Below are 72,089 nucleotides of genomic sequence, written 5' to 3'. Positions count from 1 at the left end.
CTTTGCCCCTCTCCAGCCTAGCTCAGGCCAGGGGGTCCTTAGCCTCGGCGATGACAGCATCTCCCAACCAGCTGGTCCTGCCCCCATACCCTGCCCTCCAGTCTACTCATCTCACACCCCGAGTGGCCTCTCCCTCACCTGATCTTGTCCCCATCCCACCCCATACTCAAGAACTTATCTTGGTACCAGTTTGTCTCTGACCCTGGGAAGAGGGAGGCTTTAGGACAGAAACCCTACGTCATCAGCATGGAGAACACCTTGTATGGTTTCTGGAAGGCATTATGGGGACTGAGGGAATGGATGGACGGATGGACACTCACCTGGTGGCAAAGAAGAGATAGTTGGGGGGTCCGGCAAAGGAAAGAGAGTTGGTGAAGAAGACGAATGGGAAACATCAGCAAGCCTTTGGGTAAAAGAAACACGTTTGCTTTTGGTGAGGTAATAAATTCTATTTTGGAAGATTGCCACGCTAAAGCAGCACATTGGGTTCTTTCCGCTGTGTCTGAAGGACAAATAGGGGTGGAAAGGGGGTGGGTCCCAGACCCTATAACCAGCTCCCCTCAGGAATCAGCTGCCTCCTTGGGCCTACAGATGTCTAACTGCCTTCCCTTGGTACTGACTCTGTCCTTGTCACTCCTTTCACTGCCCTCATCACCACCCCCCCCCCCAGGGGCAAGCTCCCCCAGATGTCTCTCTTGCTTCAGTGCCCCATTTTCTTCCTTCTCCACTTCCACCCTGCCTTATTTCCCATGCTCACCGCCCCCCGCCCCCACCACCCAACTTCGTCCATTTTCCCATGTCCTAGGAGCTCTCATTATTCATCCGTTTGTCCAAACCTCCACCAAAGGCAGGCTGCTTCCACTTTTCAGCTGCCTAATGCTCCCAAGGACTCCCAAGTTCTGTTAAAACAATCAGAATATTTATGGACAATCAGTTTTTAAAGGCTTCAAGGCACTAAATTGTATCGGCCCAAGATACCACTTGGACTAAACTTCTCTAACGTTGCAAGGCATGCCCTGTAGCTGAAGATTCATGTGGCTGCTTGTTGAGGTCATTTACTCAGAGGGATTTTATCAGGGTAAGCAGGGTGGAAAAGGGATTGAGAGCCAGACCCAAGGACCCAGTCCCCCTCCCCAGCTGCCTCCCATCCTCTCTCCTTTGGTGCAAACCCTGTCCACAGCGCCAGAACACCACGGTTTATTTTTATCTGTTTATTTTGCAATTAACAAAGAGAAGGAGCCTCTTTTTGATGGGCTGGTTCAGGGGTTCAAAGTGTCTAGCTACCTTGACCCCTTCACCAGCCTCCGACGTTGCAGTCGGCTGCCCAACTGGGAGAGATTTATACTTATTTTTATATAATGGAAAACTCATTGCTGGACATCGAGTTACTCACTTTGATTTGTTTTCTTTGGAAGAAGCGGCCGGCGGCGGCAGCGCCCCAAGCTGGGTCATTAATATGGCAGCAACAGCAACAAAGACCTTTACAGCCGCTGCCTGTAAACCGTGGATAAAGTTCAAGCATTTATTCTGTTTGAGGCCTCCCAGTGTCTATAAAAGCCCAGCACGATTATATGATCAGTGTCAAGACCCACTTTCCCCTCTTTGTGCTCCGGGATGCATTTCCTTGCCCTGTCCCTCCGTGTTGCCACTGCAGCTGCTCTGGCTTTAATAGCAACCCAAGGCACACACTATTGGAGTGTTCCTTGGGCTTTGTTTTAAACATGGTTTTTGCTTGTGTTAACTACCGCCTGGCTCTCTGACACCCGTGAATGGGGCTATGCGGGGCTGTCAATCAACAGCAATAATAATGCCATCTGGGTTTGAATAATACTAATGAGAAGAAGAAGAAGAGGGATACTGTGTATTAACATAGCACCTTTGTCCTAGAAGCTCAGAGGGCGTTCAGGATAATAATTCATTCATGCTCCGAGCACTGCTTGGCGGTAGATATTATGATCCCACCGCGGGGGACTGAGACACAGAGAGGGCAAGTGGCTGGCCCCAAGGTCACACAGTAAGTCAGAGATGGCATAAAACTTAGTTGCTACAAGTCCCCTAAAGCATTGGACCCGCGGGATCACACTGAACTTTAACTCTCATTACATCTGTTTTTAAAATCTAGTGGTAAAAAGAACTATAGGACCTTGTTGTTCCATACCTTGTGGGACAAAAAAAAAATAAAAGAAAGGAAGGAAAGAAGAGAGAAAGAAAGAAAGAAGAAAGAATGTTCTAGGATGGTGGAGAGGAGGACCTCAGAGATCCTCAGTATTAAAGGGGAGCCTGTCCGTGCCAGGGGCAAAGGAAGAGAGGGTGATGAGATGCCAGTATTTCACTCCTAGAAGCACCTGGAATTTCTAAAGGGGCAGGAGGCTGGTGGATACAGAAAGCACACTGAATACAGAAAAAGAGAGGTTTCCCCTGGACGTGGGCAAGTAAGCTAACCACAGAGCCAGAAAGCTCGTGGAAGGCCAAATAAGGATCAGTAGCCATCCAGAAAGACTACTGCTGAAGGCACCACGGATTTCTGTTTAGTCTGAAGTCCCATCCTGCACTTTGCTGGGACCCTAGCTCTCCCTTCTCAACCCCTGTGGTCCTCAGAGAGGTTCAAACCTGACTGTCGCTTCAAATCAGTAGTTTCTTACTTAACGTCTCTGTGCCTCAGTGTCCACCTCTGTAAAACCGGTTAATAAGATTATCTCATTTGGTACTTAGCCCATTGCAATGACTTCTGAATTGATTTCTCCAACTTCAGTCCCTCCTTGATATATATCGCTGGGCCGTTAAGAAGATTAAATAAGCTAATATTTACAATGTTGAGCATGGTGCATGACCCATAGTGACCCCTCATAAGCATTAGCTATTTAGTAACATTAAGTAATAATGGGACTGTTATGTTGCCATCATCACTATCCTCTGGTTTGCTGGCCACCGGCTCCTTGACAGATAAGGAATAAAACGAGCACCGTGAAGGAAGAGTAGAATTCGGTCATATAAAAACATAGAATTAGGCCATCCAGGGCCTTGTCCCCTTCTCTGTGTTTGTGCTGCTTTTAGGACCTGCCCCCTGCAAACTAGCGCTATGTTGTTCTCACTTGCTGCCTGTGTCAATTCTGTCCCCTCCAGTAGACTCTGAACAAACGCACAGTAGACCTCCAGATGGCCAACAGAGAAGATGCTCAACATCACTGATCATCAGAGAAACACAAATCAAAACCACAATGAGATATCCTCCTCACACCAGTCAGAATGAGTAGTATCGAAGAGGCAAGAAATTACAACTGTTGGTGAGGATGTGGCCCAGAGGGACCCTCGTGCCCTGCCAGTGCCACAGCAACTACTGTGGAAAAGAGTATGGACGGTCCTCAAAACATTACAAATAGAAATATCATATGATCCAGTAATTCTGCTGCTGGGTATTTACCCAAAGGAAGTGAAAATGCTAACCCGAAAAGATATGTGCACCCCTTATGTTCATCGCAGTTATTTACAAGGGCAAAATACGACAGCAACCTAAGTGCCCAGCGATAAATGAATGGATAAAGAAGGTGTGTGTGTGTATACACACACAATAAATATAAATATTACTCAGTCACAAAAAAGAATCAGATCTTGCCATCTGTGACGACATGGCTGGACCTAGAGGGTATTATGCTAAGTGAAATAAGTCCGAGAAAGACAAATACCGTATGATTTCACTTACACGGAAAAAAAAAAAAAGTACAAAGAAACAAACAATAAAACAGAAATAGACCCATAAATACAGAGAAATACAGAGAACTGGTGGGTGCCAAAGGATAGGTAGGTGGGGTGATGAGCAAAATATGTGAAAGTGAGTGGGAGGTACGGGCTTCCAGTTATGCAATAAATAAATATGTCGTAAAAGAGAAAAATACAATGACCAAATGCATGCTAACGCATCTAATTCTGCTCTAGTCCCCTCTGCACCCAGCACGCCACTCAACAAGTTACCTTTGAAGATGAATGTTACCTTTCCATGATTTCTAGAACACCTGCCATGTGCCAGCCTCTGAGTGGAGGGACTCTGAAATATACCGGGAAGGGCTCTTGCCTCAGGAGATACACTTCCTTGGGAGAAGAGATAAGCCATATGGCAACAATTTGCAAACCTTAGCATGCCTCAGAATCACTTGGAGGGCTCTTTAAAGCAGACTGCAACTAAAATGACTTTGAAGGCCCATCGAAATTTTATTTGTATGCTTTTTCAGTGGAACTATCACATTTGCGAGAAGAGGAATAACGTGATCAACACGTCGTCCCAGTACTCGATTACCCAGTAATCGACCTTGCAGTACTGTACAGGGTAGGTAATACCAGGGAGAGACCGAAGTTGGGGAAATCAATTTGGAAGAAGTTATAACATGCCCGGGAAGAAAGAAATGTGCTGAACTCAATAATTAATTGATTTACTGGTTTTGAAGTTTTCCTGCACCTCTCAACCCAATGATTATATCCCTGGTTCCCTCTCTCTTGAAGAGAGCCTCAAATACTTGAGCTGACACCTTCTGCCCTATAAGTTTGTTATTTATGGTATCGTCTGTCCTTTGTCTTTGTCCCTGACCCAGTTTAGAGACACTCTATCACTGAGTCTGAGTCTGAGGCACTCTCCAGTTTCCAAGGCAAGCATTCTTTGGCAATAAACAAACAGATTTGCAATTCTTCCCCAGAACTTCAAGACAGAAAGTCCCTGCTTTCCCATCTCTGCAGGCTGGAGGTAAACTTCCCTCCTCACCATCCCTTACCACGTGTAAAGATTTTGACCTTGCATATGATGTTTAGGCTCATACCTTCTCTTTTTCTACAGAGTTGGAGCTTTTTGAGGACAAAGCTCCCATCTACCCCGCCCCCACCCCCCCCACGTTTCAGTCCCTTTTTATGGAGGGCCTGACACAGTGAAGGTGCTTGCAAAGTCTTTACTGAAAAAAAAAATAAGGAAAAATTTAATTGAAAACATTTAACATTCTTCATGTATTCAAACACATAATGCCCCATCACATGTAGATATCTTTTTTAAAAAGTTTTCGTTGATTTATTTAAGTAATTTCTATGCCCGATGTGGAACTCGAACCCACGACCCTGAGATCAAGAGTGGCGTGCTCTTCTGCCTGAGCCAGCCCGGCGCCCCCACACAGAGATATCTTTATGAAAGCACATGGCTTACAGGGTTTCTCTTTCAGACAGAATTGATTACACCTACATTAGAAGGCAGTTTTTGCAAGGTCTGCCTTCAAAAATAAGAAGTCACCCCACTAAACAGTCTTCCAAAAGAATATATGCCTCCCTTCTTTCTTATTTCCACCTGTCCTTCCTGTCCTCCCTCCCTCCCTCCTTCCTTCCAGCAGGCTCCTGATGACTGAGTGTGAGACATTTACACCAGGCGCTGTGGGAGACTGGTTCCAACCGTTGAGAAGTTTGAAATTCAGTGAAAGATCCACATCCCTGCATAATTTTATGTTACAAGTTGGATTTTATTTTAGGTTAAAATAAGGTACAGACTAACCCAGTGCCAGCATACGGACATACAGAGGAGCAGGAGGCAGGATCATGGCTTATGGGTGTAGAACGAACAGTAGGTCAGTCTGCTCTGGGAGGTGGGCTGTATCTCCAGTGGCAGAGAAGTGGGGGGACGGGCTCTACCAGAGGGAGGAGCAGCACTGGGGGTGTGAGGAGCTCAGGGAAGAGGGAGCTCCCCAGGGAACAGAGAGCTGCCCACGGGGAGCGAGAACAGGCGAATAGAGCGGCCGAGGAACACGGTAAGCTAGAGGGAGGTAGCCATGGATCTAAATAAGCCACAATGAGAACTTCAGACTCTACTCACAGGCAAGGACAGTGATAGAAGCAGAACAGGGACATGTTCCCCAAATCGAGTTTTGACGTAAGAGTCCTGGCCCAGATGGCCAGCCAGCATTTGCCCTACGGCTTGAGGTTACTGGTACTCTGTGTGCACTTCTCCCCACGGCTGCAGGAGAAAGGAGAGCCCTTGTCAGACACGCTGGACTCTTCCCTCTGTGGCCGGGTGCCTGGGGATTTTTATCTGGCTTAAGAGTGGATTTACTTGTCTTTGGAGATGATTTTTTTTTCTTTTTCTTTTTTTTTTCTTTCTTTCTTTCTTTCTTTCTTTTTTTTTTTTTTTTGAGGAAGGGGGTCTTTCCTCAGTCCCCTTTCCTCACCCTGGGGATTGTCTCTACCTCCGGCCCAAGAGTGCACTTCGAACCGTTATGTTCCCTCAAGTGCACTGACCACCACAATGGGCAGGGCCCCAGAACGCCTGCCCCTTCTCTGGCAGACCGAGCTGGCCCATTCCTCACCATGTCATGAATTTTCCTGGAGGGAAACAGCGGATGCCACATGGTCATGACTTGAAAAGATTCCATGCTGTCTGCACAAACAGAGACTGGAGCCTCTGGGAACAGCCTCGCTCTCACCTCACCCCCAGAAAGCCTCCCGCCCCTGGCCCGTGCACGCGGGCTGTGAATTGGCGTTCTGACTTCCACACACTGATGTACTGTGGGACTGAGGTGTGGGGCTATTGCCTTCAGAAAAGTAAATCTCTCCATCTTCTCTATGCATTGGACGTGCTTGTCTCTGAGGACGTTTCCTCTCCAGGCAGCCCTGCGCAGTACAGCGCAGACGAGAGGATTCCTGGGGCGGGCCTGACCCAACTGTGGGCACCCAGGCATCACCAGCGCAGTCTGAGAACCGAGGGAGCCGACTCCCACCAACCCATACCCCACCGCCGCCAGACACATAATAAACTCTTTGCTATGCACTTATTTCCGTGTTCCGGCCCCTCTACCCAGAATGCCGCTTCTTTCCTGCTGTCTTGGGGAACTCCTATTCATTGTTCAATGCTTAGCTTTAAGGGCACTGGTGATACGAAGGCTTCCCCAGCTCTCAGGGGGAGAGATACTGGTTTCTCCCTTGGCTGTCTTCTGTGGCCGTGCATCAGTGCTAGTGCTGATGAGACAGAATTATGGCTACTTGCTACTACCCCCAAGTAGATGATGAGCTGCTTGGGGAAAGAATAATGAGGGATAGTAGTACAGATCGTGCACTGCTCAACCCTCTGGGGTGTCATTCACACTGTAGTCTGAATATACACTGTACAATCCAAAGCAGCAGCTTTGGGGATAATTAGGTCTTATTTTTAATAGGGACTGACACACAATAAAGTTTGTTTATCTAACCCCAGGTAAAGCCACTGCTCAGACTCTTGCTCCTCTAGCTCGCGTCCCATAAAAGAGGAAAGAGATGCTATCTAGCTCAACAGCCTTGTAATGCGAAAATGCCCAGCTCCCCTTGGAGATGGTACATTGGTTCTAGATTTAGGAGGGAACCCAAGGCCCTCCTATTTTTTTTTTTAAGATTTATTTATTTATTTATTTATTTGACAGAGATCAAAAGTAGGCAGAGAAGCAGGTGGGGGGTGAGGGAAGCAGGCTCCACACTGAGCAGAGAGCCCGATGCGGGGCTCGATCCCAGGACCCTGGGATCATGACCTGAGCTGAAGGCAGAGGCTTTAACCCACTGAGCCACCTAGGCGCCCCCCAAGGCCCTCTTAGACCTCAAACAGCTAACGGCTGGTCCAGGGATGTCAAAGGGGTTTTGTCTCATGGGTCAAATCAGACTGAGAAGTAGTGACTACTTGAAGCACTGAACTGGGAAAGAAGTCTTCTGAGGCAGCATTCAAACTCAGTGGAGGAGAACATCCTGTGAATGTTTGAAATCTGTCCTGGAGTGGTAATGGGAGAGAGGCCCATGTGCCACGTGGCTGTCATCCGTTCCACTTTGGCACTGGGCTAGTGACAGGGCTAGTGGGAAATAATAGGAGTCCCTGTCTTGTCTTGCTCAGATGTTCTTGCTCAGATGTTCTCAGGCTCTTATGAGTGATACACAAATTTTTGTCCCCATGCCTCAGTTTCTTATCTTTAGAATGAGAGATCTTTCTCTAAGGGTTTTGGAGAGGTGAAGCAAAAGGACAAAGTAGGGCTTGTAATCCCCCCGGCAGAAGGAAAAGACTAGGGAGACAGAGATGCCCAGAACTGCTTTCAAATCATCCAACAACATATCCAACAACATATCCCATGGATATCATGGGATATCCACTTCTCTTCTGCCAGCACCCTATTCAGATGAATCAAGGGTGGGAGGGTAGGAAAGGACTTCTAGAAGGCAGTTGTAACAACAAAAATTCTTATTATTTGAAACTCAGTGGATAGGCATCAAGAGGGCAGGAAAAGAGCTCTGGTTTGTCCTATATCTCTGGGAGAAGACCCAGAGGGTTGTGATTGGGATCTGGGCTCTGGGACCACCCCATAGAGGCTCAACTCTTTGATAATCTTTAGCGTGGTGATCCTGTATGAACTGGTTGAGTTGACTCTCTAGTTTCCTTTAGATGACTCTCCAGTCTCTAAAAAGGGCCTAATAATCACACTTACTTCAGGGAATCATGAGAATTAAGTGAGTTCATAAATACAAAGTGTGTACAGCAGAACCTGATCCACAGGAAGTCTCCATTGTCACCTGTGCTATCATAGTTGCTATTATTGTCTTGTATTTTTCTTCCAGCTTGACGAGGAAGGGAAAGTGGAGTTAGATGATGTAACAGAAATACTTGAGAACAGACCAAGGGCTACAGCCGACAAATATGACTCCCTTTCATTACATCAACCCCATCAACACTCCTCTTATTACGATTCTATCTTTCATGAAGTTAGCTAAAGCTTTCACAGCCTCCGTTGGAATCCCTTTCCTTGAGGTGGTCTATGAATAAGTGAATGATCAAAGGGCCCCCACGTGCTGGGCTCTTTGCTAAGAACTTTGACCTCACCGTCAGTCTTAGATGCTGTCTTAGTCACCAAGTGATTAATAAAAGACCCTCAGGGCACTTGCACCTCTAAGGTTTCCAAATCCCCTGGATATTTCTGTGAAGTGCTGTGCTATTTATATGTTTATTCATTCATTTATTGTTCTTTTAGCATGTACTAAGTTGACTTCATGATCCATAAGATCTTGGAGGAAATAAGAGGGGATGCTTGTCATCCCCTCATGTACTCATACCTACTGATCCCGGTGTCCAGAATGCCAGTTTCTCCCTTGTCTACCTGGAAAACCCTTATTCATCCTTCAAAGCCCAACATGACTATAACCTTGTCCATGGAGCCATCTCCCAAACCCTAAGCAGTTAACAACTTTCAGGTCAATTCTTTTTGCCTCTATTTTATAATAGACTTTCCAATATTATGCTTTAATTTCTTACTATACTATGAGCATCTTGAGGGCAAAGAAATCCTAAATTACCTCTGAAGGCCTAGAGCCTAACATACAGCCTAGCACACTAGGTGTTCATTAGTGTTTGTTGAGTGAGGCCCTTTCAGCCTATATATAGTATGTCCTTGGGGTTATAGTTTTAAACAAGTTTAAGACCCGTTTTCAGGTTGTGAATACCAGGCTGCCAGAGTGATTAAAAGCAAATATGAGGAAAGATTTGTCGACAATTGTGGTCGTAAAACTCTAGAACAAGTAGAGACCCTGGAATCTTTTTCTTGGATAGGCTTTATCAATGAGAGAGGATGATTTGGTCATGACCCCATTTAGAGATGGGGATAGAGCAGTTGGCCTTTTCAGCTCTAGGAATCTTTAAGTAGACTTCTGGACATAAGTGGGATGCCTGTGGGTAAGAGAGTGGTTCATCCCACCTCTTCCCTCTTGCTTACCCTTTTACCCTGTTTGGGGGCTCAGCTCTTGCCTCTCTGCTCAAGTTATACCCTCCCTCCCAACCAGCTTAAGTCCTACCTTTACTACAAAGCCTCATCTGATTAGCCCTGACCAAGGGGAACACTTCTTCCTCTGGGTTCTGGGCAGTGTGACATTCACCAGGCCTCTAGCTGATTCAAGAATATGTTACTTGACTTCACAATGGGAAATTCCTTTGAGACAAAAAAATATTTCTCTTAGGCCCCTTGTTCCCTCCCCAGTGCTGAGCGTGGTTTAGGAGACTAGCATGTGTGTGCATGTGTGTGTGTGTTGGCATGGCAACACAATATGTATAATCCAAGCCGGAGATCCTGGTGTCATACATCTGGAACAAAACAAACTCATTTATGACATCTTCCAGCATGTACATTGTCTCTGAAACACTGAGATCTCAAAGAAACAAAACAGCTCCAAAACAGGGTGGAGAGCCGACATTCTTTCCTCGCCTGCCGGCTTGCCCTTCCCCCCTGCCCACCGCCCCATATACAGAATGGAAACTTTCAGGGGAAAAGAATTCTGAACAGCTGTTGTGAGAGACCACACAGACTTCCCCACATCTGCTAGCATACAGCCGGTGAGCTCATTTCTCCGGGGGACGCAGTCTGAGTCTGTGGGGTCCACTTAAGTACACCTTAGGAGGGGCTGAGGAGGAAAGAGGAAGTGGCCCCAGGTGGAGGGGAACTTTCTCATGTCAGAAAATTCACTGGAGACAGGCTAAAGGTTGAGTGATTCCATGGACACCTTCCTTGACTAGGAGAGTTGGCTTTCCAGAAAGTTTCTCTGCCCATTATGATTAAAAAGAGCTACTATCAAATTTACACTTGATTTTTAAAAAGGACCTTGATTCCACCAAGTTGTCCTCCCCTCCCCCCAAATGTCTAAGTCAAAAAGCAATTGCTGGTTGGAAAATATCCTCCAAAGCAATGCGGTCCTGGGCCATGACAGCTTTCCCCAAGATTTTTAGTGTTAAAAATAATATTCTAAAGTATATAGTGCTGTATTGTCTACAAAGAGTGTTGCATCTGATCTCGCAAGAGGCCATCACGGAGGCGCATGGCAGACCTTGCGCACATGACTGTTAGTGGCAGAATCGGTTATCAGGAAGGATCCTAACATTGGCATTAGCCCTGATTTTCCAACTTTGAAGCCGAAGCTTGTGGAGGTTCCATGGATTGTCCAAGTTCACAAAACAGAACAGAGGATTCAGACTCTTGGGTTTGACTTATAAATCCGTGTACTTTTCCTTTTGCAAAACCATGAAGTCATCTCTCACAAAATAGCAGCTTCTTTGTAAAGCTAGCTTTTACTTCTTCTCCCATTTCTTGGGGCCCCAGACTCAGAAATCCAACCAAGCCCTGGGATTCTTATGGGTATGACACAATCACTTCCTGAGCTGAGTGTTGGCTCCGTACCCCAGCAGAGCAGCACAGGGGAGGATTAGTGGGAATATCTAGCCCCTTTGGAAAGTCCATTCTCATCCTCTGGATGCAGAGTTGTGGCAACCAGAATGAAACAGAGCAGGCGGTGGGATACCTGGGTGCCTCAGCATCCTGGTCTCTCCTGCTGAGAATGTATTCCCACACCTCTCCTGCGTCTCTTTCACCTGCAGAGGGAGGGAGGCCAGGTAGTTTCTACAGACACTCCCAGCTCCAGCCTTCCATGGTTCCATGACAGACAGGGAACAGGGGTGGAGAATTTCCCTGGAGGGAACGCGTCCTCGTACTCATCCTCTAGCCCCTGTGCCTGCTGTTAGCCTGGAGCTGGCCTGGCCCTGCTGGGTCTGGAGATGCCATTGTGCAGCATCAGTTGAAGGTTTGGGTGAGGGCGGGCTGAGGCCAGCAGGGGGGGACCCACTGGGGTATTTTTTTCAGATGCATATGTCCCCTCTCAGGCAGCCCTTTCAGAGCTCTGGACAATGTGCTCTTTTTGTCCCCAGCTCTTTCAGCCGCCTGTTCATTCTCTTTGCATCTGCTGTCACACAGGACATCCCGGCTGGCAGGCAACCACGGGGACACATTGTGCTCCCTTAATGAAGCATGGGGCTGGTGATATGGGGGTGGTTGGGGGCCTACAGGGAATCGGGGTGAGCAGAGGGGCACCCCATCTTTCTACTCCAGGGTCCTCTTGAGGGAAAGGACAATTGGCCCCTTTTTTACCTCTCACAGTTCAAACGGATGTGCCTGTAAGAAAGGAACTAGTTCCACATCACAGACTTTGGAGATTGGGGTGCGAGAGGGTGAGCTGGAAGACGGAGGGCTATTTTCTCTAGAGGAGGGACACTGCTGGGCAGGTGGGCAGGAGGTCCTGGGCCAAGGAGTATAAGCCAGGAACACTTGGGCTACATCCTCCCCGCAAAGAGATTCCCTACACCAGCCATCATAGGAGTAGGCAAGCAGGACCCTATGGGACACCCCTTCATTCTTTAAAAGCTTACTGCCTCATCACCCACCTAGGGTTAGTTTCTAAGGAGTAATTCTTAAGAGTCAGGAGTGTCGTCCGTGAAATGATCTCATAGAGTCTCCTCAGGCCCTAATGTGTCGTAGTTGGAGGCCTCCTCCATCCAGGAGAAGAAAACAAAGGATGGCTACAAGAGTTCACACAAAGTGGCCAAAGGCAAGTATGACATCCAAGAGCTCACAAATGAACAGCCCGGTTAGAAGGGGAAATTATGGATGAGTCTTCTTCTTGTCTCAAAGGTTCTTTAAGAATGTCCTCTCATCATGCCACCCCAAGCCCCAACAGTAAAGAAAAATGAAATGAATGGGATCCTGGGAGAGGAGAGGTTTTCTTGTGCTGTGGCTTGTAGACCCATGTCTCTGATCCCTGCACCACAAGGTGATGCTACCAAAAACTGATGACTATCTGCCCTGAGGGTGTGGCCAGCAGGCACAGGTAAGGCAACCCTGATGTTTTCAGACCCACATTGCCTGTGAAGCATGGGCTCTGCCTGCCACTCTAAGGGCCAGCAGAAGTCTTCTCCCCAAAAGACAGCCCTTCACTTCCAGGCCCCTTTCCTACTTGCTGAAGAGTTACCTTGTAGAAGCCAGGGTTCACGACAATGTTCTGGCATGTGCAGATGTCTTCCCAACTGTTCCTACAACTTAGAGTTTGTCTTTCTGGTATGTTTACTGCACCACCCCCCCATCCCATCCACCCCTCACTCCTCCTGGCCTGCTTACCCGCCCACCACCCTAAAGAAAAAAGCCTGGGTCTTGTCCAACACGGCCCCCTGTCCCCTTTAACAAGCAAAGTGTGCTGGCATTGCAATTGGTGGTCTTCTCCCCGAAGGTCGTTAATTAGTACAGAATGTAGACTTCAGTTGTCCTGCCAGCCCCGATGAAAACGCCGCTGGCAGGTGGCCGAGACGGAGGAATTTGTCATAGGTTAGATCAGCTCAGGCTCTGAGAACCAAGTGTACAGCTTATGCAAATAGTTTTGCTTAGCATGGATCCTGTGTTCTTATTCCCCCTCCCTCTCCCCACGACTTGTTTTTAAACTGAAGGGTGGGGAGGGAGTGGGGAAACAAGGGAAGGAGGGAGAACAAGCACTTACTTGCCAGATCTCATTCTAAATCAGAAAGGAGCAAATTGCTTTCCCTAAAAAAGAAAAAGCCAGGGGGAAAAAGAAGACAAAACACCCATCCTTTGGTCTAATGTACTGAGCATTTGAAAGCTGAATTGCTCCATAAGAAAGGCTAGCAGTGAGTGTATTTGGAGAGAGACTATTATCCCCATCAAAACCCATTCATACTCTCTGGGAGGCCTGCAGAGCACCTGGGTGGGGACTTGGAACATTGGGTTCTATTCCTCTCTTGCCACTCATAGTGTCACTTCCTCAACCCTGCCTCAGTTTCCCAAACTTTGACAGATGCTGATGTTAATGGACCTCAGTTAGCCAGAGCATCTGGGCACCCACAACTCCCAGCAGAGAGAAGGCAATGGTGGCTTCTCTCCACACATGCATTGGGCTGACAAGCCAACTCCGAGCTACATGATTGGGCTGCAGCGGTTAACCTCTCTGAGCTTCAGCTTCCTCATCTGTAAAAACAGGGAAAACACTCCTTCCCTCCTGTGGAAGCAGTGCAGCTAGCATGTATTAAGGGCTCAATTAGTATTTAACAAAACCGAATGAAGCAAGATAACAAGAGAAAGCAATAAGCATGCTGCCTCCTCGTGGGTCGCTGATACTCAGTACAATGTTGGCTGAATCTTGACTGACACCCTAATAATGGTGACAAGACCAAAATCTAATCAAGACCATCATTGAATTTCAAGGCATCGAGTTGGTTCAACACTGATTTTATTGAAGATGGAAGACGGGGTGGGAGTAGGGGACGGAAAGTTCAGGGTTAACCCAGGACAGGGTTTCTCAATCTCACTTCCTGACATTTGGGACTGGATAATTCTTTGTTGTGGGTGGGGGGCTGTCCTGTCCAATGAAGAATAGTTAGTAGCACCCTCCACCTGCTACTGTAGCAACTTCCCCACTACAGCGACCAAAAATGTGACATTTCCAAATAGGCTCTGGAGGGCAAAATCTCTCTTGAATGAGAATTACCACCGATCTAAGATAATTTCCTCCAGGCAAGCAGATGAGTAGCCTGGTGATCTCCATGAAGGGGTGGGTATGTGATATTTACATTTCAGCTGCTACTTGACACTCCAGCACAATAAGAAGAATCGTTCCTTGCTTCAGGGCTACTATAAAGACCAAAAGAGAATGTGAGCCAGATCTTTGTGGTATCTCAGACTTCTGGTTTCTGATCTGGCGCATGAAGACCTTGGAAGTCATTACTCCATCCCTAGTAAAAAGCTGAACAAACTAAAAACATACCTTCTTAGATCCATCGGAGAAGTGAAGTCACAAGGCAAATCACCGCCCTCAAAATTGGAGGGACAGACAGGCAAATACAGAAAATCACAACTTACTAGAGCCGAAACCTCTATGGGAGCTAGTACCAGAATTGGAGAACATAAACTAAACTGACAAATTGCTAGAGGCTCAGGATGGACACCTCTGAGAGATAAAAACTCAAAGAGGGCCCCCTCCCTTTTGTTAGTTTTACTTCCAGGATCTTGACCAGGCACTCACAGTGACAATTAGATAAAAATCTCCCCGGGCTTCTGGCTTGGGGGTGGGTGGTTTGGAATCATTTTGAAATGCACAGAGAATTCTGTTCTTTCAGGCCTCTCCACAAGGAAAACTACTTTACCAGATTATAACCTACTGGAATCTTTTTTTTTTTTTTTAATTTATTTAATTTTGTGTGTGTGTGTGTGTGCGCGTTCCAAAATTCATTGTTTTTGCACCATACCCAGTGCTCCATGCAATACCTGTCCTCCTTAATACGCACCACCAGGCTCCCCCCAACCCCCACCCCTCTCCCCTCCAAAACCCTCAGTTTGTTTCTCAGAGTCCACAGTCTCTCATGGCTTGTCTCCCCCTCTGATTTTCCCCCACTCAATTCTCCTCCCATCTCCCAATGACCTCTGTGTTATTCCTTATGCTCCATAAGTAAGTGAAACCATATGATAATTGACTTTCTCTGCTTGACTTATTTCACTCAGCATAATCTCCTCCAGTCCCATCCAGTCCATGTTGATACAAAGATTGGGTGTTCATCCTTTCTAATGGAGGCATAATACTCCATTGTATATATGGACCACATCTTCTTTATCCATTTGTCTGTTGAAGGGCATCTTGGCTCTTTCCACAGTTTGGTGACTGTGACCATTGCTGCTACGAACATTGGGGTACACTGGCTCTTCTTTTCACTACATCTGTATCTTTGGGGTAAATACCCAGTAGTGCAATTGCAGGGTCATAGGGAAGCTCTGTTTCTAATTTCTTAAGGAATCTCCACAGTGTTTTCCAAAGTGGCTGCACCAACTTGCATTCCCACCAACAATGTAAGAGGGTTCCCCTTTCTCCACATCCTCTCCAACACCTACTGGGGTCTTATCAGAGGTCAGCCAATAAGGGAAGGGAAATACCTAACTGCAATCTGTTCTGGCCATCCATGTGGGGAAGGGGAATAGCTACCTCCACCTACACTAACCTTCGTCTGGGGGAAGGAAAATACTAAACTCCAGCGACTCCGGGCATCCTGTCCTGCCTAAGGCATGGAAGTTGGGGAGTGAAAGGCACTTGTGAAGTTCACAGTCCAGAGCACAGGCTCAGGAAAAGACAGACCTAATCATAGGATCCTAGAAGTATTCCCCGTCCCTCATAGCTCACCACTCACCATGACATTATTAAAAAACCTATTTACGACAATTTCTTTTACCAAGAAAAAATTACAAGACACACTAAAAGGTAAAAAACAAAGTTTAAAGAGATGGATCAAGCTCAGAACCAGATGTACAGAGACTGTAGAATGATCAGACTGAGAATTTAAAACAACTACAGTTAATATTCTAATGACTCCAAAGAGTAAAGTAGAACAACAATGTGTGCAGAGAAATGCAAATTTTAAGAAAGAAGAACAAAGAAAGGCTAGAGATTGAAAACACTTTAACAAATGAATAATGCCTTTGATGGGCTCATTAGTAGATTGGACACAGCTGAGGAAACAATCTCTGAGCTTGAGGATATCTCAATAGAAAAAATTTCCAAACAGAAAAGAGAAAAAAGAGTAAAAAAATAAAAAAAGATATCCAAGACCTATAAGACAACCAGAAAAGGTGTAATGTATGTGTGATGGGAATACCAAAAGAGGGGGAAACGTGGAAGAGAAGAAATATTTGAAGAAATTAGGACTGAGAATTTCCCCAAATTAATATCAAACATCAAACCACAGATCCAGGAAGCTCAGAAACACCAAGCAGGATAAATGCCACAAAAACAACACCTAAGCATATCATATTCAAACTAAAGAAAAAAAATAAATATTTTTATATAAATATATAAATTTTAAAAATATATATATATTATATAAATGTATAAATTTAAAAAACCCTTGAAAGTAGCCAGAGGGAGGAAAAAACTTTATTAAGAAATAAAGATAAGAATTGTATCCTAGAAACCACACAAACAAGAAGAGAGTGGAGTAAAACATTTCAAGTGTTGAGAGAGAAAACTTCAACCTAGAATTCTGTATACTGCAAAGTTTTCCTTCAAAAGTGAAGGAAAAAATAAAAACTTTCTCAGACAAATAGTAAGGGAATTCATTGCCAGTAGATCTACCTTGGAAGAAATCTTAAAAGAAGTTCTTCAGAGAGAAGGAAAATTATGCAGATCAGAAACTTAGATCTTTATAAAGATTTCTCTTTAAAAGAAAGAGCTTTAGAAAAAAAAAAAAAGAAAGAGCATTAGAGAAGGAATAAGTGAAGGTAAGATAAAGGTTTTTATGCTTAATTCATCTAAGACGTAACAGTTTGTTCAAAATAAAAATAACAGCACTGTATTACATACATCTCTTATATCAAAGTGAAGTGAGTGACAGGAATAAAAAAGGGAATGGGAGTTAGGAATTAAGATTATTTTGCTATTAAAAGGTATTTGCACTACAGGTGGAAATAGACTTGGGTTAATTGTAAATGTATATTGCAAATGCTAGGAAATCCGCTAAACAAGCAAAAAAACAAGTATTATTGATACGTTTAGAAAGGATAGCAAGTGGAATAACATAAAATATTCAATTTAAAACACAAAAGGGAATGAATATGATACCAAAAGCACAAGCAACAAAACAGAAATAGACAAGTGGGCTATATCAAACTAAAAAACTGTGCAGCAAAAGAAATAATTAACAGATTTAAAAGAGAATTTATGGAATGAGAGAAAATATTTGCAAACCATTTAAATGATAAGGTATTAATATCCAAAAGAACTCTTACAACTATGTAGAAAACAATACAATACAAAACAAAACAATACAAAACAAAACAAAATAACCCAATTTTTAAAAGGGCATAAAACTTGACTAGACATTTATCCAAAGAAGACAAACACATGATCATTAGGTATATGAAAAGAAACTCAACATCACTACCAGAGAAACACAAATTAGAACCACAATGATATATTTCCTCATACCCATGAGGATGGCTAGGATAAAAAGAAAGGAACAAGTGTGATTGAGGATGTGGAGAAATTGGAAATCTCTTGCACTGTTGATGAGATTGTAAAATGATGCGACTGATATTGAAAACAGTCTGGAGGATCCTCAAAAAAATTAAAAATAGAACTCACTGTATGATCTAGGAGTTCTACTTCTGTGCATTTATCCAAAAGAATTGAAAGCAAAGTCTCAAGATATTTGCAGTGTTCATTATAGCATTATTTACAATATACAGGAGATAGATGGATTTAAAAAAATGTTGTATACACATACAATGTAATAAAAGTCAGCCTCATAAAAGAAGAAAGTCTTATCATATGGATGACATGGATGAATAGTAAGATATTTGCTTAGTGAAATAAGCTAGTCACAGAAGAAAAATTGCTGAATGGTTCTACTTATATGAGGTATCTAAAGTAGTTAAGGCCCTAGGAATTGTGGTTGCCAGGGTCTGGAGGAGATTGGAATAGGGCTTTGCAATTCAATGGGTCTATGCTTTTAATCTATCAAAATGAAAAAGTTCTAGAAATCTTCTGTTCAACGATATGCATATAGTTAACACTATTGTACACTTACAAATGTGTAAGAGGATACACTTCATGTTAGTGTCTTTTTTACCACAAAAAAAAGGGGGGAGCAGGAAAAAAGTGAACAGAGAACATAGACAATGTATAGAAAATAGTAGCATATGTGATAGATATTAATCCAACTGTATCAATAATCATTTTAAACCTCAGTTTTCTAAATGGATGGAGAAAGATACAACTTGCTCACACTAACCAAAAGAAAGCAGGAGTAGCTATATTAATTTCCAACAGAGCAAAGAAAGTTGTCAGCAATAAAGAGGGGCATTACATAATGAAAAAGGGTTCAATTCTCTATGAATACATAACAATTCTTAAAGTGTAAGCGTCTTAAAGTTTAAGCATCTAACAACAGGCCATCAAATTCATGAAGCCAGAACTGGTAGACTGCATGGAGAAATAGATAAATTCACCATCAGAGTTGGAAGACTTCAACACCCCTTTCTTGGAAATGGACAGATCCAGAAGACAAAATCAGTAAGAACATAACTGAGTTCAACATTATCAGTTGGCTGGGTATAATGAACATCTGTAGACTACTTCATCCAATAACACAGAAAACACATTCTCAAGCTCACATGGAACATTTACCAAGAGAGACCACATTCTTGGCCATAAAATACACCTTAAGAAATGTAAAAGAATAGAAATAACACAATGTCTTTTCACAATGTCTATTCTCAGAACACAATAGAATTAGACTAGAAATTGGTAACAGGTACATGGAAAATCCCCAATACTTGGAGATCAAACAACACACTTCTAAATAATACAAGTGTCAAAGAAGAAATCCGAACAGAAATTAAAAAAATTTTTTTTAACTAAATGAAAACAAAAATAAAACTAGTCAAAATTTGGGGGGATGCTGCCAAAACAGTGCCTAAAGGGAAATTTATAGCAGTGAATGCATATATTAGACAAAGAAAATGAAGAAAAATCTAAAATCAACAATCAAAGCTTCTACCTTAGACAACTAGGAAAAGACAAACAAATTAAACTCCAAGTAAACAGAAGTAAAGAAATAATATAAATCAGAGCAAAAATCATTGAAACTAAAACAGGAAATCATTAAATCAAAAGCTTAAGTTCTTTGAAAAGATTAATAAAGTTGATCTTCTTAGGCTAACTCAGAAAAATAAGAAGACTCAAATTTCTGATATCAAAGTGAAAGAGAAGACATCACTATAGGCAGTATGAACTTTAAGACAATAAGGAAATACCATGAACCACTCTATGACCACAAACATGATAACCAAGATGAAATGGGCCAATTCCCTGAAAGACACAACCTGCAAAAATTCACACAAGAAGATTGAGACAATCTGAATAGACCTACATCTATTAAAGAAATTAAATCAGTAATTAATAGCCTTCCCAAACCAAAAACACCAGGCTCAGGTGGAGTCACTTATAAATTCTTCCAGATATCTAAGGAAGAAATTACACCAATTTTCCACAATCTCTTCAGAAGAAAGAAGCAGAGGGAATGCTTTTCAATTCATTCTATGAGACCAGCATTACTCTAACAGAAAAAAAACAGACAAACACATTATAAGAAAAGGAATCTATTGGTCAATCTATCTTATGAACACAGATGTAAAAATGTCAACAAAATAATAGCAAATTTAATCTAATATAATAAAAAAAATCACACACCATGACCAAATGAGATTTATCCCAGGTATGCAGGCTGGTTCTATATTAGAAAATCAATTAATGTAATCTTTCACATCAACAGGCTAAAGAAGAAAAATCACATGATTATATCAATAGATACAGAATGAATTTGAGAAAATCCAACACCATTCATGATTTAAACAATCAATAAGCCAGGAATAGAGGAGAACTTCCTTAACTTGATAAAGAACACCTATAAAAACCCTACAGCAGCGTCACCTGGGTGGCTCAGTCTTAAGCGTCTGCCTTTGGCTCAGGTCATGATCCCAGGATCCCTGGATCCAGCCCCCTTTCAGGCTCCCTGCTCAGTGGGAAGCCTGCTTCTCCCTCTTCCACTCCCCCTGCTTGTGTTCCCCCTCTCACTGTGTCTCTCTGTCCAATAAGTAAATAAAATCTTCAAAAAAAAAACAAAAACAAAAACAAAAACAAAACAAAACACTACAGTTAACACCATATTTAATAGTGAGAAAGTGGAAGTTTTCCTCCTAAAATCAGGGAGAAGGCTAGAATATCTCCTCTCATCACTCCTTTCAACAGCATAATGGAAATCCTAGCTAAAACAATAAGACAGGAAAAGGAAATAAAAGGTATACAGATTGGGAAGGAAGTAATAAAACTGTCTTCATTTGCAAGTAATTAACTGGCTATGTAAGAAGTCTGAATGAATATACCAAAAACTCCTGGGGGAGGGGAGTGATTTTAGTAAGGTTGCAGGATGCAAGGTTAACATACAAAAGTCAATCACTTTCCTATATACCAGCAATGAATAAGTGGAATTTGAAATTAAAAACACAATACCATTTATATCAGCACCCCAAAAAGAAAAGGTAGCATAATATACTTATTCCTATCAGAGAAATATCTTTTCAAGTTCTTTGCCCATTTTTTAATCAGGTTTTTTGATTTTTTGCCTCTTTAGTTCTAGGAGTTCTTTATGTATTCTGGATATTAATTACTTATAAAATAGATAATTTGCAATTTTTTCCCATTCTATAGATTGCCTTTTCATTCTGTTGATTGTGCTCCTTGATGAAAAAAAAAAAAAAAAGCTTTTAATTTGATGTAGTCTCATTTGTCTATTTTTGCTTTTCATGCCTATTGATTTTTTCCCTTTCTTTTTGTCTCAGCTTTTTGTCTCAGGGCAGGTCTCAGTCAGCACCTACACTGAGTGGCTAAAACTAGGATTAAAAGCCTATAGTCTAACTAGCTTAAAGTACCAAAAGATAAACTCTGGGGAATCCATAGAATCTGGAAGTTGAAGATGGAAATCCAGGAATGGAGAGAGCCACAAAGAAAGAGTCCAAAACTCTGTTTATAAAAGCTGACCGGTCCCTGAATTACAAATCTATGTAGTAGACTCTAAGGAGTGCTGCTAAAGTTGAAATAATTTATCAGTGGTTTTGGCTGTTATTCAGAGGACACAGATCATAGAGCATGAGTCTACCTAAATTAATTACCCATTAAAACAAAACAATAAAGCTTCTTCAGAGGAATACAAAATCTCTACCACAAATCATTAATAATGCCCAGGGTATAATACAAAATAAACAGACATACAAATAAACATGAAAAAGTGACCCATATTCCCAAGAAAAGGCAATCAATGGAGACCAACCTCAAAATAAGGCTGTACTTGGTAGGTAAGAATTTTAAAGCCACTATTATACCTATATTCAAATATAAAGGAAAATATGCTAATAATGAAAGCAAATAAGAAATCTCAGCAGAGAAGTAGAAATTATATAGAGTAACCAAGTTGAAATATGTGTTTTATATATAGTACTTATATATATTAATAAATTCTTAAATTTACTAGATGAGGTTAATAATTCTCACCACTTCCATTTAACATTGTACCAGAAGTCCTAATCAGAGCAATGAAATAAGAAAAGGAGATAAAGGACATAAAGTTTGGCCAAAAGGAAAATTATTTGTCTTTGCAGAAAACATGTTTGTTTATAGAAAATCCCTTAAAAATATAGAACAGCATAACACCAGAAGCATGAAAAAAATTAAGTTGGACTTTACTAAAGTTAAAATCTTCTGCTTTGTATAGATCACAACTAAATCAAAAAACAAGTGACAGCACAGTATAAGGAATATAGTCAATGATACTGTATCAGGTAATGTATCAGGACAGATGTTAGCTACACTTGTGGTGGGCATGGCATAATGTATAAACTTGTCCAGTCACTATGTTGTACACCTGCAACTAATGTAATATTGTGTGTCAACTATACTCAAATTAAAAAAACAAAACAAAACAGACAAGTCAGGGACTAGAAGGAATACATTTACAAAGCATATATCTGATAAAGAACTTAATGTGAAAAATATACAGATAACACTTAAAACTCAACAAAAGGAAAACAAGCTACCCCATTAAAAAGATGCAAAAGATTTTTACAGATAGCTCATTAAAGAATGCATACTGATGGCAAATAAGCATACAAAAAATGCTGAATATTATTCATCATTAGAGAATTCTAGTTAAAAGAATAATGAGAAATCACTGCATACGTATTTGAAGGCCTAAAACTGAAGTCACAAGAGCTGTTGCTGGTGAGGATGTGGAACAATAAGAACTCTCATTCATTGCTGGTGAGGATGTAAATGGTACAAACACTTCGGAAGACAGATTGGCCATTTCTTACAAAGCTAAACATTAATGCTACTAGATAGTTACCCCATTCATATGAAATTTATGTCCATGCCAAAATCACACACAAATATTTATAGCAGCTTTATTTATAATCACCAAAAACTGGAAGCACCAAGGTATCCTTTAATAGGTGAATGATTTAGACAAACCTGATATGCAAAGGAATATTAATCAGTGACAAGAAAGAAATGAGACAAAAAATGGCAAAAACACATGGATGAACCTTAATGACATGTGGATAAATGAAAGAAGCCAGTTTGAAAAGGCAAAACTATAGCGATGGTTAAAAAAAAAAAAAATCAGTGGCTACTGAGGGTCTTGGGGGGAAAAGGAAGGCTTTATCTATATCTACCGAATAGATAAAGCCCAGGTTGGGTTTGGTTTTGTTTAAGGCAGTACAACTATTCCATATGACACTGATTATGGATGCAGGACACTCTGTATTTGCCAAATCCCATAGATCTTTATAGCACAAAGAATAAATCTGAATGTATGCAAATTTAAATAAATCATTTGAGAGGCTGGAGAATGCCAAAGATATAAATAATATAACTATAGGGCACCTGGGTGTCTCAGTGGGTTAAGCCTCTGCCTTTGGCTCAGGACGTGATCTCAGGGTCCTGGGATCAAGCACCTGCTTCCCCCTCTCTGTCTGCCTGCCTACTTGTGATTTCTCTCTCTCTGTCAAATAAATAAATAAAATATTTTTAAAAAATAATATAACTGTAACAAATGACTGAAACAACCTTACTGAGGAGAGTAGGTGATGTACTACCTCAAATAGCTTTGGAAATAGATGGTGACTATAAGACTAAAGGAAAAAGAAACTGTACCTAACCACTGTACTCTGCTTCTGCTCTACATGTGTCCTGGTAATGAACAACTAAATAAATGAAGAGTGAGTTGTGGGGCCAGGTTTTTACTGTTGGAGTGGGAGATTACAGATAAGCAAGAAGAGGAGGCTAAAATAAGCCACATGGTAATGGATCAGAGTTGGAGACAGTATGAACTCATGTTTGCATGTGGTTATACATAAAAGTATTTATAGATAGGTATACATACATAGGCAAGTATATGCACATATATCTCTTTGGTCTGCCTAATATTAAAGGCACTCCAATAGCAATGGGCACATCTTGAACCCAGACCTTGGCTTCTAACACCATTCTCCAACAGAAAGAACCAGGCTTCTTAAAGAAATAGCTGACTTTCGTATTAGCTCAGGAAATACACAAAATGAGCCTGGTGCATCTTGTGTTTCCAGAAAGTTAGGACATACACAAAAATTAAAGTGGGTGAAAATTGAAATGAGCTAATGTACTTGAAAGCAGTTTCTAAAGCATTATAGCTTATAAAAATTGTTTGTCGGTAAGAATAAATGGATCTGAGTAACATCCATGAGTTTTAGTGCATAGTCAGTATGATGTCTATTTTGACTGCTCTGAAGTATTCCTGATTCTAGGCGGCAGAATTTGTAGAGTAAGTAATTCTGAGTAGGAGACATACCAGTGTACTTAGAGAAAAGCCCTTGTTTTAGTAAATGTCTTACTTAGTACACAAATTGCCCCTTTTTGATTCAGACAGAGCTGAATATGCATGTTTGGGATTCATCAGAATTATGAAGCCTGGATCATAAACTCTTAAGAAGCCTATCCTGGAAGTTAAAGGCAATACGAACCATTGGAAAATACCTGATAGCAGAGGCTTCCTGCGTTCTAAATACCATGTGTTTTCTTTCCTGAAAATGAAGCCGATTCTTTGCTCTCAGTGTCCCTCATCGAATCTGCTCCACATAAAACTGCATAAAAATGGACACTCATTTCATTCTCTCATCTCTCTACTTCAGTTTGCTTATCAGTAAAATGGGGTAATAAAAGCCACATGACTGTTGTTAAGAATTAGTTTAGTTAGTACACTGAAAGCACTTAGATGGTGCCTGGTATTGGGAAGTGCAAAATAAATATCAATCTCTATTAAATTTTTACATTAGCCTTTGGCACAGCCCTATAGAACTGCTTCGTAGTCTCCAAACAAATGATGTTCTTCAGAGCATCTGTATTTTCCACATGCGTTTTCTTCTACCTAAATCCCCGTGTCGCCTCTCTTTCTTTTATTGCCTGGCAAACTCTTAGTCATCCTTCAAAACCCATCCCCAAAGTCTCCTTTGTGATGCTCTCCTACTTTTCAAAGCCAAAGATAATTTCTCACTTTCTCTGTTTTTATAGCACGCAACACAGACCTCTCTCATGGCATTAACCCATAGTACGGAGAGTCTCTTCAGCCCAACAATGAACTGTGCATCCACATAACCCTGAGTTCTTATATCTGGAAGTCATGCAAAAAAATGTTTATTGGGTAAAGAGATAGAAAGCAGAATAATCTGGTTGCACGCTGGGAAAGGGTTAAATTTAGACTTTATTGTAAAGAAATGCCCACAAGAAGGCAAGAGGTGCTTAAGAATGATAAAAGAAATCTCATTTAGAAGGGCACACTAAAAGTTTTAGCCCTGGAATTATGACGCAGTGGCAACTCAGCAAGGACTCTGCTCCCACCAGCCTATGAGGTCCACAGAAAAGTCGTGAGATCAATGGTTCTTGGCTTCACCGCCTTCCCTCTTGGAAGATGTCTCTCAGCTTTTCAGCACCCAAATACCCAATACCCAATACCCACATTTCCTCTACCTGCTTAGGGATTCCTACCCTCTAGGCGTGCCATTCTCAATATTGCTCTCACTTCGAACCTCCCCATCCTCTTACTTGTCTGATAGTGCTTCTGCTCAACATTCTAAAAAGATGTATCCATGGTTTTTAACAACTTTATTGAGATATCATTGACATAAAAGAATTATGTATATTTAAGGTGTACAACTTGATGTTTTAATATATGTATACATACCTACAGAGACGTTGAAGGAGACGGGGGCATTGGGAAGGTAGAGAGAACTGTCATCTTAAGTCCTACCTTAAGAATACAGGGTACGGGTCCCTTTAAGGGAGCAGGGTCCTGCCATCTTCATCTCTTTGCTCTCTGGAGGGGCTTTGGACATTTCCACCTGTGCACTCCACTAGCCCATCCCATGGGAAATCCTATTTCAGCAAAGTTTAGAACAACTACTATGAAAGTGGCTTCCAGGGGTGCCTGGGTGGCTCAGCCAGTTAAATTGCCTTTGGCTCAGGGCATGATCCCAGGGTCTTGGGATCGAGTCCCGCATCGGGCTCCCTGCTCATCAGGGAGTCTGTTTCTCCCTCTGCCTGCCGCTCCCCCTGCTTGTGCTCTTTCTCTCTCTCTCTCTCGTTATCTCTCTCTCTATCAAGTGAATAAATAAAATCTTTAAAAAAAGAAAAGAAAAGAAAAAAAGAAAAGACAAGATAAGACAGTGGCTTCTTCACGTCCCTGCTTCTAGGCAAATATGTGACTAACCATTCAGATGTTGATCGTCTTGCTGTTAGTTGCCTTGTCCATGCAGGCTAGTCATAAATCTCTTACTTAAATGTCTGTGGCTGGAATATCAAAATAATACTAGATTCCAGAACAGCAGTAAAATACATCAGTGATGATTACCAGCTCATTCACATCCTTGAAGACTTCTTAATTGTCTCTTCTCTGAACTGAGTAATTCTGATGTCTTGCTTCCAGCATCTCATGTTCTACATATTTGATCATATGCTGGAACTTTCTTTTAGAGCTTTTGTAGGCCCTCATCCTGCATATAGTTGCAATCCCTTCCATTGCCTTATAAACAACCACTCCAAACCATTAGTCCACCACATTGCCCACTACTTCTCTCAGTTTCTGTACTGATAGCCCAGTGAAATCCTCAATAGATGTAGATTATCCACCATGTGACTCATTTTAAATTTTTATTTAATTTTAAAAATATTTTTATTTATTTAAGTAATTTCTACACCCAGTGTGGGGCTGGAACCTACAACCCCAAGATCAAGAGTTGCAAACTCTTCTGACTCAGCCAGCCAGGAGCCCCTATTTTTTTTTTTTAATAGCCCTGGTTGACCTCTTCTCTGAGACCACAGGTCTTGCTCCTCTCCCTCACAGCCATCAGTTAATTTGTGACTGGTGACACAAAATAATTCTTCCGTGACTCTAGGCAGAACGTACATGCACGCAGATAATCATTGACAACATGACACTTTATAAAAGTGATAGTAACAAAAACACCACCACCAGATGGTACTGCCTGCACTTCTTTTTTATGAGGACGAGAGAAACAGTAAACAGTTACTATCATGCAGTGTTTTAGACCAGACGGTCCTTTCATATCCATTTCAGTACAAAGCTTCTGACTGGTTTATCATTGCGTTGTCAATTTGCTCCAAAACTAAAACAACTTTATCCATTTCATTGCCTGAGAGAGGAGTGTGAGGCAGATAATTCAAGCTGACTGAGCCAGACACAAAGGTAATAATAGTACAGGCACTCCTTGGTTCCCCTTACACTATCTCTCTTCCTTAGAGGAGGAACGGACCGTAGCTGATACTAATTGTTATTAGTACCAGGAGAGGCTCAACGGAAGTGTCCCTTCCTCAACAAGGTCTCCTTCTTTTGGTTTGGTGAAGGAGATTCCTTTGTCTGCTGTTTTCCCCGGGCGCCTCACAGAAAGAACGTTGTAAGTGTGAATGACAGTGGGACCCAGGGCTGCCTGTGGTAAGTCTGTGGGTGTGAGAAGATGGGGCGGGGGCACTGAGGTGGGGGATGAAGTGGAGACGCTGAGCTGAACTTCAGCATCGGTCAAGTATACAACCATGGCATGAGCTGGCTTCGAGGAAGAGAAAGGCTCTTTGCCCCCAAACATCCCTTCTACCAGCCTGAAAGAATGACTGGAACGACCTCATTACTCATCCTGCTTCTTTAATACATTAAAAGCCTCTGATAAAATGTAAAGCTTTAATCGAAAAGAAGTATCATCTTTTTTTTTTTTAATTAAATTTTTTATTTATTTTCAGCGTAACAGTATTCATTGTTTTTTCACCACACCCAGTGCTCCATGCAATCTGTGCCCTCCCTAATACCCACCACCTGGTTCCCCCACCCTCCCACCCCGCCCCTTCAAAACCCTCAGGTTGTTTTTCAGAGTCCATAGTCTCTCATGGTTCACCTCCCCTTCCAATTTCCCTCAACTCCCTTCTCCTCTCCATCTACCCTTGTCCTCTATATTATTTGTTATGCTCCACCAATAAGTGAAACCATATGATACTTGACTTTCTCTGTTTGACTTATTTCACTCAGCATAATCTCTTCCAGTCCTGTCCATGTTGCTACAAAAGTTGGGTATTCGTCCTTTCTGATGGAGGCGTAATACTCCATAGTGTATATGGACCACATCTTCCTTATCCATTCATCTGTTGAAGGGCATCTTGGTTCTTTCCACAGTTTGGCGACCATGGCCATTGCTGCTATAAACATTGGGGTACAGATGGCCCTTCTTTTCACTCCATCTGTATCTTTGGGGTAAATACCCAGCAGTACAATTGCAGGGTCATAGGGAAGCTCTATTTTTAATTTCCTGAGGAATCTCCACACTGTTCTCCAAAGTGGCTGCACCAGTTTGCATTCCCACCAACAGTGTAAGAGGGTTCCCCTTTCTCCACATCCTCTCCAACACACGTTGTTTCCTGTCTTGCTAATTTTGGCCATTCTAACTGGTGTAAGGTGGTATCTCAATGTGGTTTTGATTTGAATCTCCCTGATGGCTAGTGATGATGAACATTTTTTCATGTGTCTGGTAGCCATTTGTATGTCTTCATTGGAGAAGTGTCTGTTCATATCCTCTGCCCATTTTTTAATATGATTATCTGTTTTGTGAAAAGAAGTATCATCTTAAGGTTGACTTAGCTCTGAGCCACGCGTAAGGAAATGGGACACCAGACAGGTGGGTTCTGATTAGTGGGAGCAGGTCAGGGAGGGTGGTTGCAGGAGAGAAGTCTCATATAAGGAGTTGCCAAAGCAATGGGTACAATGTGAGAATAATATGAGCCCAAGTTGGGGGATATGAGGTTTGGGAGAGGTGGACGAATATCTAAGACAAGACTTACTCATTTCCGTATTTTACTTCAGCCATCCCCAGTCAAACGTGAATCTCACTTCTCATGTCATTTACTTAGGGAAATCTTGAGCTGTGGGTCTGGGTCAGATTCTCCACGCTCTCTTCGATTCAGGGTACTTATCCCAGACTGCAGTCACACACTCAGTGGGAAAGTTGGTTGATTAATGTTTCTCTTGCCTGCTGGACTGTAGCCTCAGGAGAGCAGGGACAAGGTGGGGGAGGGGGGGTGTCTGGCGTTGCTCCTCACTTTATTCTCAGTGTCTGGCATGGGGCTTCCTGCACTGTGATTAAATGTATGAATAGACAAACAAGCCAAAAAGAGCACATTGCATAGCAAAGTAATTGCCAAGTGATACAGCAAAGGCAAATAGCCTAAGAATCTGGAAAGGGGAAAAGATCTGGAACCCTGATACTGTCATGGAATCATGGAATCTCAGAGCTGAAAACACCTTGGAGATTGAATGTTTAGCTCCACTTAGCTAAGCACTGTATAATTTACTGCTTGCAATGCTGGATCTTTCCATTTTTGGAGAACTTTAATCTTTGGAACCATCCTTCCCATATTGAGCCAAAGATTGCCCTTAGTTATCTCTACTTGCAGTTTCTAGTTCTGCCTTCTGGAATTAGCAGTTCAATAACAACAACTAAAATGTACCAAAGACTATGTGCCAGGCCCTGTATTAAGAATTTTGTGTGTGTTGTGTCAGTTAGACCTTGAAATGATCCTATTATTACTCACATTTTACAGGTGAGAAAACTGAGGCTCGGAGATGTTAAGGACTATCTCCAAGTTCACACAACTAAGTAAATAGTAGAGCCAAGGATCCAAACCCAGGTCTGTCTAACGAAATCTAAGCTCTCATCTTTTACACTCCATTGTTGTCAGAGTCATTGTTCTACATGACATCCCAAATATGTGTCAGCAGTTGTGATGCCTGTCCTATGACAATTCTAGCTATATTGTTGCTCAGTTGTTCACATGTCAAAATAATAACAATCACTTAAGTATTTAACCATGTGCCTTGCACTGTACTAAATTCTTTAATATTCTATCTCACAACATCCTATAGAATATGGAACAAATTGCCTAAGGTGAGGCAGATGGTAAATGACAGAATCAGGATTAAAACCTGACTCTCTTACACCAAAGGAAGGCTTATTTACGTATTTGTTTAAATATTATTTCTCAAGTTACCATCTTGATGTGGCTAAAAACTGAGATCCTCTTGAGAACGAATTTTTAAAAACCATGAACTTAACCAACAGAACAAGAAATCAGATTATTGAAAAGAACAATAAAGTAAATATTTGCCAACTCTGATTTAAAAAAAAACAACATTGTTTTAGAAACTGAAGAATGAGAAAGGAAACATGGCAAAAATTACACCAATGTTTTTTTAAATTATGAGAGAATGCCATATATAACTTTATAACAATGAACTTTAACTTAAACAAAATGGATGATTTTCCAGGAGACTTACTGAAAAGGTGTAGAAAACCTTACTTAGAGCAATAATCACAACAAAAATTGAAAAGGTAGTGAGAGATAACTTAAAATGGCATTGTGGAATGCTCCAGCTTTCCCACTTTCAGCAATGGAAGCTTGTTCAAGCCTATTTTGTTTTGTTTTTAATTTTATTTATTTGACAGAGAGAGAGCACAAGCAGAAGGAGCCTCAGACTGAGGGAGAAGCAGGCTCCCAGCTGAGCAGGGAGCTTGACATGGGACTCGATCCCAGGACCCGGATAACTTTGGTAGAGAACTAAAAACTATAAAAAATACTTTTATATAAAAATGGAAATTTAGAACTGAAAGATTCAATAACTGAAATTAAGCACTCAGTAAATTCAACAGCAGACTAGATTAACACTTCTGAGAGAAATAATTGAAAGATAGGCAAAAAAAATCCAAACTGAAGTAGAGTAAAAAGATGATTGACAATAGACAGAAGAACATATTAGACTGCTAGAATAGGTGAAAAGACCTAGTACACATTTAACTGAAATCCCAGGAAGGAAAAAAAAATGAGGCAAAAATGGTATTTGAGGAGACACCGACTGAGAGTTTCCCAGTGAAATAAAACATCAAGCCATGTATTTAAAAAACCCTTTGAATATTAAGCAGAATAAATCAAAGAAAGCTACCCTGAGGCCCATTGTAGGAAATCTTCTAAAAATATATCTTAAAAGCAGCAGAGGAAAAAAGACATACCACCTTCAAAAGAGCAAAAACAACACTGAAACCTTCTTCTCAACAGAAACTAAAAAAGCTGAAAGATAATTGAATAATGTCCTCAAAGGGCTGAAGAAAATAATTGGCAATCTAGAATTCTATACCTGGCAAAATATACTTAAAAAATAAAGGTGAAGTAGAGAAATTTCAGACAAGTAAAAATTCGAGAAAATTTACTCACAAACCTACACTAAAAGAAACAGAAAAGGGAATTTTTCAGTGGAAGGAAAATGGTTCTAAATGGAAGCACAGAAATTAAAAAAAAATGAGAAACATAAGAAGGGAAAACTTGTGGGTAAATGTAAATAAATATTAACTGTATAAAACATAATTTTGTTAAGTTCAAATAAATTTGAAATTAATTTTCCAACAAGAATAGTACAATGGAGTTAAAGTGTTCTAAGGACCTGCAATTGTCCAGAAAAAAAAAAAGTACTTATTTATATTAGACAATAATAAGATAAAGATTGTAGGTTATAATCTCTAGGGTAAATAGTAAATATATATGTGTGTGCATTGTATTAGCTTATTAAATATACATATACATATTAACAATTACATTAACATATAACATATATAGTTAAATATACACATATTTTACAAACTAATAAAAATTGAATAAAACAAATACTATCCAAAAAGTTAAAAAAAGAAAAACATGGAATGTGCTGTTTCTAGGACTCTAATTGCACATACATCACAGCTTTCACCTATCCTATTGTCATAATCTCTTTCTATATATTATGTACCCTTTTGTTTCTCATTGCTTCTACCTATAATTAATTTCTGACCTATTTTTCCATTCAGTTATCCTCTTCTCAGCTGTGTCTAATCTGCTGTTAAGTAGTAAGAGGATGTATTTTGACACAAACATGTCTATAAGCACATTAAATGTCCAACTGACAAAACAACTATTCTTGGACTAGATGAAAAACAAAATCCAACTCTATATTCTTTACACAATAAATGCCTTAAATATCATGATACAGAAAGTTTAAGAATAAATGGATGAAAAAAAATCATAAAAATTCTAACCAAAAATTATAGGTATATTAAGATCAGACAAAGTAAATTTTAAAGTAAGAAATATTGAGATATCTCTTTAGCAAGAGAAAAAGGAATGATATTTTAGTATGATAAAGAAAGTCATTTTGCCAGGAAGATGTAAAAATTATGTTTATATTTACTGAAAGAAAACCATGATCTCAAAATATATAAAATAACCATTGACAAAACTTAAAGGAGTAATAGACAAATTCACAATTATAATGGGAGATATTTAGTGAAATTTTTATCAAAATATATCATATGCATAAAAGTACACAAATTATAAGTATAAAGCTCCATAGTGGGAGATTTTAACATTAGAAAAAAAAAAACTACAAAAAAAGCAGACAAAAACCAATGAGTACATAAAAGATTTAAACAACATAGTTAACAAATGACTTAAGTTACATATAGAGTACTGTGCCCAATGACTGTAGAATCCATTTCAAACGCATATGGACTTGGTAAAACATATATGCTAAAATTGTATGCTAGTTTGCAAAGCAAGTCTCAAAACATTTTCGAATTATGTAGAATATGCTCTGGCCACAGTAGATTAAACCAGAAACAATAACACAAAGATAATAAGAAAATCTCCACGTAACTGAAATTAAGTAATATGATTCTAAATAACCCATAGGTCAAAGAAGAAATAAATGATATTTTAAAAATTAAATTATATACAAGTATATAGCCTTAAGTTAATATATTACGGGAAAAAGAAGGTTAATTTGAGAATCAATGATCCTATATATCAATAAGAAAAAGATAGAAAACCAAGTGGGGAAAAATTGGGCAACTACAAAAAAGTTAGCCAAGCTTCCAAAAAAATGAGAAAACATGCTCAACTCAGTTACCACGGTGGCAAATTTAAACACATTGAAATGCAACTAAACACCAATCAGAGTGGCTAAAATATTAATTAAAAGAAGACTCATAACACCAAGTGTTGGTGGGCATATCAAACAACTAAAATTCTCATATAGTACATTAGGAATATGTTTATACAATCATTTTGGAAAGTAGTTGTTAGGACCTATTAAAGATCAACACATGCATACTCACTGAGCCTACTTTTCCATTTTTAGTAGAAACGTGTATGTGTATGACCAAAAGACATGTACAAAAATGTCCAAAGTAGGATTATTCATAGTAGTCTAACATCAAAAACTATCCACATATCCCTCAATAGCAGAGTGGATAAATAAATTGTGGCAAATTTTATATAATGAAATATAGAAAAACTATAATGAACAAATTCTTGCTTCACACCACAAGGAGAATCTCACTAAGCAAAAGAACACAGAATTACGTATACTGTATGATTTTATTTATATAAAATGCAAAATCAGGCAAAACCAATCTCTGTACTATCATCTCAATTTTTTCTATAAATTTAAAACTGTTTTAAAAGTAAGGTTTAGGGACACCTGTGTGGCTCAGTTTATTAAGTGTCTGCCTTCTTCTCAGGTCATGATCCCAGGGTCTTGGGATGGAGCCCCACATCAGGCTCCCTACTTAGCAGGGAATCCCCTTCTCCCTCTCCCTCTGCCCCTCCCCCCTTCTCCTCCCCCTGCTCGTGCACGCTCTCTTTCTCTCTCTCTCTGCTAAATAAATAAATATATAATCTTTTTTAAAAAAGTAAAGTCTTTTTTAAAAACCAATAAACAAACAGTATAAACAATACAAATTACAAAAGACCAGAAAGCTTTCCTTGGGTGATGGACTTAGAATTTTCAAATATCTTTTTTTGGTGTTTTCTGTATATTTAAAAGTTTTCATAATGAATATGTATTACTTTGTCCATTAAAAAAATAAAATTTAAAGCCACAGCAAATACAAAGTAGCACACTTTTGTGTCCTCCTCTACCCACTCACTCTTTCTCAGAACTTTACACAATCTACCCGGTTGTAGGTAAAGAGACCTGCTGCAGTCTTCTCAAACCCTAGGAGAGGAACCTAGAGTGAGACAGTAAAAGGGAAAGATGACACTTGTCTGGAACACAGTTGATTACTTTAAAAAAAAAATTGTATAAACAATGCACTTAACACCTACGTTCATCAGAGTTTTAGTAGGGTAGTCCATCTCAATGTCCATGAACAGATGAATGGATAAACAGGTTGTGGTACTTCCATGCAGCAGAATGCAATTCAGCTATAAAAAGGAAGGACGTTCTCACGCGTGCTACAACATGGATGGACCTTGAAAACATGCTAAGTGAAAAAGCCAGTCACCGTAGATCACAAGATGTATGGTTCCATCTATGTGAAATATCCAGAATCGAATCCCTTACGGTCAGCAAGCAGATTGGTGGTTGCCAAATGATGGAGGAAGGGGGATACGGGTAGTAACATTTTAACGGGTACAAGGTAGGTTTCCTTTTGGTGTGATGAAAATATCTTGAAAGTAGGGAGAGGTGGTGGTGTGTGTGTACAGCATTGTGTGTGTATGAAATGCCACTGAATTATTCACTTTAAAATGGTTAATTTTATGTTCTGCGAATTCCCAATAAAAAATTTTAAATCCTCTATAAAATGTTAAAATATGAAAAGAAAGGATAGAGGTGAGCCCCGAAGGAGCCCTTCCTCTCCCTGGGGCTGTGTGCACCCCAGTTTTGAAACTCCTCCATGCCTTGTGAGAGAATTCACATGAAAGGCAGATTCTTTGGCTCACACTCGAAGGACTTCAAAACCCACTTGCAAAGAAAGATGGTTACGTGTGCCAGATGGAGTTAGAACAGTGGAGACACAGGCATGCAAAGTTTTGGAGAAGGCCAAAATAGCTGGAGGGGAGAAGAGTAACTCCCAGGTCAGAATGACAGCTCCAGATCCAGAAAAAAATCTGAGTTTGCCTCAGAGCCCAGTTCCCAGCTGTGAGAATCTCTTCCTCTCTCTGAGCATCAGTTCTCCATATGCAAAATAGGGATACCAATAGACCATGACCTCATCCCAAGTCCCCAGTCCCCCAGAAGCTCTGAACGTAAGTTCTACTGCAAGTTTGGTAGAAACCCCATTGGTTACACAACCTGCCTGACCTGAAGTAAAGCTGTTTATAGTCTTTATTTATTCCACTGAATATGAATATTCATACATTTCACCATAAAAATATTACTGCATTTGATTAGAACATGCTGCCCCAGACCGAACTGTACCATATATTTAGTAAATGTATAGCACAGGCACCCCATTACTAATGTCTATAAAATAAATAAATTAGGGGCACCTGGGTAACTCAGTGGGTTAAGCCTCTGCCTTCAGCTCAGGTCATGATCTCAAGGTCTTGGGATCAAGCCCCGCATCGGGCTCTCTGCTCAGCGGGGAGCCTGCTTCCCCCTGTCTCTGCCTGCCTCTCTGCCTACTTGTGATCTCTCTCTCTGTCAAATGAATAAATAAAAGTTTAATAATTAATTAGTTAATTAATTAACTAATTAATTGCAAAACTCATTTGGCCCTGAGGACCTGTAAATGCTAAAATGTATTAAATGCTTGCTATTTTCTAGGCATGGTGTTTCATGCTTTGCCTATGTATTCTCATTTGATGCACGTAAAATCTGTCACAAATTGGAACTCAGTAAATGTGAGCTGTCAGTTACAGAGTGGCATTAATGTGGGAAGTCACCATAGAAAAAGTGTCCTTCTACCAAGGTTTTAAAGGTGATAAATTGGGAGGGGATGGTGGATAGCATGGGAAAGGTTCCTACAAAAGGTGGGAGGAGTGGGCTGTTTCCATTCTCAATTTTCCCCCATCCCAAGCGCTGAGGAAAGAAAACAGTTGGCAACAAGTTATGAACCCTTGGTGAGGAGTTTGGATTTGCTAATGGATGGTAGGAGGGCCTGAGGAGGAAGGGCCATGTGTTGTGGATTTCACAGTGCAGCTGGAAATTGGATTTCTATCACTTTCCCTCACTCTAGCTCTGCCACAAAAATCAAATGAAGATAAAATATAGACATTACTATGATGGAGAAAAACACTACGTTGGTAGTTCTTTAAGGATATTGAATACAAAGGCTACATTCATTAAAGCTTTATTTTAAAAGGTGTCCTTCTCTAAAAACCTGAACATATTTAAATCTCAGCAATGTCACATCAAGGCATTCCTGAATAATTGAGAGAGGGCGAAAAGAAAAGCACTCATTTTGCAGAGTCGAAATTGAGGGGCACGGATTCAATATCTTGCCCAAGGTCACAGATCTGCTTAGAATAATGCCAGGAAGAGGATGCAAACATCCTTTCTTTCAACAATAGATTTATTCACCACCCCAAGGGGCACTTAGAAATTGTTGAATCAAGAATAGTTCTGAGGAGGGATCATCAGAGAAGCCCGGCTCTCAACTCCAGTTCCTGGCACTGTTCTAAGTGTCCTCTTTTATTATAGGTTATCTTATCCCAAGTTAAACCAGGCCATAGGGATCCAGAAAGTTCTCAAAGGAGACCCCACAAAGTGATTGGTAAAAAAAGGCAAAAGAGTTGTACCTCTGTCTCTCTGGCGTGAGACAGAATCAGACTCCCAGCCTAACTTTACCACCAGCTCCTTGATTGTCCTCAGGAATGACTTCTGTCATCAGATAAGAGGATTTGATAGCTGACCTGCGCAGTGTTCTTTAAAAGTCTTTAAAATATGATTTTGGATATACAGAAAAATTGTGAAAAATAATACAAAGAATTTGTGTATGCCTTTCATCCAGGTTCCTCAAAAGCTAACATTTCACCCTATTTACCATTTTCTTTCTGTGTGTGTGTGTGTGTGTGTGTGTGTACACACACATGTGTAAACTGTATGAGAGTAAATTGCAGACATGACACCCTTTCAGCCCCATATACTTCAGAACATCTTTCCTAAAAACAAGGCATACTCTGATATTACCATACTGTAATTATAAAAACAAAAAAGTTGCATCGATAATGACACTACTATCTAAATTACAGACTTTCTAAAGATTTCACCAGTTACTCCAATGACGCCCTTTATAACAAAAGAAAATCCAGACGCTGATTGCATTCATTTAACACGTCTCTAATTTAGTCTCCCTTAATCTAGAACAGCTTCTCAGTTGGCGTTATGTTTCATGCCATAGATATTTTTGAAGACTCTAGCTCAATTCTTTTGAAGAATGACCTTCGAGTTGGGTTTGTCAAATGTTTCCTGGTGGTTAGATTTTACTTATATGGCAAAAGTGCCACAGAAGTGATGTTGTGTTCTTCTTAGTACATCATTTCAGGAGGCACATAATGTCAATTATGTGCTACTACTGGTAATATTAATTTCAATTGCTTTTTAAAGGTGGTATGTGCCAGGTTTCTCCACTGTAAAATGAATCCATTAGTTTCAACACTCATTGAGATTTCTTGCCTAAATCAATTATTATGAAGATGGTTGCCAAATGGTGATTCTCCATCATTTTTCTACATTTATTTATATCATGTTGAACTCATGGATTCTTATTAATGGTTTATATTCCTTTAGTATTATTATTTATCTTTATACCCAAATTGTCCTAGATTCTCTAACATCTACTTTGTCCCTAATATTCTATGAGAAGACTAAGCATTACCTGCTTGTAAACAGTCATCATTTTTTAAGGGTGATGTTTAAATTGCAAACCAAATGTTGAACCTCTCCCTAAAATTCACCAAAGAAAGAGACAACATGGTTGAGTGCCCAAGCCCTGAAAAAATGGTTTGAAAGCTTTGAACCTAAGTGTTTATGGGGTAGAGAGAAAGCAACTATGTGAAGGGGGGGACCCATAGGGACAGCTAAGTCCATGAACTGTAGAAACCTCTCTGATAGACGGTTGGTTTGAGTTTCCTGTTTCACTCAGGTTGTAGCTGAAGGTTATTTACTTAACCTTTTCCACAAGCTGAGTCTGATCACCCATGCATCTCTTCCATTCTCAGATTTATTCTAACTACATCCAGTTGGTTCCCACACTCCCCTAATTCTCCCTCTATCTCTTCCCCCACCTAGCAGGAAATAGAGCCCCTGGCTCTCACCTGTGATGCTGAATGAATTACTTGGAAATAGTTTATTCAAGCATGTTGAATGGCACTTGCAACTTTTGGGGGTGGTTCTTGCAAGAAACAAAAACAAAACCTCACTGGGTAGGAGAACCCAAATATAATCTAAAAGGCTGCCCTTTGTGTTGGGTCATTCACCAGCCACTGTTATTTCAATTCCAACCTTTTAGGTAAATCTATATATTTATAGGTTCAGGCTGATAAGGAACTGTTCTCAAACTGGGCTCCACTTAGGAAATAACAACATGCCTGAAAACCACACGGAATGAGTTAATGCCTTTGCCAAAACACAGCCATCTAAATGGGTTTAACATCTTGGGGCTGAGGCAGAGGACAGCTGATCATATGAGCCCGGGTAACCTGCGTTTTCTGGACTCCCTAGACAGAATGAGGAGGTGGGGCGTGTGGGAGGGAGCAGCCTCATTCTCTCCGGTCACCCTTGGAAACTCAGCTTAGTGGCCGGCACCACAGGAATCTGCACATGGGCTCTGAGAAGGCCAGGGAAGCCTGCACTTTAGCGGTGGCATTTAGATATTCCTCTGAAATGCTAATGAATACTTGATTTCAGAATTGCTAACAAAGTTCTCAGACTTGTTAATGTATCACTCCCTCTGAAGGCCAGAGACAGCAGCACTAACAAATGGCTTGAAGAACCCAAAAAGGAATTATTGCCTTAGTTGAAAGACTTCCAGGGAAAGACAGTTTCTAGCTCTCCTTGAGGCCACATACTGCTCTCTCAGTCCTCGGGCAGCCAATACCTTGTTTTTTTCCTCTAACCTACATCTCTCCAGCTGATTTTGGCCTTATTTCCAGCTCATCACCCTTCTCAAAATACATACCCAAAGACCTTCTCTCTTTTCAAGTTACCCTTCTCTTCTTAGATTAAGGAGAACAGGTGAGAAGGCAATTGTGGGATGAGGAGGACATGGAAATTGACATTGAATGCTGCTAGTGTCATGTTCTTTACGCCGTGGTTGCATTTGAGCCTCACGGCAAACGAGGTAGAACTAAAGAAACCGAGGTTTGGAGAAAATGAATGACTTGCCAGGGTTCTGAAATCCAATCTTCTTTCCCTGTTCTGAGCTACCTCTGATGAGTTTATAGTTAGAAGTTGGCTATAAGGAGGGGCGCCTGGGTGGCTCAGTGGGTTAAGCCTCTGCCTTCGGCTCAGGTCATGATCTTAGGGTCCTGGGATCGAGCCTCACATCGGGCTCTCTGCTCAGCGGGGAGCCTGCTTCCCTCTCTCTCTCTGTCTACTTGTGATCTCTCTCTGTCGAATAAATAAATAAAATCTTAAAAAAAAAAAAAGAAGTTGGCTATAAGGAAATTACACAACTTATAGGAAATTGTATAACTTCTTTGACCTTGATTTAGGGACAACAAAATAGAAATTTCTGGATTTGCATGTGTGCAGATGTATACATACAGAGAGATGACTATCCATGTGAAAATACATACATAACCATATATATTTGTGTGTACACACACACACACACACACGAATCCATATCTTATTGTTGAAAAAAACAGGTTCAGAGAAATTACATGATTTGCTGGAAGTCATACAGAAAATCCTTCTGGAAGGGATAAGGATTTATATATGTTCCATCTCTTTATCTCCCCCTTCCCTAACTAACCCACTTCCATTTGCCTTGTATGTCATCACAATGGATAATTGCAGTCCTTATTTATTTCATTATATTAGTTTCAGGTGTACAACATGATTCATTATTTGTTATATATCATGAAATAATCTCCACAACAAGTCTAGTTAACATCCATCACCACATACACTTACAATTTTTTCCCTTGTAATACAAACTTTTAAGATTTGTTGTTCTCTTAGCAACTTTGAAAATATACAATAGAATGTTACTAACTCAAGTCACCATGCTGTACATGACATCCCCAGGACTTCTGTATTTTGCAACCAGAACCTTGTACCTTTTGACCCCCTTCACCCATTTTACCCAACTCCTATCCCCCACCTCTGGCAACCAGCAATCGGTTCTCTGCATCTATGAGTTTGTTTGTTGTTGGTGGTGGTGTTTTGGTTTGTTTTCTTTTTTAGATTCCACATATAAGTAAGACCACATGGTATTTATCTTTCTCTGATTGACTGCTTTCACTCAGCATGATGCCCCAGGACCATCCATATTGTCACAAATGGCAAGATTTCTTTCTTTTTTATGGTCGAATAACATACATACATACATATGTATGTATGTTGAATAACATACATACATACATACATATGTATATATGTCTATATATATATAGATATAGATATAGATCTATATATATAGATATAGATATAGATCTATATATATACACATATATATCTATATATATCTATATATATACACACACATACACATGTATACATATGTACATATACACGCACACATATATGTATGTATATATATCACATTTTCTTTATTCATTCATCATCAGTGGACACTGGTGGTTGTTTCCATGTCTTGGCTATTGTACATAATGGTGCAATGAACACTGGAGGGCTGCATACATCTTTTCAAGTTAGTGTCTTCATGTCCTTTGGATATATACACAGAAATGGGAGTGCTGGATCATATGATAGTTCTGTTTTTAATTTTTTAAAAAGATTTATTTCTTCATTTTGAGAGAGATTGAGAATGGGAGAGGGAGAGCATGCACATGTGAAGGGGGGACGGGCAGAGGGAGAGAGTCCCAAGCAGACTCCACGTTGAGCATGGAGTCTGTCTTAGGCCTCAAGATCAGGACCCAAGCCAAAACCAAGAGTTGGAGGCTCAACCAACTGCACCACCCAGGTGCCCCCTATTTTTAATGTTTGGAGAAAACTGTATACTGTTTTCCATGGTAGCTGTACCAATTTACATTCCCACCAGCAGTGCCCAAGGATTCCCTTCTATCTACCTCCCACCAATACATGCTATTTCTTGTCTTGTTGATAATAGCCATTCAAACCGATGTGAGACAATATCTCATTGTGGTTTTGATTTGAATTTCCCTGGTTAGTGATTTTGAGAAACTTTCCATGTACTTGTTGGCCATCTGTATGTTTTCTTTGGGAAAATGTCTATTCAGACATTCTGCCCAATTTTTAATCAGATTAATTTTTTTTGACTTCTGAGTTATATGAGTTCTTTCTATATTTTGACTATCAATCCCTTATCAAATATATAGGTTGCAAATAGTTTCTCCCATTTAGGATTGCCCTCTCATTTCACTGATGATTTCCTTTGCTGTGCAGGGTACTTTAGTTTGATGTAGTCTCAGTTACTTTGTTTTTGTTGCCTTTGCTTTTGGTGTCAAATCCAAGACTGATGTCAAGGAGCTTCCTGCCTATGTCTCCTTCTAGGAGTTTCATGGTTTCAGGTTTTACATCCAAGATTTTGTCCACTTTGAGTTAGTTTTTGTATGTGCTTTAAGATATTGGGACAGTTTCATTCTTTTGCATATACTGACCAATTTTCCCAACACCATTTGTTGACAAGATTGTCATTTCCCCATTGTATATTCTTGATTCCTTTGTCATGAATTAATTGAGCATATGTTTGTTTCTGGGCTCATTATTCTGTTCCACTGATCTGTGTCTCTGTTTTTATGCTAATATCATACTGTTTTGATTACTATATCTTTTGTAATAACATTTGAAATCAGGAAGTATGAGGCCTCCAGCTTCGTTCTTCTTTCTGAAGATTTCTTTGTCTATTCAGGGTTCTTCTGTGGTTCCAAACAAATTTGAGGATTGTCTGTTGTATTTCTGTGAAAAATGTCATTGAAATTTTGATAAGGATTGCATTGAATCTGTAGATTGCTTTGAGTAGTATAAACATTTTAACGATATTAATTCTTTCAATCCATAAGCACAATTTATTTGTGTCTTCTTTAATTTCTTTTATCAATGTTTTGTAATTTTTAGTATACAGATCTTTCATCTCCTCAATTAAATTTATCCCTAGGTATTATAGTCTTTTTTTTTTTTTAAGATTTTATTTATTTATTTGACAGACAGATCACACGTAGGCAGAGAGGCAGGCAGAGAGAGAAGGGAGGAAGCAGGCTCCCTGCTGAGCAAAGAGCCCGATGCGGGGGCTCGATCCCAGGACGTTGGAATCATGACCTCAGCCGAAGGCAGCGGCTTTAACCCACTGAGCCACCCAGGCGCCCCCAGGTATTATAGTCTTTTTGATGGAATTGTAATAGGATGGGATTTTCTTAATTTCTATTTCCAATTATTTGTTATAGGTGTATAAAAACACAACAAATTTTGGTACATAGATTTTGTATCTTGCAATTTAGTAAATTTGTTTATTAGTTCTGACAGTTTTTTTGGTGGAGCCATTAGGGTTTTCTCTATATTATATCACATCTTCTGCAAATAGTGACAATTTTACTATTTCCTTTCTGAACTGGATGCCTATTGTTTCTTATTCTTGCCAAATTGTTCTGAGACTCCCAATACAATAATAAATAAAAGTGACAAGAGTGGCCATCCTTGTCTTGCTCCTGATCCTAGAAAACTTTCAGCTTTTCATTGTTGAATATGATGTTGGCTGTGAGTTTGTCATACATGGCTTTTATTGTGTTGGGGTACATTTCCTCTATATCCACTTTGTTGAGAGAATTTATCATAAATGAATACTGAATTTTGTCAAATACTTTTTCTACATCTATTATGATGATCATATGATTTTTTATCCTTCATTTTGTTAAAGTGGTGTATCATGCTGATTGATTTGTGGATGTTGAACTATCCTTGCATCCCTGGAATAAATCTCACTTGATCACAGTATACAATCCTTTTAATGTACTGTCAAATTCAATTTGCTAATATTTCACTGAGGATTTTTGCATCTATGTTCATCAGAGATATTAGCCTATAATTTTCTTTTCTTTAGTGTCCTTTTCTGGTCTTGGTATCAGAGTTATGCTGACCTCATAAAATGAGTTTAGAAAGATTCCTTCCTCTCTATTTTTGGAAGAGTTTGAGAAGGATTGGTATTAACTTTTCTTCAAATATTTGATAGAATTCACCAATGAAGCCATCCTGTCCTGGACTTGTGTTTATTTTTTTCATTGTTGTTACAGTCTTTAATTTACTCAAACTCTCTGGAGCATTTGACCTCTTTCCTTCCATGATTACTCTCTTCCCATGACTCTCACCATCCAAAATGTCCTAATTCTCTTCCAACCTCTTTGGCTGCTATTTTTCTTTCTCCCCTATGGGCTCTTTACCTTTTATCCAGCAATTAAATATCGGACTTCATTAAGGAATTTCCTTCTCATTCTGTATTTTTACCTAAGGTGATCTAATCCTTTTTCCTCATAGAAAGAAACCCTATTTCCCTCATAGAAAATTACCTTTAGTTTATACCTTTTCTCTGATAGCCAGGTTTATATATTTAAATCCACTGACTCTTTCACTTACATGTTCAAAAGCAACTTGAACTTGAAATTTCCAAAATCTAACTCAGGATTTTTCCTCCCAAAACATACTTATTTTCCAATATTTCCTATTTCAATGAATGGAAACATAATCCACCTAGTTTAACAACTTGGAAATTAGGTGTCATCACTCCCCCTTAATATGTGATATATCACTAAGTTTTTGGTCTCCTCTTTATTTCCAGCATCACAACCCAAATTGACTAAAGCCTCTCTTACCTGGACTCCTGCTGATCTTCCAAATCCACTCTGGTTCCCTTCCATTTTGTTCTCTGTAGTGCAACCAGAAAGATATTTGTGAAACTTGAATGTGATAATGTCATGCTCCCTACTTAAAATCTTTAGTAGCTTCCCTTTCTCCCACCATAGAACCCATAATCTTTGACATGGTCCACAAAGTCTGCCAGATCTTTCCCTCCTGACTTCTCCAGCTCATCATGCTTATTATTCTACTCCTTCTCTACAGAAGCTTCTCTCCAGCTACACCAGCCTTCTTTCAGGTCTCCAAATATGCCTTGTCCCTACTCTTCACAGGGCCTTTAGATATGCTGTTCCTACAGCCTGGAATACTCCTCTCCCTTCATCTTAGCAACTTGTATACTCTATTTTAATTTTTTTAGGAGTTCTTCCCAGTCATAACAGCCTCAGGGAAGCCTTCTGTGATCTCTTTGACCTACCTGAATCTCCTTGTTATATGTTGTCATAGAATTAATAATAGTAGAAACTCTTAAACAAACTCTACTTAACTGAATTCCAGATTCACCAACTCTTTCCACTTCTCTGTGAAGCATACTCATTGATTCCTACAGTGCTTTGAATGCTGGAAGCATTCAACTTTAATATAGTTGGATAGTTCTACTTCTCTCTTGTTTAGTTTTTGCTTATCAAGAGTCTTTTGTATTTTTTCCTGAATCAATTCGTTCTAGTTGTATGTGTTAATTGTAACTTATATAATTGAATTTAATATTACATAAGCCAATGAAATGTGAAAACAAAAATGTATTCATTTATACGAAAACTAAGTTGAATAATTTAGAAAGAGTTGATAAAGGTAAGATACTAAAACTTTCTTAGGAGTGAGTGAAACAATTCTAAAATGTTGGAGAAAGGATTATAAAACTACAGAAGAATTCTGCAGTCAGATTTCTTTTCAACTCTGTCTTTAACTTCCACCTTCACTTTAAAGAAGTAAAAACAGGAAATCACAGATGATGCATTAAGGGTGTGTCTATATAAGAAAGAGGACAGAAAAAAGGCGTTGGCCTATGTCAAAAGACTCATGCAGTTGTGTGTGTGCGTCTGTGTAACTATACATATATATGTTCTTGGTTAAAATAAATATTTTGCTAAATATTTTTTTAATGATTCCTTCCACCAGTAGTTCAAGACCTATGCAGGTAATTACACTGGTATATTCCCAACATGACTGATTGTAGAATCCAGAGTCCAGTATAAAGTGAAAATGTGGGGCTCCCTGTTCTAAACATATTAAGAATTTCAAGATGGTGACAGCAGAGCATTGAACCAAGTGTGGAGCCTGTCTAAGTGTAGGGCCCCGTGAGCCTGCACAGGTCCCATACCAAGGAGCCAACTCTGAATCCCATCTCCTAGCACAGAACTTGGCATGTAGAAAATGATTCTTTGACTCAGTAGGCATTCATTGAGGGCCTTCAATGTGTCAGGCACTGCTCTAGACTCTGGAAATACAGTACATATGAGACAAAATCCCTACCCTCTTGGAGCTTAATGTCTATTGACAGTGTTAGGAAGTCAGGGGAGATATATAATAACTGATAAAGAAGTAATATATGTGGCATATTAAAAGATTTTAAATGTTATAGAGACAAATAAAACAGGGAAGAGGAATGGTGTAAGAGATAATATTTGTTGCACGAATGCAATGAACGTCTAGCCAAAACCCAAAGGAGACTAATATGGCAAAATAAATCAAAAATGAGAAAAACAAAACAGATGCAGGGAAAATAAGAATATAAGCAAAAAAATCCAAACCATAATCAAAAATAAAGTCAGTTCTATTTAGGCTATCAATTTGGTTCTGAGCTTCCTGGTAACCAAAGCAAAAAATAAGAGATGATCAATCATATGATTCTCATTATCAGAAAGGAACAAGCATGCTAATGTCTTAGGATTAAAAGAGATCTTTATTTTGGTGAAGTCCCGATAGTTCATTGTTGGTTTTGTTTCCCATGCCTTTGGAGACATGTCTAACAAGAAGTTGCTGTGACTGAGGTTGAAGAGCTTGCTGCCTGTGTTCTCCTCTAGGATTTTGATGGATTCCTGTCTCACATTTTATCATATGGTTTCACTCATGTGTGGAATATAAGAAACAGTACAGAGGAGCACAGGGGAAGGGAGGCAAAACTGAATGGAAAGTCATCAGAGAAGGAGAAGAAACATGAGAGACTCTTAACTGTAGGAAATACACTGAGGGTTGCTGGAGGGGAAGTGAATGTGGGGATGAGGTAATTGGGTGATGGGCAGTAAGGAGGACATGTGATGTGTACACATCATGGGCGTTATATGCAAGTGATAAATTGTTGAGCACTATACCTGAAACTAAAAAAAGAGATATCTATTATATCTCTTACTTCCTTATGGAACCAAATGAGATTGCAGCTGTGAAAATAGTTTCAACATAAGGTACTATGATGTGCAGAGAGGTATTAGTATTAGGATACTTTCACAGGATAACAGAAAAAAATTCATTGTAACATCCTTGTTTTTCCTGGAAATGTGCTGAATAAATTCACTTTTGTAGGCAAAGAAACTTTCAAATAGGCTAAAATCTTGAAGTTGAAATCCAGCAATCCCTTCAGCCCACAAAAACATCAACCAGTCTGTACAAGTTCTGTGATGTTCCTTCCTGACCCTTACTAGGGGAAGAGGACAGCCCAGTGCCAGGTGGCCAGTGACATTACACAAGATGGCCTGGGTCCCCCCTTCCTCTACTCCTGCCTAACCCCCAGTTCCACTCTGATGGGGGCTGAAGCTCCTGCACCTTTTCCTTCAGTTCCTCGTAAGGACCCCAAGACCCCAAATAGGAACAGCCCCAAGCAACCAGGGGTTCCATCCTCAGCAACATGGATAAGTCTTACCCACAGAAAGACTCAGAGCCAAGTAACTGCTGGCTAAGAGCAGAAAAAAAATAGCCACACACACTCAGCTTCCTGCCATCCACCCCTCTTCCTCAGCCTCTCTCACTCCACATGTCTTGGTCTTTCTCTCTGCACTCCCTTCTCCTTACCAACACCACAATGTACTCGAAGGAAATCCTATTCATTTTACTTTTCACAGAGGCAAGTGGTTCAACAGGACAGACAACTGAACAAATGAGCAACACGAACAGATGAGTCCTTTGTCTATTTCTCTTTCTTTGTGTCTGCCACCTTGTGTCTGTGTGTCTCTCTCCCACACACTACAAACCGACTAAAGATCTACGTGTACTTCAGAGACAGTCTGACGGGAAACAAATAAATAAAAATTACCAGCCACTTTGACTAATAAATTGTCTTTTATCTAGATGGAAAAAAAAAAAAACAAACCTAAAACCTCATGAGGTCAGAAACATCATAGGATGTTTCTCAGAGAAGTTAATTTCGTGACTACCTTATACATTCTTTTGAACAGGGAGCCCCAAATTTCCCTCAGCCACCTGTTTGAGGTTTTTCAGATACTGAAGATCAACCCATGGAGACGGGCTAGATCCAAAGAGAGAGCTATCTGAGCATTTCCACCCATGCTGTTGTCAGACTATGACTGGTGCCATTTGAATTTCTCCATGAAATGTTAAAGAAGAAGAATGGCCCACCAGCCAGTTTCTGACATTGACAGTTGACAGCAGCTCCTCCATGGGTATCCACTTAGGTATTGAAGGGACACCATTAATGAGGAAGAGCTTGCTGCATACAGGATTTCTATTTTAGGCCTCCTGCTAGTAAATATAAGTCTGTTTACACTGACTTGAGTCTGGGACATTCTCTAGCTGCACAATGGCTGTTTGAAGCATACCTTAAATGTGGTCTTTGATACTCTGAGCTGTGGTACGTGTGGTTAGGTCTCTTTCTTTTTCTCTACCACGGTGGAATTGGAAACTTCTTCAGGGCTTGCATCATGTTCATGTGAACAAGATGAGGCTTTGGGGGCTAGTGAATTCCGCCACTCACACCCCTGCCTCGGGTGCTCTTGTATCAGATCATTCAGAAAGTATGTCCTCTCCCCGCTGTCTCCTTCTCTGGGAGCCTGTGTCCACCAGCTTCCCACCTCCCAGGACAGGGCCTCAACCTCATTTCTTTGTTGGAGACCCATAGCACTCAACCATGGGTCTTTGACCCTGTTCCCTGAGCTGGGTGCTTGTGGATGCCCTGTCGACATCAGCCCCAGGAGACCACCACAGTTGACTAAGAAATTTGTGAAGTTTTGCAGTTTGTTTCTACCTTGAGGTGTCCCACCTGTCTCCAGATCCTGTTAATTCACTCTGAAATTCTTTTTTTTCTCCCTTCTTGTTGCCACTGCCTTAGATTAAGTCCCCACTATTGTCCACCTTAATTATTACAATAACGCACTAACTTTCCTGTCATCTGGCTCTGGTTTCTTTCTTTCTTTTTTTTTTTTTTAAGATTTTGTTTATTTATTTGACAGACAGAGATCACAAGTAGGCAGAGAGGCAGGCAGAGAGAGAGGGGGAAGCAGGCTCCCCACTGAGCAGAGAGCCCGATGCGGGGCTCGATCCCAGGACCCCAGGATCATGACCTGAGCCGAAGGCAGAGGCTTAACCCACTGAGCCACCCAGGTCCATCCTCAGTTTGCCAACATAGTTACGATTCTTCTTGTCCTGTGTAGCCCTTAGAACCATAACTTCCCCTCCAAATCAGGGTTTCTCAACGTCGGCCCTATTGACATCTAAAGCCAGATAATTCTTTATTGTGGGTGGCTGGTCTTTGAATTGTAGGATAGCAGCATTTCTGGCCCCTAACCACTTGATGCTAGTAGTATCTGCCCACAGGTGTGACAACACATGTTTCTAGATGGTGCAAATATCCCTGAGGGGCAAAGGTGCCTGCTGCTTTCAGTCCTTCTTAACTATATCCCTCAAGTTTTATTAGGTAGGATTTCACATTTTGTTCTAAGTATTTGTTCAACTCTACTAACAATTTTTCCTTGACCTATGGATCATATGCTTTAAATGCTGAACTTATATTGTCGCTGCTTTAGTTACCTTTTTGTTGTTCATTAAAAACTTTTTCTTTTGGTCAGAAAGGTTGGGTTATATGATATTTATCCTTTGGCCCTTTGTTGAACCTTGCTTTGTGACTTAGAACCTTCTTAATTTTTGCAAACATTTCTTGTGTGTTTGAAAAAATATACATTCTTCATGCTTTGTGACTTAGAACATTAATTTCTGCAAACATTTCTTGTGAGTTTGGAAAAATGTATATTCTTCAGTTGTTGGGTGCAAGATTCTCCATACGTTAGACCAATCTCGTTCATTATGTTATTCAGATCTTATAAATTAAAGCCAATTTTTTACAGATTTATTTATTTATTTTAGAGAAAGAGAGCACCTGAAAGAGTGGGGGGAGGGGCAGAGGGAGAGAGAGACTCTCAAGCAGACTCCCTGCTGAGTGCAGAGCCTGAGGCAGGGCTCGATCTCATGATTCTGAGATTCTGACCTGAGCCAAAACCAAGAGTTAAGTTGAACACTAACCAACTGAGCCACCCAGGCACCTCAATCACTGCCAATTTTTATGTCACTTTATCAATTACCAGAAAGGTGTATTTTAAAATATCTTATAGGGAAAAAAAATAAAAATAAAATATCCTACAAAGATTTGTCAACTCCTCCTTGTAATTCAGTTGATTTTGCTTTTATATATTTTGAGTCTGTAATAGATAAATAGAAATTTGTGTTTGTTATATCTTCTGATGAATTGTTCCTTTATCATTATATAACGATCTCTCTTTTTTTGCCTTAAAGACTTTTACTCTGCAGCAGTTGTAATAGCTACAGTTTGGTCTTGATTAGTACTTGCTTGGTATACTTCTTTTTACCCTCTTACTTTCCACCTTATTGAATCCTGCTGGTGTAGGTATGTTTTCAGAAAACAGCAAAAGCAAGTTTTCTTTCTCTTTTTTTTTTTTAACATCAAGTGGGACAATTGTCTTTTAACCAGTGAGTCTAATCCACTTAAATGTATTGTGTTTCCTAAGATATTTGGGTTTATTTTCACAATTTCTTTTTTGTACTTTCTATTTACTTTGCTTTGTGAAATCCTTTTTTTGCTCTTTTCCTGTCTTCTTTTGGATCAGATTTTCTGTATGTCTCCCTTTTCCTCCACTACTTTCAAAATTACATGTTGTTACTCTTTCCGTGGTTAACCTTCAACCTTTGTTAAGCATGTTGGCCCTAAAGTCTAAATATCACTACCTTTTTCCAAATGATGTAAAGAATTAAGAATGTTTTAACTTTACATATTATCACCATCCAGAATTTTGGGTATTTCTACCTGACTTTTCTACATCTAAATTTTATTATTGTTGTTGTTGTTATTGTTATTGGTGCTATTTGGGGGAACGAATGCATTTTTTGACTTTGCCTAGATGCTTAGCAACCTCTTTGAATTACCTTTTCTTCTTGCCTCTGAATTTTTCCCTCTGGGTTCAATTTCTTCTTTCCTAAAATGCATACTTCTAGAAATCCTCTCCACAAGAGTCGTTGAATAGTAAATTCTCCTAGTTATTGCTTAAAAATATCTTTATTTTCTCTTGTTCTTAGATGATTGTTGAAAGAGATCAAAATGAAGGTTAATTTCTCTCAGCACTTTAAAAATCTATTCCACTGACTTCTGGCTTTCATTACTGCTTTTGAGAAGTCATTCCTTTGTGAAAAATCCATATTTCTCTCTTGCACTCTTAAGATCTATTTATTTTATTTTATTTTTTAAGATTTTATTTTTTAATAACCTCTATACTTAACATGGGGCTTGAACTCACAGTCCTGAAATCTAGAGTTGCCTGTCCTACCTACTGAGGCAGCCAGGCTTTCCCCATTTGGGGTTTAAAAATTTTTTTTTCTATGATGTTACTTAGTATAGATTTAATTTTATCTTTCTTAGAACTCATTTCCTGCCTCTGAAGATTCATTTCTTTCATAGATTCTAGAAAATTCATGGGCTTTTTCTCTTTGGTTATTTCCTCATTTTCTTAATATTCTCCTTCTGAAATTCCTATTAGTCATATGTTTACCTTCAGTCTGGCCTTCATGTCTCTTAATCTTGTTTTTGTATTTTTTTATCTCTTTATGTCTCTGCTACATTTCATGCAGCTTTTTGAAAGCTGCCAGTACTTAAACTCTCACTTTTGCTTTGTTTAACCCATGTCAACCACTACAATTTTTTTTAATTAACATATAGTGTATTATTTGTTTCAGGGGTACAGGTCTGTGATTCACCAGTCTTACACAATTCACAGCACTCACTATAGCACATACCCTCCCCAGTGTCCATCACCCAGCCACCCCATCGCTCCCACATCCTTCCACTCTAGCAGCCCTCAGCTTGTTTCCTGAGATTGAGAGTCTCTGAGGTTTGTCTCCTTCTCTGATTTTGTCCCATTTCATTTTTACCACTCTTTCCCCATCATCCTCTGCCTTGTTTCTCAGATTCCACATATCAGCAAGATCATATGATAATTGTCTTTCTCTGACTGACTTGTTTTGCTTAGGCTAATACTCCCTAGTTCCATCCACATTGTTGCAAATGACAAGTTTTCATTTTTGATGGCTGCATAATATTCCATTGTGTACATATGCCACATCTTCTTGGACATCTAGGCTCTGTCCATAGTTTGGCTATTATGGACATTGCTGCTATAAATATTGGGGTGCATGTGCCCCTTCAGATCACTAAATTTGTATTTTGGGGGTAAATACCCAGTAGTGCAATTGCTGGGTCATAGAGTAGCTCTATTTTAAACTTTTTGAGGAACTTCCATGCTGTTCTCCAGCATGGCTGCACCAGCTTACATTCCCACCAACAGTGTAGGAGGGTTCCCCTTTCTCCACATCCTTGCCAGCATCTGTCATTTCCTGACTTGTTAATTTTAGCCTTTCTGACTGGTGTGAGGCGGTATCTCATTGTGGTTTTGATTTGTATCTCCCTGATGCCAAGTGATGTTGAGCATCTTTCCATGTGTCTGTTGGCCATCTGGATGTCTTCTTGGGAGAAATGTCTGTTCATGTCTTCTGCGCATTTCTTGATTGGATTATTTGTTCTTTGGTTGTTGAATTTGATAAGTTCTTTATAGATTTTGTATCTTTCCAAGTATCTTTCCAAGTATCTTACCAAGTATCTTCACCCATTCTGTCAGTTGTCTTTTGATTTTGTTGATTGTTTCTTTTGCTGTGCAAAAGCTTTTTATCCTGATGAAGTCCCAACAGTTCATTTTTGCCCTTGCTTCCCTTGCATTTGGAGATGTTTCTAGGAAGAAGTTGCTGCAGCTGAGGTCGAAGAGGTTACTGCCTGTGTTCTCCTCAAGGATTTTGATGGATCCCTGTCTCACATTCAGGTCTTTCATCCATTTTGAGTCTATTTCTGTGTGTGGCTTAAGGAAATGGTCTAGTTTCATTCTTCGGCATGTGGCTGTCCAATTCTTCCAATACCACTTGTTGAAGAGACTCTTGTCCCCCCCCCACCCCATTGGACATTCTTTCCTGCTTTGTCAAAGATTAGTTGACCATAGAGTTAAGGGTCTATTTCTGGGCTCTCTGTTCTGTTCCATTGATCTATGTGTCTGTTTTTGTGCCAGTACCATACTGTCTTGTAATAGAGCTTGAAGTCTGGAATAGTGATGTCACCAAATTTGGTTTTCTTTTTCAACATTCCTCTGGCTTTTCGGGGTCTTTTCTGGTTCCATACAAATTTTAGGATTATTTGTTCCACTTTTGTGAAAATAGTTGATGGTATTTTAAAAAGGATTGCATTAAATATATAAATTGTTCTAGGTAGCATAGACATTTTAACAATATTTGTTTTTCCAGTCCATGAGCATGGAACGTTTTTCCTTTTCTTTGCATCTTCCTCAATTTCTTTCACAAGTATTCTATGGTTTTCTGAGTACAAATTCATTATCTCTTTGGTTAGATTTATTCCTAGGTATCTTATGGGTTTAGGTGGATTGTAAATGGGATCAACTCTTTAATTTCTCTTTCTTCTGTCTTGTTGGTGTATAGAAATGCAACTGATTTTTGTGCATTGTTTTTTTATCTTACCACTTTATTTGAATTCCTGTAAGAGTTCTAGCAGTTTTGGAACAGAGTCTTTTGGGTTTTCCACATAAAGTATCATATCATCTTCAAAGAGTGAGAGTTTGACTTCTTTGCCGACTTTGACTTTGTTCATAGGACTTTTATTTCTTTTCGTTGTCTGATTGCTGAGACTAGGACTTCTAGTACTATGTTGAATAGCAGTGGTGATAGTGGACATCTCTGCCATGTTCCTGACTACAGAGAATGATATTCACTGTGCGTTTTTCATTGATGACTTTTATGATATTAAGGTATGTACCCTCTATCCCTACAGTGTGAAGAGTTTTAATTAAGAAAGCATGCTGTACTTTGTCAAATGCTTTTTCTGCATCTATTGAGAGTGTCATATGGTTCTTGTCCTTTCTTCGATTAATATAGTATATGACATTGATTGATTTGCAGATGTTGAACCAACCTTGTAGCCCAGGAATAAATCTCACTTGGTCATGGTGAATAATCCTATTGGATCCTATTGGCTAGTATTTTGGTGAGAATTTTCACAACTGTGTTCACCAATGATATTGGTCTGTAATTCTCTTTTTTGATGGGGTCTTTGTCTGGTTTTGGGATCAAGGTAATGCTGGCCTCATAAAATGAGTTTGGAAATTTTTATTTCCATTTCTATTTTTTGGAACAGTTTCAGAAGAATAGGTATTAACTCTTCTTTAACTGGTTGGTATAATTCCCCTGGAAAGCCATCTGTCCCTGGGCTCTTGTTTGTTGGAAGATTTTTGATTACTGCATCAATTTCCTTGCTGATTATTGGTCTGTTCAGGTTTTCTATTTTTCCTGGTTCAATTTTGGTAGTTTATAATCTTTAGGAATGCATCTGTTTCTTCCAGATTGTCTAATATATTGGCATATGGTTGCTCATAATATTTTCTTATAATTGTTTGTATTTCTTTGGTGTTATGATTTCTCCTCTTTCATTCATGGTTTTTATTTAGTTGGGTCCTTTCTCTTTTCTTTTTGATAAGACTGGACAGAGGTCTATCAATCTCATTAATTCTTTAAAAGAACCAGCTCCTAGTTTCATTTGTCTGTTCTACTGTTCTTCTGGTTTCTATTTCATTGATTTCTGTTTTGTTTTGCTTTATAGTATCACTTATCTCTCGAATTCTCCCCTCATGATCCAGTAGTTATTTATCTCTCTTTTTCTCAGCTTCCTTTTTTAAAAAGATTGTATTTATTTATTTTTAGAGACATTACAATAGGCAGAGAGGCAGGCAGAGATAGAGGGGATAGCAGGCTCCCTGCTGAGCAGAAGACCCTGAGATCATGACCTGAGCTGAAGGCAGAGGCTTAACCCACTGAGCCACCCAGGCACCCTTCTCAGCTTCTTTATTCTCCATCATTTGGTTTTCTATATAACTAACTCTCTCTTCTGCCTCAATTATCCTAGCAGTTAGAGCCTCCATTTTTTATTGCACCTCATTAATAGTCTCTTGATTTTGACTTGGTTAGATTTTATCCCTCCAGAAAGGGATTCTGTAGTATCTTCTATACTTTTTTGCCCAGCTAGTACCTTTATAATTCTCATTCTGAACTCTAGTTCTGACATCTTGTTAATGTCCATGTTGATTAGTTCCCTGGAAGTAGGCATTGCCTTGTTCTTTTTATTTATTTATTTATTTATTTATTTGACAGAGAGAGAAACAGCAAGAGAGGGAACACAAGCAGGGGGAGTGGGAGAGGGAGAAACAGAATTCCTGCTTGAGTAGGAAGCCCAATGCAGGGCTCAATCCCAGGACCCTGGGATCATGACTTGAACAGAAGGAAGATGCTTAACATCTGAGCCACCAAGGTTCCCCTTGTTCTTCTTTTTTTTCTTTTTTTTGGGGGGGGGTGAGTTTTTTCGTTTATCATTTTGTCTGGAAAAGAAGAGATGAACAAGGGACAAAAATGCTACAAGGATAACAATGACCCCAGGAAAATATGCACGAGACAAATCAGAAGAGACCTGAAACTGGAGGGGTATGGGGGCGGGAGAAAAGAAAAAATATTATATTAGTCTGGTGAAAAGAACAGAGCTACACTCTAGATTTTGGGTGTATTTTGGTCTGTTAGAAGAAACTGCCTCTCAAAATTTTAAAGAAAGAAAAACTCATACATACACAAAAGTAAAGGTGAATACAATGAAGCGATGGAATATGACTGCAAAAATGAAAATTAAAAAAGATTTTAAAAAAGGAATTGATAAGAAGTTGGTTGAAAAAAGAAAGAAGAAAAATTTTAAAAAAGGGGGGGGAGAGAATATGATCAAGCTGGTGAATAGAACAAAGCCGTACACTAGATTTAGGGTACACTTTGGTCTGTTAGAAGAATATGCATCCCAAAATTTTAAAGAAAAACTTATGTATCTATATATATGGTTAAATACAATGAAGGGATAGAATATGACATTAAAAATGAAAAGTTAAGACGATTTTAAGAAAGGAATTGATAAGAAGTTTGTTGTAAAAGGAAAGAAGAAAAATTTAAAAAATGAAATAGAAAAAGAAAAAAATAAATAAAATTTTAAAAATTAACTTTGAAAGATTAAAGAATCATGGGGGAAAAGCCATGAATTCTATGTGCTGTATTCTTGTAGCTCTGATGTATTTTAGTTCTTATTGATTGGTGAACTTGGTCTTGGCTGGATGTTCTTGCTGATCTTCTGCGGGAGGGACCTGTTGCTGTGATACTCAGATGTCTTTGCCCAAGGCAGAATTGCACCACCCTTGCTAGGGGCCAGGCGAAACAACCTGCTTGAGTTTGCTCTCAGAGCTTTTGTTCCCTGAAGGCTTTCCTTACTGCTTTTCCTTACTGCTTTCCTTACTGCTTGGAGGACGGGAATGAAGATGGCAACCTCCCAATCTCCAGCTGGAGGAGCCAAGAGCTCAAGGCCCCACTCCTCAGTGTACCCTCAGAGAAAAGCAGTCAATCCCTCCCGTCTCCCTGGTCTCTGGCCACACTCCGAGCTTACCCGGCCTGTGACCGAGTGTTTCTATCTCTGGAGCACGGCCCCATTTGGAGTCTCCAAACCCAGCAGATTCCTGCCATGCTACTCCTTCTGGAGCAGGAAGGTGAGTCTCCCAGGATCTGCCACTTGTGGGGTCCCTGCTCAAAGAGCAGTGGCCTGGCTATGCCACAGATCACAGTTTAAGGTAACCCTGAGCTGAGAGCCCACTCCTCGGCTCCATCTCTGCAGCCACCTTCCCTGCCCTGATACCTGGGAGCTCTGCCACCTTCAGACACCCCCGATCTTCCTGTGACCCCGTGGGACCTGAGACCACATTGTCCCCATGAGGGGTCCACCCCACTTAGCCTCTGGAGCAACATCCCTCTGCAGAGCAAATTTCTAGAAGTTCCGATTTTGTGCTCCGCTGCTCTTTCACTTGCCAGGAGCCAGCCCCTCCCCCCATGGTCTATCTTCTGTGGCTTCAGATTCACTTCTCCACACATCCTACCTACCAAAAAGTGGTCACTTTTCTGTTCCTAGAGTTGCTGCTCTTCTTCTCTTCACTCTCCTGTTGAGTTTGTAGGTGTTCAGGATGGTTTGATAACTATCTAGCTGAATTCCTGGGACCTGATAAAATTTAGGTTTCCTACTCCTCCACCATCTTGGAAGCCCCCTCAACTACTACACTTTTGTTTTTTTGAGTTCTATTTGTTTTTTCAAATCTGTCTGGGTTGTTTGCATAGTGTCTTATGATTTTTTTTTCCATTTTTCCCTTCATATATTTCAATAATTTTTATTTTTTAAGGTTTTATTTATTTATTTGAGAGAGAGCGCTAGCATGGGGGTGGGGGGTGGGAAGCAGAGGGAGAGGGAGAAGCAAACTCTCCACTGAGCAGGGAGCCCAACACGGGGCTTGATGCCAGGAACCCTGGTTCATGACCTGAGCCAAAGGCAGATGCTTAACAGACTGAGCCACCCAGGTGCCCCATATTTAATTATTTTTAAAGGATACTAATATACAGTTTCTCACCGGTAGCTCTATTTTCTGAATGATGATTCTTAGAGCTCTACACCTATTGTTTGTTGTGTCTGCTGATGTTTTTCAGGGGTGGGTTGTGAGACTGTAACATCAAAGCTAAGAATTCACCACATCGGTCATGAGAATTCTGAATGACCTGCACTAAGCTTGTGTCCTGCTGGACCATTTTATGTACCATGGAATCCCAACAGTATCTTCCTCTCAAGGTGACTCCTCATTATTTCCTTGACCTAGGGACTCCTGAGCCACTCAAGTACTGTAAATGCAAACCCCCGATCCACCCATATGAAGGTGATCATGTGATGATGAGATTACAAGGGACACTTCCTTTTCTTCTACTCATAGCCCAGGCTCAACATACAAGCTTATGTGCCATCTTCCTTTGCACCTGAGCAGAATGTTCCCTTATAAACCTTTTCCTAGCTTTACATGAAACTTTAATTTTAAGTCTCTACCTGGTGTAGACTCAAGGCCTCATATTCAATATTTCTGTGGACCTAAAAAAACCCAACCTAAATTTAAAAGTATGAATCCTAAAAGCCTGAAAACCCAACCCTCTCTGTACCTGCCTCAACAGCCAGGGTTGTCTCATATCTGTTCACTTGTTGACAGCACTCATTTTCAACTCCTACTTGTTTTCTCCTGGGGGGATCTGCTTTATTTTCTTGTGAGCTCAGCTTTGCATGTAGCAAGAAACATTTTTTTAAAATATTTTGTTCAACATTTCTAAGAACTTTGAGAGAGGAGAGTTTTCAGGTCATCAATTTGTCATGTTGTAGGAAATGGGGACCCCCCCCCGAGACATACTAGTCAGAAGCACTAATTTGATTACTCCCTATTACCTAGACATTAAAAATCAAGCTCTTTAGCATAACACTTAAGAAACCTTTGGTCTGGCTCATAAATGCTTTTCCAGTTCCATTCTCTTCTGAAGAGAACGCCCTGTATTCTAGCTATACTGACAACTCATGGTTACTCCCAGTTGTGTAAACTTTCACATATCTACAACCATCAGACTCAGGCTATACCACATTGTTCTCCTGAAGGGTCCTTCTCTCCTTTCACAAACTTCTGTTGTTTGGCCAAAGCAAACCTCAAACATTGGCTGCACTGTAAAACCTTTCCAGTTTCCCAAAACATAATGAATCAAACCCTCTGCTCCCATTGCATTCAGTCATACCTTGTTTATAATCCTTATCACATTGACCAAAGTGTTTTTATATCTTTAACTAGATTTAGACCTTTCAGAGAGTCAGAGCAAGACTTTATCCATCATTCTCAACATACAGCACAATATCTGGCATATAGTAGACACTCATAGATGTTACAGCAATTATCTTGAATTACAAGGCTACTCAATTCTTTCCTGGAGAAATATAACTTAAAATTATCATACTTTTAGGTGTTACAAGCAGTCTCATTATTGAAAATCTCCACATAGCTGCCAATTGTCAATGGTGCTAGATTAATCACAATACTGAGCAAATATGTTCGATATAGGCCCTGCCTGTAATTTTTATTAGAAGTCAGTTCTGATTTATGAATAATTCCCTCTTCAGTATCTGAGTAAGTAGTCACTTATAGTCTAGGAAAGACAGAATAGTTACAAGACATAGTGATAATCATACAAAACACAACCAGACTGTCTTACTCATTGCTATAACTCCATAGCATAGGACTGGCATGGGAGCAAGTGCCCGATGAACACATGAACGAGTAGATAGGAGGTTATGTAATAACTAAAAGATACTTTAGCGAAATGGCAGACAAAGAGAGTGTTAAGACTTGTCTAACTCCACTCCTTGTATTGGGTCATATTTGTCTTTGTATATGCCTGGCATACAGTGAATATTGAAGAAAACAAACGAATGAATGAACGTTTGAAAAAACTTTATTAGGTTGAGCTGAATATGTGAGAACAACCCAGATCTAGAGTTACTGAGAGAGGAAAACCAAGAGGCCAATGTTTTGAATGAAAAGGAAAAAATTAACTTTCATAAATCTCTTGGGTTTTACTTCAGCCATGTATGCTAGCCTTACTTGTTTGATCCTCTTGTCCGTCTGTCCATCCATTCATACATCTATCCATCATTCATTCACTCAAGAAACACTTCCCAAGCATCTACCGTGAGCCAAGCACTGTGCTTTTGGCTTAGAGATTTTAGTTTCGTGTTGAGAAAAACTTGCTGATTTTCTGTCAGTAAATGATTACCATCAGCGTGCTAGGAGAGAATGTTTCTTAAAACTTTCATTCTATGATCCGTGAATCCATTCGTTAGTTTATTTAGCAAATATCTTTGAGAATATCCTCCCTGCCAAACACAATGTGAGGCACCAAGGGTTCATTCTTTATTTTATGTAATCACTCATTCAGTAAACAATTGTTAAATACCTAGTAAGTGCCAGGCATATATTAGGTCTCTGCTTTCAAAGAGCTTACATGATGATAGTGCTAAGGTTCAGGCAGTAGACAAATAAACAAATAAATAAACTAGTTCAGATAACGATAAAGCAAAATAATAATAAAACTAGGATGTGCTAGAGAGTGATATATGTATATCTGTATTATGGGTGCGGTCTCTGACCTCAGAGACCCAGAGATTTCTAAGGAGACAGAACCTGATCTCAATGCTGCCTACCTGGATTCTTCTGACATGGGGAGCCCTATGTGAGCATATATGAGTGTGACCTGGCCTGGAGGCAGAGAATCTGGGTCTTGGGAAGAACGGAGCCAGAAGGACAAGTCCCACGGGGAGGCCTCTTTGGCTTACACAGCATGTCACCAGGGACAGAGCTCCTTGCCTTGTGGCCCAGGCTGACCTGCCTGAGCTGTCTACTGGGAGGGCAAATATCTGCCTTTAAGCCACTCACCATGCCCCACCCCTGGTTGGAAACTTCGACTCAGTGTTGACCTGGTTTTGAACTAGTGACCTGGAGGTGAATGACTCCATATCTCATTACTAATTCCCCATAGCCACTCGGTTCCTTCTGCCAGCCACAAGCAAGAGAGTTTGGTGGGGACAGGGACAGAAGTCCAGCCAGGGGCCCTGAACCCATAAGCCACAGCATGCACCCTGGCTTTAGCCCCTGCCATCTGGCCTCCTTCCATTTCCCCCATCCTTTAGCCTGGTCTGACTGAACAGGTTTTGGAAGAGGCCAAGGTCACCCTGGGGCCGACCTGCACAGATGGATTCAGCCTGAGACTGCAGCTGTAGTCCAGCTCAACCATAAATGCTCAGGGCCAAGACATATTCCTTCATCATGGTGGATCATCCTTAAGCCAAATGAGGCCTGGGCCTCAACCAGGTGGGATGTGACTAGATCCAGAAACTGTAAAATCCCTTTCCTTGTCTTGACTTCCCCTTTTCTTCACCCCATTTCCTTCTGCACCCCTAATTTCCTCACTTACCCGTCCTGTCTGTTCTTCAGGCATTCTTGCCCTTTGAGACACCATCATCACCTCTCTGAGGTTAACTTTCAAGGGAGATAATTTTCATCGGGGAACCTGAGCACATACTGGTGAGAACACATGACTGGGAAGCATTGCAGGAGCTCAGTCAAGGAATGTCAGCAAGTACCAGTCCCCACAGTTTCTTGGGCCAAGGCCCAGCACCCTCAGAAGAAAGCTGAGATGTGAAGGAGAACTGGCTCTCCAGACTGCGTCTGGACGGGTCAGCTCAGAGGAACCAGACTGGAGCTGTTGGAGAGTGACTGGGGGGGGGGGGGGGTAGAGCATCAGAGGCACTGAATCCTTGCTCTAATGGACATAATTACTTTGTGCTTTCTATTGCCGCCATGCGAGCTGGCATAAAATGCGTTGTTGTTGGGGCGCCTGGGTGGCTCAGTGGGTTGAGCCTCTGCCTTCGGCTCAGGTCATGGTCTCGGGGTCCTGGGATCGAGCCCTGCATTGGGCTCTCTGCTCAGCGGGGAGCCTGCTTCCCCTTCTCTCTCTGCCTGTTTGTGATCTCTGTCTGTCAGATAAATAAAAAAAAAAATCTTTAAAAAAAATGCGTTGTTGTTGTTGCTGTTTTTCTAGGGCTTAAGATACGTGGAAGTGAAAATGCCTCATCTTTTCTAAAAGTATGGCTTTAACCATCAATCATACATAGAGTGTGCTTCTCTGAGAATAACATGTACCACCTTGTACTGAACTATTCTCTTCATGCATTTATTTCCTCTACTAGACTGTGACCTCTTCGAAGATGAGGGCCCTTGCATGATCATTTTTTGTAAGCAAATGAATAAGCAAATGATAGAAGGTGATGGCTATGTAGGTAGCCCATGGAGAGTGAATTCAACTTTTACTCTGTATCTCTTTGGATTTATCTCAGAGTGTATTTCAACTACAGTCATGTCCAGTAATTCAGACGCTAAAAGTAATCTGGTATAAAATGATTAAAATCAACACTTACAGAAAAGATAAATTAAGGTATGATGTTTTAGTTTATGGTACTTTAATTTAAAATATTGAGCTTCATGGAACACCTGGGTGGCTCAGTCACTTAAGCATCATGACCTCATGGGTCCTGAGATGGAGCCTCCAGAAGGGCCCTGCACTCAGCAGGGAGTCTGCTTGAGATTCACTCTCTCCCTCTCCATCTACTTCTTCCCCCTCCCTCTCTCTAAAATAAATGAATTCTTTTTAAAAATAAGAGAAAATGGGGTGCCTGGGTGGCTCAGTGGGTTAAAGCTTCTGCCTTCGGCTCGGGTCATGATCCCAGGGTCCTGGATTGGGCTCTCTGCTCGGCGGGGAGCCTGCTTCCCTTCCTCTCTCCCTCTGTCTGCCTCTCTGCCTACTTGTAATCTCTGTCTATCAAATAAATAAATAAAATCTTTAAAAAAAAAATAAGAGAAAATGATGAGATTCAAAACTGTGTATGGTTCCATTCAGATAAAGTCAGCTTGCTCCCAGCCTCAAACTGTAATGCTCAGGTTACATGTGGGGAGAACTGATTACCACCAGAAATCGGCTGGCAACATGTTTCTTGTGGTCACAAAGCACAAAGTGTTGGCTCTAACACACAATCAGACTGCGTGTCTCCTAGGAGCTTATGGCCCACCGTCCTCAGATGCAAGCTTGGACTTGCCAAGCACAGTCAGAAAGCCACTCAAGGGCATTTTGCACTTTCTCACATGGCCAGCATTTGAGCAACAACTTTATAGGGGAACAACTTCCTTAAACTTTGCCCCAGTATCATTTTCCCTGCTTTCACTCCCAGCTGTAGTTCATACTAGGGAAATCACATTTTGTATTGGACACTCCTCTGGACACAGAAATTCCTACTATTCTTAGAGAACAAAATGCCACCGTGAGGAATCGAAGACTTGCCTGTGTTTGTTCTGCACTGACCGCTCAGCTGTGACTCCTGGGCCTCCAAATAAGGCTTATTTTCCCCTCTTCTTCTTCTTCTTCTTTTTTTTAAACAGCCCTTTGGTCCCTTAAGTACACAAAACTCAGCTACATATACTAAATTCATTACATACACCATTTTTGTGCTCACCATGTGTCATGGTTATTTTATACCACTTCACTTTCTCTGTGACCTTGATCAAGTCATGTGCTTCCCCCTTTGGACATCACTTTCTTCATCTTAAGACGAGATCGGGCGCGTTCAGGATGGTATGGCCATAGACACTTTCTTCATCTTTAATCGAAAATGAGCAACTTGAAGATTTCAGAGTTTCCCTCTGGTTTCTGTTCATCATGGTAATCCCAGTTCCTGGCATGTTCCCTGGCACAGAGGGAGAGCTTAATAAACATTTGTTGCACTGACGAATTAATCCAATGATGTAGTGAACCCATTAATCACATGATGCTGAAGAGGGAATAGAGGCTTAGTTTTAAGTCTTAACTATGTCATTAGGTTGCTGGGTGAACTTGGTCAGTTGCCTTCCCTCTGTAAGACCAGAGAGGAAACAAGATTTACCCGAGATCATAGAGCTAGTAAGAGCAGAACTAGGGCTAGAACTGAGGTCTTCTGATTCTCTTCTCTTAAAATGCACTGATTAGAAATCTGGTGTCTTTTAAATTAGGAGAGGTCATCAAAAACCCACTGGTGATCACTTTTCTATCCAGACCCTGGATTTAGAACAGCAACCATAAATTTGAAGAATAACACATGCTTCAAGAAAGGGGGCCTCCCAGGGCGCCTCTAACCAACAATTTGTTCTCACCTGCCAAGAGGAGATAAGCAACCACCAAGTGGGCTAGGTGATGTGGGCTGATCTGATAGCCCTGCTCAACCAGGCTTTGCAGTTTCCTCCTAGAGGCAGCTCATGTCTGGGCTGGTGACAAATGCATCTGCTTCTACCATCTCCTAGTGTGGGAACCAGCATCTAGAAAGGGGCCTTGAAAATCTTATTCAAGAACAGTTTCCTTTGACATAAACCTTCTGTAAGGGCAGACATGGTCTCCATTCTTACTGACAGTGACCCTGGTGGTGTGCTGACTGTTTCAAGCTGACCTAAGCTGAAGTAGGGATGCCCGGGTGCCATTTGGGTTCCTCCTGTAAGCTCATCTCTACCTTCGGCTTCCCCCACTGCTCCGCGGTACTCCCTCACTGGCACACTGAGTCCAGGGTAGGCTTGAAACCCGAGGACGGGGTCTCACTCTCCGAGGGACCACAAAGTTCGCTGTGAAAGGCATGAACTGTGGGACCACAGAGACCTGGACTTGCATCCAGTTTTACTGCTTATTACCTGTGTGACTTCAGGCTAGATGTTTAATTCTCTCTTTGGTTTACTCATCTGTCGAATGCGAATCTCAGCAACTACTTCATGAGATTTTTGTGAAGATTAAGTGTACAATATTTCCAAAACACCTAATGCAATGCCAGAAATACAATAAGTACTAAATAAGTACTAGCTAAACAATTCTTTGGTGCCCTCCAGTTTCCTGGAGTCCTGAGCTCCTTCCCAGGAGTTGAAGAGCCTCTCGGGTGGGAAAGAGAGCAGGGAGGGAAGGAGAAAGGAGGTGGCTTAGGGGCCCTCTGCTTTAGCTAAAACAAATGCTCTGTTATGTGTTGCCTATGCCTGTTCCCCTTCTAAGCAAATTCTGGAATCTCTGCTCCATCCAGTTCAATCCCTTCCTGTATCAGATGAGGAAGCAGAGCCCAGGGCACGTAGAAATGTCACATGGTTATTCCAAGATGATGCTGGGAGCCAGTGTCCTGTGGTGGTTCTGCACAAGTTCTACAATTATGCTGTTTGGGTCAGGTGTCTGTTCCATCAGGGCTCAGCTATGTAATCTTGAACTAAGTACTTATCCGCCTTGTGCCTCAATTTCTTCCTCTTGAAAATGAAGAATAACAGTGCCTGCTTCCAAGGGCTTTTGGGAAGACGAAATACATTTTTATATCTAAAGTGTTTGGAATGGCATCTGACATATAGTGATTCCCACGCATGAGTGATTGTTATTAGAAGACTGGACCCCACTTCACAGTCTAGTAAAATTTAACTGTGAGTACGATACTGACTTTTAGTCTGTGCCTATCCTTCACTGCAATCCAGATGCTTTATGCGGCGAAGAAAAGAGCGTCAGCTGGCTGTGACCAGCTTGGACACAACTTGAAGGTGTCATGTCTCCCCCAGCCCTGAAGGTTGGGCTGGGCACCTTTGCTGAGAGAGTGAGTGGTGAATAGATTTAGTTGAATGAAAGGGAAAAGCCCATTCAGGACAAAAAAGATGACACGAGAAAAAGAGAAGCTCTGTCAGAAGCAATTTCCTCCTCAACAGATATCACTGGGGAAACACTTGTGGAACAGGGTAAGTGGGACCGTTTGGGCATCGTTTTGACCACTAGAGGTCAGTGGAATGTTTGCTAACAATGGCGTGTGGGTTCCTGAGGAGAGGCGGTGTCCGCAGCAAGACTGGACATAGTACCACCACCACCTTCCCTTGGTGGATGTGGATTTGGTCTGCTTTCCAGGAGCCCTCTCCATGCACATTTGTTCCCTTGTCCCTTCTGTGACCAGGCAGCTTTGGCCAGGCAAGGCTCTGTGCCAAGGACAGAGGGTGTGGTACAGAGCCCTCCCTTTCTCTAGAAGGTAGAGATCCCTTTCTCCTTGACAGCCAACCTGTCCAAATGTTCAGGACTGTCAGTGGCCTTCATTCTCTAACAAATACAATCCAATCTTAAAGGCCTTCATGAGGTTGGCTTCCCTGACTCCCATCCTTCACATACTCAGCATCATATCATTTCATTTTTCTACCTATCTCTGCTCACTCTCTGCTCTTTCTCTATCACAGACCCGTCAGTAAGACCCTCACCATTCTCAGACACCTGAAGAAAACACCATAAATAAATCAGTGTTCACACGCCAGATAGCCTATACCATGCTGCACCTCTCCTATGCTATTTACCACATACTGCTGGTATGACAGCTGTTCCTGCAGTTGTCCTGGCTCATCTACTAGACTGTGAGCCCCTTGAGGTCTTAGGCTGTGAAATAGTTTTTGTAGATGCACAGTTTCTAGTCTAAATGTGATGTTTATGGGACACCTGGGTAGCTCAGTGGGTTAAAGCCTCTGCCTTCAGCTTGGGTCATGATCTCAGGGTCCTGGGATCGAGTCCCTCATTGGGCTCTCTGCTCAGGGGGGAGCCTGCTTCCCCCTCTCTCTCTGCCTGCCTCTCTGCCCACTTGTGATCTGTCTGCCAAATAAATAAGTAAAATCTTAAAAAAAAATGTTATGTTTATTACTATTTGTTGAATGAACATATGAGTGAAAGAAGGAGCATGGCCACTATTCAAACACAGAACATATTTTTCACTGCAGCTTACAGGCCCAGACTAGTATACAAGAACCTCTGTGCAGGAAGGAAGAGATCCAGAAGCTTCCCAGAGGCTATCCACTTCAGACTGCAGCAGGGCTAGCGATGCCTTAGTATCCCCGCTTTGCTGGCATTCACCCATGGTCACATTCTCTTTCTTTTCCTAGATACGTAATTAGGTTAAGTATTCTCGCCTCCCTTACAATTAGGTATTATCCTATAACTAAATTATGGCCAACAGAACGGGAGCAAAGTGATGTGTACTTCTTCCCATCTTGACAGATAGAAACCTATAAGGTGCCATCCCCAATTTCTTTCCCCTAGAGGACCTAGAAAAGGTGGAGCCATGAGTAGAAAGGTGCGTGTATCCCTACATGACCCCATGAGAAGCCCACATGCTGACTATGGGCAAGAAATTAACCCCATTGAGAATTTTTATTTCTCAACACCTGCTTTTCTTGGCAATTAGATTATAATTTTTATACCATGATTATTGACCGTAACTTCTAGGTTCCCATTGTTTCAGTGGGCACTAACATACTGCTTTAAAAGCTTCTAAGCTCAGAATCGGTAACACTAACACGACTGGCACAGAGTTTTTTTAATTTAAGAAGATTCATTTGACATTTTATTTCTAGCATAAAATTTTCTCATCTGGGCACCTGGGTGGCTCAGTGGTTTAAGCCGCTGCCTTCGGCTCAGGTCATGATCTCAGGGTCCTGGGATCGAGTCCCGCATCAGGCTCTCTGCTCGGCAGGGAGCCTGCTTCCTCCTCTCTCTCTCTGCCTGCCTCTCTGCCTACTTGTGATCTCTCTCTGTCAAATAAATAAATAAAATCTTTAAAAAAAAAATTTCCTCATCTGAAGTAACTTTGACTAAAAAAGGGTCATCTTAATGAACTATAATTTCTGAAAACTTCCTTTTCTATTAGTTGAGAAATCTCCTTATTTTTCAACAAAGTGGATTTTGTACATATAGCATGGATTATTTAGTTTAACTCTGGCAAAAGCCATTTTTGCATGTTGAGATATTTGTACACCATTCAGTATAAAAGCGTCGTGAACATATTAGTCAACCATTTAACAGTAAAGCATATCTGAGGCTCACTGGTCCTGAACATACTTACATCTAACTCCAGAATCTGGGGACTTGGCGTCAAAAGGAAATTAGAGTATTTCAAGGTATAACTAGATTCATATTTAAACCTTGAAATGTATTTTTCTCTTAGTATTGCCAATGTATGAAGCAAATGAGTAATCAAATGAGAAGGGGAAGAACAAGAAAATGAAAAATGAAGGGAACAAAAGCAGGGTCATGGGGTTTTAAAGCAACAGTTTAAGGCAACAGTTTTAGCCTGAGAAAAACTCACAATCCTGATAAGATTCGAAGGGTAATTTATTTGAACCATGTTCCAAAGTTCCAAAATCTGCTTCTCTGACAAAATCATTGCATCTCTTGGTTGCTGTTTGAGTTTTAAAAGAGTCAAACCCTTTTACCTTCTGTATCTTTAGAACGCAGCAGGAGAAGCAAGCAGCGGGTCTAATGCCCCAAAGGGAAAACTGCCACTTCTTAATGTTCTGCAAAATTTTCTGTCTTTTCAATTAACTTTCTTTCTAATGTAAATACAAATTTAAACCTGACTTACTATAGGATTTTTCCCCCTTCATCCAAGTGATGTCACAAACCGATGCAAAATCAATGATCCAAGATATTTGGTGGGTAAAAATAATCCTAGGTGTTTCTGGAGGGTGAGTTGACATGTAAAAAAAATTGCACTGGTTACAGCACATTCTGGAACTGGCTCTGTTTGACTGTGTGAGTACCATCATGCAGTGCTGAAACGGAGCCTGGAAATTTCATTCTACATCTCACTAACTACTGGAATCAGTGTTTTAATCTCTTAGTGGAAACTTTCAGTGGCTTGATTCTGTATTTGAGAATTTTTTTTAGGTTCTACATCATTTATGTTGTATTACGACACATATAGAAACACAACCTGTGGACCCTGCTTTTCCATAGCTTTGTAAGTGTGTGTGTGTGTGTGTGTGTGTGTGTGTGTGTGTGTGTGTACTGTGTCTATATGTATAATATATATTAAATGAATACAACATGCATAAATACTTTTTAAACACAACGGTCAACTGTTTGCACCTTTTGATAATGCTTCTATTTACTTGCTTCTCTGTATCCTGGGAAAAATGTATAAATGTTATCTTGTATTGCTCTTAGATGGAATGCTAATTAGTGTGAAATCACAAATAAACAGCAATTTAAATACAAAAAAGAAAAAGAAATTAACTTTTTGGTAGAACATAAGCCACAGCTCTCTCGGCTATAGGAAGGATGGTACCTTGGAGGAGTTCAAAGGTCAGGGATTCTTTTTTTTCCCCTCACTGTTGCAAAACATATGAATCATAGAACTTTAGAGCAAGAATGAATGTACCTAACCCCCCAAATTTTATTTAACAGATAAACAAATTCAGGACCAGTGAGTTGAGTCAATTCGTCCAAGGTCACACAGCTACTTGGTAGCAAAAACAAGATTAGAATGTAGGCCTCTTTCTCCTTCCATATATCAGGCTTTCAAGGGTGTCCCAGAGTGAGCCAAGCCAATTCCTGAGAGGCCAGACCACTCAGTACTGCTTCCCTCTGCTATAGTCTATTTCTGCCTTGCAGCATAAAATAATTCAGGAGACAGCACAGCTACTGAGAAGATGCCTAACAAAGATATTACATTTCTATATGATAAGAAAAAGTAATGGCTTGCAGCCCTAGAATGCTAGGAATCCAAGATCAAAACATTAAGCCAAGTGTGGCAAGAATTATGGCTAGAATACAAAAGAAGTTTGGGAGCAGAGAAGGTAAGTTAGCTATAGGAAAAGGGGTCCTAGAAATGTCCTTTGGCTCAGTTTTGAGCCAACCCCTGGATCTCATCTCCATAGTGACTGTATTAGTCTGGGGAGACCTGTACAGGAAGCTTCCATCTTCGAAGAGAACATGTAAAATAATCATGAACAGAATGTTGGTAGGAATACGGATGGTAAAAACATTGTGGTTTGGTTTCAGATGGAAATGAGGAACACGTTCTTAGAAACTGGAGGAAAGGCAATCCTTGTTATAAAAAGCTAAGAGCTTGGCTGAACTGTGTCCATGTCCTAGCATTTTGTGTTCTAATGTTCTTGCGCTTCGTAGGACTTGCAAGTGATGAAATGCTCTATTTAGCTGAGGAGCTTCCTAAGTGAAGTGTTGAAACAGTGGCTTGGTCCCTCCGAGGGGCTTACAGTAAAATGCAACAGGGGAAAGATTGCTGGAGACAGAAATATTAATCAAAAGAGGAACCAGAACTTGGAAGTTTGGAAAATTCTCAGGCCATACATATTACAAAAAATGAAGTTTGCGCCGAAGAGATCCCTAAAAGTGTGGCTGAGCAACCACATGGTAAAGGACCATGGGTGCAACTCATGAGTCTCATTAGCCTTTTCAGCAGAGGCCAGAGGAGATGGGATTATACCAGCCAAGACCCTGCCAGCTTGAACTAAAGGGGACAGGGAAAGTTGAGAGGGCATGAATGAAAGCTGTTGGACTTCTTAGACCCTGCAAGATGGGACCATAGAGCTCTTTGCCTGCAAATGTGTGTTACCCTTCCGGAAGAGGGAAGAAGGACCCAAAGGCAATTCAGAAATCAGCAGGGATGCCACTCCCACCCAAGACCCAGAGTGCACAGGCCAAGGGTCTGGAGGGAGGTGGGAGGGGCAAGGCTGTCTCTACTTCTGTGTAAAAGGACAGGGACACTGCAGAGAGCTACAGCATGGGGTGTCCTCCCCGACCCCTGCGGAGAGCCACTGCACATTGTGCAGCCCTGGGGATGACACTGTCACCTTGGTGTGCCTGGAGGGTACAGCGTCAAGCCAAAGATGATTATTCTTGAACAGTAAGATCTCCTGGAATTTGCCTTGCTAGGTTTTGGACTTGCTTGGGACCCATTACCCTTGCCTTCTTTCCAATTTCTCTCTTTTGGAATGGGAATGTCTCTTCTGTGCTTAGTCCCACCATTGTCTCTTGAAAGCACATCTTGTCTGATTTTACAGGTTTATAGCTAGAGGGGAATTTTGTCTTCAGATAAATAGTACCTTGAAGCTCATTCGAATTTCATTTAAATGGCATTTAGTTGAGACTGGACTTTAGATGTCAGAGTTGATGCTGGAATAAATAAGCCTTTGGGGGCTGTTGGGATGGACAGGATGTATTTTGTATGCAAGAGGGTCATGATTTGGGGGGACAAGGGACATAATTCTATGGGTTGAATTTTAGCTTCTCCAAAATTTGGATACTGAAGTTCTAACCCCCAATAAGATAATATTTGGAGACAAGGCCTTTGGAAGGTAATTGGGGTTTGATGTGGTCATGAGATGGAGCCCCCCATGATGGGATTAGTGTGTTTATAAGACATCAGAGATTGATATCTCTCTCTCTCTCTCCTCTCTCTCTCTGCAAGGACACCATTGTCAATCAGCCAGGAAGAAGGCTCATACCAGGAACTAAATCCTCCAGCACCCAGATCTTGGACTTCTGGCCTCCAGAACTATGAGAAATAACCGTTTGCTGCTTACACCACTCTGTTGATGGCATTTTGTTGTAGCAACCCAAGCAGACTAATACAATAGCTGGAAGGGCTTTTGCTAAGGTTCTCTCAGAGAAAACTATTGGCTACATGACTTACAGTAGACAAATCCACAAATAACAGATAGGGAGAAATTGGAAAAAAACAAAAACAAAAAACAAAACGAACAAAAAAAAACCATGGATCGTGGGATAGAAACCAGAAACACAAGTCGTAATTTAGCTCGAGCATCTTTATACAGGTCACAGACACCTGAGGTATTTGGGTTTTTAAAAAGTGAGGTTACATGTTGAGGTTACCAGGCACCTCGTGTGCTCTTCAGAATCATTCTTTCAGGAAGCCTGTCTTAGCCTCCCACTGGCTTCTCCCTGAAGCTTTAGGAATTTGCTCTACAGAAATATTTCCAGTGACAGCCTCTTCCACCAAGCCTGATCTGGACAATGCATGTATGAGTACATATTCTGTTCTGGTCCCCACGGAATAATAAGAAGAGCAAAAAAAAAAAAGAGCTCATTTTTGGGGGCACCCGGGTGGCTCAGTCAGTTGAGCATCTATCTGCCTTTGGCTCAGGTCATGGTCCCTGTGTCCCGGGATCGAATGAGCCCTGAGTCTGTCTTCCTGCTCAGTGGGAAGTCTCCTCTCCATCTCCCTCTGCTCCTCCCCCAGCTCGTGCGCTCTCTCTTTCTAATAAATTTTAAAAATAAATAAATAAATAAATAAAACCTCACTTCATCTCATTCTGCTCATTCTGGACTGCCCTGTAAGCAGCAAAAACCCTTCACATTTTCTATGGCACTTTATATCATCTTCACTAAACCACTCACCAGGCCTGTCAAGTGGCTGGGACCACGAGCCCATCTTAAAAGCACATTGAGGCTCAAAAAAGTTAAGTGACTTTCCCAAGGTCATCCCATGAATAAACAGAAGAACTGGAACCCAGCCCAAAGCATCTAATGCCAGAGATTACCCACCGAATGCTACACAGCACTCTCTCCAGGCGTGTGTGCAAGTGTGTATGTGTGTGTACCTGTGCACGCGACGGAAAGGCATACGGTGGGAAGATAGGGAAGTCATTTATTTGTGTCTATTTCAGACTCTTGGAGTGAAAGTTCCACACCTAAGGGGTGGATTTCTTTTACTAATTAATAAAATAACATTTTTTGTGTTAATACTTGTGTTTATTAAATGCTTACTTTTGAAAAACTCTTCCAGAAATGAAGACTCGGAAAAGATATGACACGGAGTCAGTGGGGTTGGTCATTGCCATTTCTGTTCATTCATCCATTTATTCTGCAAATGTTCACTGCATCCCTTTCCTGGGTTAAGCCCAGCACAGGTGCTGCAGGCCTCCCTGGATGTCAGGCGCTGTCCCTACGCTGGCCACCATCATGCTCTGGACTGGAGGGGACCTTTCCATGAGGCCATGTCAGGGCAGCCTCTGCCCAGAACTCTCTGGTACCTGTGTCAACAGTCTTTGTGGCAGAAGAAGCCTTTGCCTTGGCATTCCCCAGCAACACGAAAAGAATGCGCTTTCATTCTTCCCAGGCTCTACCTGGGTGTGGTGGGTGCTGCTGTCACTGGAAGGCTTCCGTCAATAAAGCCTGCTTAATCTCCTTAGCCGGATGGTGGTGTCAGCCGGCTTGGAGCCGGCAGGAAAGCAGCACCATGCTTCGGATTCCCCAAATTGTTCGAGGCCGTAGGTGAGCCACAGCAGATCCCACATGAACCGAGGGACCGGCATTGGCTTGCCCGAAGGAGGGGAGTTGAGTTCAGGGTTTTCTCTCCATCTGCTGATCTGGGCATGCTCCTTGAGGCACCTTTACCAACACA

The sequence above is a fragment of the Martes martes genome (genome assembly GCF_963455335.1).
Source record: "Martes martes genome assembly, chromosome: 8".
Lineage (NCBI taxonomy): Eukaryota > Metazoa > Chordata > Mammalia > Carnivora > Mustelidae > Martes > Martes martes.
This window is presented reverse-complemented; position numbering follows the sequence as displayed.